We start from the raw sequence: 72,089 nt of genomic DNA, 5'->3' as shown, positions 1-72,089 counted from the left end.
TTTTTATCAAGGGAGGCCAAATGCTTGCTGGCACCAATCAATCAAATGCTACAGCGTCACACTCTTTTGTTCCAGACAGCATCAGAAACATGGGCTACACATACTGAGACAGAGCGGAGTTGTGCATGGAGTTGTATAGGTTGTTAAACTTGAAATCAATGGTTTTTGTTTGGTATGGCTCAATGTAATGCAATGGAATTCTAGTCACGAATAAGGGTTAGGTCTTGCCCAAGTTTTTGATGGTGATTGAGTGAGGCAATACCATGAATAAACCATTATATATCTGGCAACATTGGTTATACTTTAATCTTTCTATTCTTCCTGTCAATACAAGGTCAAGTATAGGGTAAAGACCATATATTTTCAGTTCAGATTCAAAGGTCTTAGACCATATATTTTCAGTTCAGATTCAAAGGTCTTAGTCTACACGCACCTGTTGCTACAGTAAGTTGTTCAAATGTTATCAGTAAGTTGACTATTATATCAACACTGTGTTTGGAAGAAGGTTTTTCTTTGGCCGATTCTAAGGTTTAGTTGGACTGATACTTCTAGTCCTGGAATGTGAAGGCAGACTGTTGTCATCTTGGAGAAAAAACATACATGCTCTTAAGAAATGTCCTGGATAAACCTTTCAAAACGCAATATTTGTCTCTAAATCTGAAGGTAAGAGGAACATTCATCTGAGGTATATCTCGAGAGAATGAAATAGCCTTTCCACCCACTTGAATTGTCAGACTTTGAGGAACTCAGCAGTGAAGGCATATTGATTGTGTCTTTTGAGACTCTCTGGCCTATCAACTCTGAGTCAGTCTCAGGCTCACACATCCCCAGGAGACAGGGTTTGGTTTGAGCTGGCTGAATGACACTTATCTAGCAATACGTTGCACTAGGTCTATTGAGCAGTGGAGGCTCCTCAGAGGAGGAAGGGGAGGACCATCCTCCTCAGTGAATGTCATAAAAATAAAAATGGTAAAACATTGAAAAAGTTATCCTTTTTAGACAAAACTATATTAAATATATTCACGTCACCAAATAGTTGATTAAAACACACTGTTTTACAATGAAGGCATACGGTAGCCTCAACAGCACTCTGTAGGGTAGCACCATGGTGTAGCCAGTAGACAGCTAGCTTCCATCCTCCTCTTGGTACATTGATTTCAATGCAAAACCTAGGAGGCTCTTGGTTCTCACCCCCTTCCATAGACTTGCACAGTAATTATGACAACTTCCGGAGGACATCCTCCAACCTATCAGAGCTCTTGCAGCATGAACTGACATGTTGTCCACCCAACCAAAGTATCAGAGAATGAATCTAGTACTGAAAGCATAAGCTACAGCTAGCTAGCACTGCAATGCATAAAATGTGATGAGTAGTTGACTCAAAGAGAGTCAACAAATTAATTTCTTCAAAAATGAAGGAGAAGCGAGAGAGAGATTCTGTCATTTTTTTTCAAGTTCAGTTTCGCTTAGCTAGCAAATACAGCTGGCCAGTTTAGTTACTCAAACACCTGGCTCGAACAGAGGGATGCTATGTTAGCTAGCTGGCTATGACTATCCAACACAATACTGGAACTCTTCCAAGTCAAAGTAAGCTGGTTTTATTAATTTATTGCCACCGGGGCTCGACGGTGTAACTGCTTACTGACTATATACTGTAACGTTACTGCATGATTGTAGCTGGTTTGCTAACGCATTAGTTCTATTAGCTATGTTGTGAGAGGAGGAGAGTGCATAGAGGCGAGAAGGAATACAACGTGGCTGCTATGAAAGGGAACTATGTTTATGCGTGATCAGGGGTGTATTCATTCTATCAATTCTGTTGAAAAACTTTTCTTAAACGAAAGTAGGGATAAAAACACCTGCATTTGTCAAATAGAAACTCTCGTTTGCAAATGTTGTACTAATGATTACACCATAGATAATCTAGATGTAGGCAAGTGTGTGCAAGGCAGTATTGAATGTGTCACTGTCTGTCATCTCAATTTTTTCTCTCGACCTGTGTGCACCTACGTTGTAAACTTTCATTCATAGGCTAAGTTGTAGCAACCTCATGATGGGTACAGGGAAAATTTGAGTATCATGTAGTAGCCTAAACCTATCATTACATTGAACTGGGTGAATGGAATGTGAATGACAGTCATCCAACATGCTGCAATAGAAATAAGGTCATGACATTTCTTTTGCTACAGCCCCAGCACTAGGTCTATCACAAGAAAACAGAGTAGACATACTGTATTTTTGATCAGTTTCAAGTTTTATTGTCACATGTTTAATTACAGTGAAACTCCTTTCCTGCCAGCTCTTTCTCAACAATGCAGTAATCAATATCAGTTGTGCTGTAAAAAAAGTAAATTAGAACAAAAACACACGAGAAATAGAATTAAGAAGAACATGAGAAAGTATGTAAGCCATGTACAGGGCCAGTTCCAGAGTCAGTGCCAATACCATATTTACAATGTGCAGGGATACTGGAGTGGTAGGGGTAAATATGTATAGAATATACAGTACCAGTCAAAAGTTTTGACACACCTACTCATTAAAGGGTTTTCTTTATTTATGACTATTTTCTACGTTATAGAATAATAGCGAAGACATCAAAATTAGGAAATCACATATATGGAATCATGTAGTACCCAAAAAGTGTTAAACAAATCAAAATATATTTTATATTTTAGAGTCTTCAAAGTAGCCACCCTTTGCCTTGATGACATCTTTGCACACACTTGGCATTCTCTCAACCAGCTTCATGAGGTAGTCACCTGGAATGCTTTTCCAACAGTCTTGAAGGAGTTCCGACATATGCTGAGCACTTGCTGGCTGCTTTTCCTTCACTCTGCGGTCCAACTCATCCCAAACCATCTCAATTGGGTTGAGGCCGGGTGATTGTGGAGGCCTAGTCATCTGATGCAGCACTCCATCACTCTCCTTGGTCAAATAGCCCTTACACAGCCTGGAGGTGTGTTTTGGGTCATTGTCCTGTTGAAAAACAAATGATAGTCCCACTAAGAGCAAACCAGATGAGATGGCGTATCGCTGCAGAATGCTGTGGTAGCCATGTTGGTTAAGTGTGCCTTGAATTCTAAATAAATCACAGACTGTGTCACCAGCAAAGCACCCCCACACCATCACACCTCCTCCTCCATGATTCACGGTAGGAACCACACATACAGAGATCATCCGTTCACCTACTCTGCGTCTCACAAAGACATGGTGGTTGGAACCAAAAATATCACATTTTGGACTCATCAGACCAAAGTACAGATTTCCACCAGTCTAATGTCCATTGCTCGTGTTTCTTGACCCAAGCAAGTCTCTTCTTTTTATTGGTGTCCTTTAGTAGTGGTTTCTTTGCAGCAAATCGACCATGAAGGCCTGATTCACGCACTCCTCTGAACAGTAGATGTTGAGATGTGTCGGTTACTTGAACTCTGTGAAGCATTTATTTGGGCTGCAATCTGAAGTGCAGTTAACTCTAATGAATATATCCTCTGCAGCAGAGGTAACTCTGGGTCTTCCCTTCCTGTGGCGGTCCTCATGAGAGTCAGTTTCATCATAGCACTTGATGATATTTGCGACTGCACTTAAAGTAATTTTAAAAGTTCTTGAAATGTTCCGGATTGACTGACCTTCATGTCTTAAGGAAATTATGGACTGTTGTTTCTCTTTGCTTATTTGAGGTATTCTTGCCATATTATGAACTTGGTCTTTTACCAAATATGTCTATCTTCTGTATACCTTGTCACAACACAACTGATTGGCTCAAACGCATTAAGAAGGAAATCAATTCCACAAATTAATTTTTAACAAGGCACACCTGTTAATTGAAATGCATTCCAGGTGACTACCTCATGAAACTGGTTGAGAGAATGCCAAGAGTGTGCAAAGCTGCCAAGGCAAAGGGTGGCTACAATGTAGAAAATTGTAAAAATAAAGAAAAGCCCTGGAATGAGTAGGTGTCCAAACTTTTGACTGGTACTGTATATTTTCGGGAATGTCATGATATTCATATTCATGGGACTTTAAATTACCTTCATAATACAGCAAGTTGTAATATTAGATGAGTCTGTATTAGGAAGATACATGTGTGAGTGACTGAGCCATGATATAATCTTGCTCATATGATTTTAAAATAAATATGACTGAATTTAATAACAGCCTATATAGTCTGTGCAAAACAACACATGAGAGGGGAATAAAAAAAACAAGACTACTTACCATGTGAAAAGCCACATCCTTACCAATTGCCAAAGGCTATGTCTTTTAGCGGAGCAGGCGTGTGTCCCAGTGGCAGTAAGTATTTGAGGTATTGAGTCTGAGCGGCGCTACTCCGAGGGGTCAGAGAGGTCTGCAACAGGCTGAGGAGAGGGAGAGAGTCGCCAGTGCACTCCTGGGACAGGCGAGAGGGGGACAGGATTATTTACTTGCTCTGTTTGGAGTCCAAGGAGAGAATAAATTGCTATTGATTTTTGGCTCGTTGCAGCTAAGTGTCTTTCCTGCCTTTGCAGTGACTCCGGGCCAAGAATAATTTTCTTTAATATGTATCCACATTCGTCTTCTGCGTTTTTCTTCATGTTATTCCATTGCAGTGGTGTGTTGTAATTTCCTTCACGTTGAGTTCAGCACTCTTATGAGTGAACTAAGGCCTTAGGCAAAGGGTGTAGGCTACATTAAAGAGTGCCAGGTTTGGATTTACAGTGGAGAATGAGTGAATGTGTGGGTTGTATTTGGTGTGGTTCTTGGAGTTTGGGTAGACGGACACATTATTGACTGGAGGCTAGTTACCTCAGCCTTGACAAGCTAGACTCCCACAGATTTTCGATTAAAAAGTTATTTAGGCGAGACAGCATCCAACCAGAACAGACTGAAGGTGGAAGATCATAGGCTGTGTTCTAGCTCTGAACTTGATTGATCTATGGGCCCATGGAATGATTGGGTACTAGTGCTGAGTGGTTAGAGCTTTTTGAGGTCAGTTTCGGTTTGGTAAAAAAAAATTGAAATATGTTTTTTTAAAACAACATTAAATTATGACCTTGAAATTACTTTAGAGCTTTTTAATTGAAATTCCAAAGCCAAATATGGAGAACATTCAATTGGCAAAACATTGAAAACATTCCATTGTTTTATGATTTTTGTTTTTTTATTACTATTATTTAATTCCTTAGTCATGCTCTCATCTCTGCTCAGGCTGTAGCATCCAGGAAGCCAGTCAGACAACAATCTAAGGTTATCTCTTTGCTCCCCAACGATTCCTCCTATTTAGCTAGGCTTGTAGCTAATATACCTCACGAACGGGTAGAGCAACCTCACTGTCTCTATCCCTCTTGTTGTGTACATTCCTCCCTCATGCGGTCTGTGTGTATCTGTCCGGCCCGAGAAGAACAGTCCGGCCTGGTAATTTGTCTCTATACTCCAGCATTTGGGTTTTGAAATGAAATGTTTTATGAGGGTAGGTTCATACGTATCTGTTTTATAGTTTAGAAATTAATGCACTTCGTGTACAGTATCTGGTCCCCCCATTAGAAGGTGTCATAAGTATTTGGACACTCACTTTAATATAGTGTATTAAATTGAGTCAAAAGTTTAGTATTTGGTCCCATATCGCTAGCACGCAAGGACTAGCCTACATCAAGCTTGTGATTCTATAAACTTGATGGATGCATTTGCAGTTTGTTTTGGTTGTGTTTTGGATTATTTTGTGCCCTATAGAAATTAATTGTAAATAATGAATTGTCATTTTGGAGTGACTTTTATTGTAAATAATAATAGAATATGTTTCTGAACACTTCTAATGTGGATGCTACCATGATTATGGATAATCATGAATGAATCTTGAATAAGGATGAGTGAGAAAGTTACAGAAGCACAAAGACCAGGCCCCAAAAACATCTAATTTGCATATTTTTCACTTTAAAAGTATGCCAATCAAAAACCATTGATTGCAATTTCCACAGAAAATGTTTAGCTCCGGTAAAAATATATTTCGTTTTGAATGGTTTGAGTTACAGACTAGGGGTTTTCTGCATTATAAAAGCGCAACCACGGACACAAAGCCATGCTCCGTTTGTTTCTATGGCAGAGGCTGTGGTACAGCTAAGACTAATCAGACTTGCCTGTGCTAATGGGTCTCACAGGCGAAGTAAAATGATACAAATGACTTTGCTGGTGATGCATGCTCCTCAAATGATACAAATGACTTTGCTGGTGATGCATGCTCCTCAAATTATACAAATGACTTTGCTGGTGATGCATGCTCCTCAAATGATACAAATGACTTTGCTGGTGATGCATGCTCCTCAAATGATACAAATGACTTTGCTGGTGATGCATGCTCCTCAAATGATACAAATGACTTTGCTGGTGATGCATGCTCCTCAAATGATACAAATGTAATAACAGTCTGAGCACACTGGACTTGAAACTAAGACACAGATGTACAGACACAGATGAAACTAAGACACAGATGTACAGACACAGATGAAACTAAGACACAGATGTAACCACGTGCCATTCATGTGCCATTCTGTTGCATTGGTGCACCCAAGTCAAAATTCCATGTGCATTCCACAGGTTACATTTATAAGCAAGTGTTAGAAAAAAAAAGATCAAGATTAGGAAAAGTTTTGCGGGACACACCTACAATGGCTTGCGAAAGTATTCACCCCCCTTGGCAGTTTCCCTATTTTGTTGCCTTACAACCTGGAATTAAAATAGATTTTTTTGGGGGGGTTGTATCATTTGATTTACACAACATGCCTACCACTTTGAAGATGCAAAATGTTTTTTATTGTGAAACAAACAAGAAATAAGACAAAAAAGAAAAGAAAACTTGAGTGTGCATAACTATTCTCCCCCCCAAATTCAATTGAGTCACCTTTTGCAGCAATTACAGCTGCAAGTCTCTTGGGGTATGTCTCTATAAGCTTGGTACATCTAGCCTCTGGGATTTTTGCCCATTCTTCAAGGCAAAACTGCTCCAGCTCCTTCAAGTTAGAAGGGTTCCATTGGTGTGCAGCAATCTTTATGTCATACCACAGATTATCAATTGGATTGAGGACTAGGCCATTCCAAGACATTTAAATGTTTCCTCTTAAACCCCTCAAGTGTTGCTTTAGCAGTATGCTTAGGGTCATTGTCCTGCTGGAAGGTGAACCTCCATCCCAGTCTCAAATCTCTGGAAGACCGAAACAGGTTTCCCTCAAGAATTGCCCTGTATTTAGCACCATCCATCATTCCTTCAATTCTGACCAGTTTCCCAGTCCCTGCTGATGAAAAACATCCCCACAGCATGATGCTGCCACCACCATGTTTCACTGTGGGGATGGTGTTCTTGGGTGATGGGAGGTGTTGGGTTTGCGCCAGACATAGCGTTTTCCTTGATGGCCAAAACGCTCAATTTTAGTCTCATCTGACCAGAGTACCTTCTTCCATATGTTTGGGGAGTCTCCCACATGCCTTTTGGTGAGCACCAAATATGTTTGCTTATTTTTTTCTGGCCACTCTTCCGTAAAGCCCAGCTCTGTGGAGTGTACGGCTTAAAGTGGTCCTATGGACAGATACTCCAATCTCCGCTGAGGAGCTTTGCAGCTCCTTCAGGGTCATCTTTGGTCTCTTGTTGCCTCTGTGATTAATGCCCTCCTTGCCTGTTCTGTGAGTTAAAACGAATTGGCCAAGTGACTCAAAGGCAGGGGCTTTTAATGTTTGGAGAAATGTTTGGAGAAAAAATAAGGGATTTTAAATGGCATCAGTTTTGATCGTACATTTACATTCAATCGGTCTTTTAGCGCTTTGTCTGAATTCTGCTGTCTTTTCATTCATATTTCCCTCTCTTGGCAGGTTTGTTGTGATGCCATATTCTTTCAAGATTTAATGGTGCTCCGTGGGATGTTCAAAGTTTCTGATATTTTTTTATAACCCAACCCTGATCTGTACTTCTCCACAACTTTGTCCCTGACCTGTTTGGAGAGCTCATTGGTCTTCATAGTACCGTTTGCTTGGTGGTGCCCCTTGCTTAGTGGTGTTGCAGACTCTGGGGACTTTCAGAACAGGTGTATATATACTGGGATCATGTGACAGATCATGTTAGATTGCACACAGGTGGACTTTATATAACAAATTATGTGACATCTGAAGGTAATTGGTTGCACCAGATCTTATTTAGGGGCTTCATACATATTTTTTGAAACAAGTACTTTTTAAAATTTCACTTCAACAATTTGGACTATTTTGTGTATGTCCATTACATGAAATCCAAATAAAAATCTATTTCAATTACAGGTTGTAATGCAACAAAATAGGAAAAACGCCAAAGGCGGTGAATACTTTTGCAAGGCACTGTAAGAGTTGTGGTTGAAACCACTGCAGTTGAGCACAGTAAAGTACACTACACTACACTACACTACACTACACTACACTACACTACACTACACTACACTACAGCACAGAACAGCAGAGTAGAGCCGAGTTCAGTACAGTACACTACAGTAGAGTATAGTTCAGCACAGTAGAGTAGAGCACAGTGAAGTAAATTATACTGTACCTTACATCTAGTGTGCCTGACTGTTCTAAACTATACTGTACAGCACTGTACTGTATTGACTGACCTATACTCTACTTCTCTGTTCTGTACTGAAATGTCTTTACTTCAACATTACTGTGTTTTGATGTATTTCTACTACCTTTTAAAACTTTTCTGCTAGATGTTTTCTAAGACCCCTTTTCCATTTGTTTGACCAGAAATCAAGACCTTTGCATATTCCACATTTTTGGGATGGATTTTTATTGTTTGTATCCCTTAATTTCGTAAAAAATATATAGACATTTGACATCAAATTTGATGCAGCATTTCCTCCCTCAATTACACATTTTATTCATCTTTTTTGTAACGCCTAATTGTGTATTCAATTCCATGACCCCATTGTTGGTTGGAAGTAAAACGAATTGGCCAAGTGACTCAAAGGCAGAGGCTTTTAATGTTTGGAGAAAAAATAAGGGGTTTTAAATGGCATCAGTTTTGATCGTACATTTACATTCAATCGGTCTTTTAGAGCTTTGTCTGAATTCTGCTGTCTTTTTATTCATATTTCCATGTATTGGTTTCACTGGAGGCACAGAAGAAGAGGACCTTGAGAAATCTGGGCTTTGGCGCGTGATGGCAGAAAGGTAATTGGTGTGTCAATCACAAGTTTTCATTTCTCCAAGCTGGCTGTCATGAAAAAGGAGGCAGAAAGAGAGAGCAGTAGGGAGAGAGAAATGAGCAGAAGTGACTGAAATGGACAGATACTCAGATAGAGCTGACGTAGTGTTGTTGCCTAATTGCCTCTGAAAAATATAGGAGCCTCTCGGAAACCCAAGAGGATAATGACTGTATTACTGTCAATCAATAGCTGTTGAATGCAAGGTAAATACGTATTACCCGGCTGACGGGAAGAGGGATTACTGAACCACTACACACAGAAACCCAAATCCTCAATGGATTTCAATGGATTCCTATCACCCCCAGTCTTTGCCAGGTCCTGGTATTACCCCACTGAGATTATGTCAAGGTCACCTTGGTAGGGTGTGGAGCAGAGGTGTGAATTCCAGTCACATGACTTGGACTTGAGTCACAAATTTGATGACTTGAGACACAGCTTGATAAAAAATACTTGATAGCAGTGGTGGGAAAAGTACCCAAATGTCATAAAAGTAAAGACTCATGTAAAACTGAAAGTCACCCAGTAAAATCCTACTTGGGTAAAAGACTAAAAGGTTTTAAATATAGTAAGGTATCAAAAGTATATGTAAAAGTATAAATTATTTCAAATTCCTTACATTAAACAAACCATTTTCATGTTTTTTAAAATTTGCAGATAGCCAGGAGCACGCTCTAGCACTAATTTACAAATAATCATGTGTTTAGTGAGTCTGCCAGATCAGAGGCAGTAGAGATGACCAGGGATGTTATCTTGATAAGTGTGTGAATTGGATCATTTTCCTGTCTTTCTAAGCATTCAAAATGTAAGGAGTAATTTTGGGTGTCAAGGAAAATTAATGGAGTAAAACGTGCATCATAGGTCTTCACGAATGTAATCAAGTAAAAGTAAAAGTAGTCAAAAATATAAATTTTGGCCTCCCGGGTGGCGCAGTGGTCTAGGGCACTGCATCGCAGTGCTAGCTGCGCCACCAGAGTCTCTGGGTTCGCGCCCAGGCTCTGTCGCAGCCGGCCGCGACCAGGAGGTCCGTGGGGCGACGCACAATTGGGCTAGCGTCGTCCGGGTTAGGGAGGGTTTGGCCGGTAGGGATATCCTTGTCTCATCGCGCTCCAGCGACTCCTGTGGCGGGCCGGGCGCAGTGCGTGCTAACCAAGGGGGCCAGGTGCACAGTGTTTCCTCCGACACACTCCGACACGAAGCAGTGCGACACGAAGCAGTGCGGCTTGGTTGGGTTGTGCTTCGGAGGACGCGTGGCTTTCGACCTTCGTCTCCCGAGCCCGTACGGGAGTTGTAGCGATGAGACAAGATAGTAATTACTAACGATTGGATACCACGAAAATTGGGGAGAAAAGGGGATAAAATTAAAAAAATATAAAAATTTGATTTTTATTTTTTTAAAGTAAAGTACAGATACCCCAAAAAACTACTTATGTACTACTTTCAAGTATTTTTACTTAAGTACGTTACACCACTGCTTGATATACAATAAAATACATTCAGACTTGACTTGGAGCTTCAAGACTCGGGACTCACCCTTGACATTGTCCTATTGTTTAATTAATGTAAACAAAGATGTGCTTTTTGGTCTTAATTTAAGGTTAGGGTTAGGCATAAGGTTAGCAGCGTGGTTAATGTTAGGGTTAAGGTTAGGGTTAGGTTTAAAATGTGATTTTATTAACATCAATTGTAAAAATAGGAGTGTTTTATAACTGTGTGTCTTTGTTAATAGTGATGACCTTGGGTGAGAAGGTTTTGGGGAACCGCGAGTGTGAAACTGATTGGGAAAAATATTTGTGTTCATACATATTTGAATAGGCTATATATAGCCTATCATTTGTATTATATATTTATACCTTTGCTTATTCGATCTGGTCACTAACATAGGCCTACGGAATTGCACCAAATTCTTGTTTCAAAAACATCTGATCTGTGTTTCAGAACCAAAATATTGAGCGTCTTGACTGTTGACCAATGACCAGTCAGCAGCATTGGCGCTCAAAGGCGGGCCCTCACATATCCAGATTAGTGATGAGATACTTGGCAAAAACAGAGTAGCTATTGTACTTTCATAATATCCAGTGGCTCTCTCTCCTGCAGTGGCGACCCATCATTCAGGGCAGGTGGGGCAGAGTCCCACATATCACAATGTAAAAAATATATCTATCAATGAGTTAATAAAGCTGCATACAAACATGGTCTCTTTTTTGTTTTCTTGAGTAAGGTGGCTCCAAAATGCAGGTGTTTCAGCCTAGCTCAGTGCTCTCTGTGGTGGTGGGGCAAGCCAGCAGAAAATACGGACCGTTGTTCCGTGATTGGCTCAGTGTTCTGTCACTCATGGGGACACTACGTCACCTCCAAATCTAAGGGTAGAGCTAGAAAATTCTACCACAGAGTTACATTAGAAGTGCCCATCCAAGAAGGCTCAAAGTCATTGGCCACAGATAGAATGACGTCAAATCACGTTATATGTACAGTAGCTTTGACTGGACTGATCATGTCAGCATCTTACTTTCAAAATCGTAGCTAACAGTCATCATCATGAATCAAGTAGACAATCTACTTGCAAATCTTTTTTAATCCTTGACATATGAAAATAATTAATGAAGAGTAATTATAGATAAAATGTATTGGTGCTCATCGGCCATTGGACATAAACATTACACAACAAGTTGGAAATCTCAAATTCAACAATGAGTGGTTTGGAAGGAATCAGTGACAGTGGCTAACGGCAATCACTAGCCTGCTATTCAATGGAGTGGCTGTGTGGTCCCAAATCTGTGATTAAGAGGCTCTTTTCCAAGATTAAAATGATAAACATTCAACATTGGCCATGCTGTAAATGAAGCATGATTTGTGCCGCGCTCAAAACAACTGTTAACTCGGAACTGCGAAAATTTAACTTCAGTGAGTTCAAGACAACTGGGAAGTCGGGAATAAATGAGCTCCGACTGGGAAAATACCTTTTGAACGGTCATCCAACTCAGAATTGTATATCTGGCCTCTTTCTAGAGCTACGACCTGAAGATCAATGACATAATCATGATTCAACCCTGTTTTTTTTCCCGAATTACCAGTTGTTTTAAAAGCACCATAAATCCAGAGAATGCACAAGAAGGTGAGTCCAAAAATGTATTGTATGCTGCTGCATAAATTATGTAATATGCCAGGGAGATATGTATACTGTAGCTAAGAAAGTCATACTAAGTGTATGTTGTGTAGTAAGATATTAGTAGCCCATGTGCCTCACCATAATAATTTGGTCTGTTTACCCCTCTTAATTTCGCCTACTGTTCTGATTTGGTGGTGCACATGCAGACTAAAACCTGTTTTAGAGAAATGTAATCATCGAATATTGTAAGAGCTTTCATTGTCTGCTTATATGCCCCGTTTATTTATCCTACGGTTCTGACTTGGTGTACAGGGAGAACACTGTAAGAACGGCCCATGTTCTGAATTCTGTCGCTGTACATTTCAAAAGAGCTAAACAAATAGTTATATTGACTACATCCGTCCTAGCTCACTCATTCATGACTTAATCGAAATTACGCATTACCTCTTATACGCTTGTCGTCTCCTTATGCCACAGTTTGTACATTTCAATTGTTATTAGAAACCACATTTGTTTAAGCAAGTCAGACACATCAGCTATGTTTTTTAAAAAGGCAGTAAATGAGGCTGAAGGAACTGTTTCGCTGCCAGACAAGGCTACGCTGGTAGCCTAGTTGCAAGTTTGGGTGGGTTATAATTATATAGTCTACCTCACTGGTGGCGGGTAGGCCGACTGGCTATGTGTCGATAGATACATTATATATACAAAGTATGTGGACACCCCTTCAAATTAGTGGATTCGGCTATTTCAGCCACACCCGTTGCTGACAGGTGTATAAAATATAGCACACATATGCAATCTCCATAGACAAACATTAGCAGTAGAATGGCCTTACTGAAGAGCTCAGTGACTTTCAACGTGGCACCGCATAGGATGCCACCTTTCCAACATTTCTGCCCTGCTAGAGCAGCCCCAGTCAACTGTACGTGCTGTTATTGTGAAGTGGAAACGTCTAGGAGCAACAATGGCTCAGCCGCGAGATGGTAGGCCACACAAGCTCACTGAACGGGACCGCCGAGTGCTGAAGCGCGTAGCGTGTAGAAATCTTCTGTCCTCGGTTGCGACACTCACTATCGAGTTCCAAACTACCTCTGGGAGCAACTTCAGCACAATAACTGTTCGTAGGGAGTGTCATGAAATGGGTATCCATGGCTGAGCAGACGCACACAAGCCTAAGAGCACACAAGCCTAAGATCACAATGCGCAATGCCAAGCGGCTGGAGTGGTGTAAAGCTCGCTGCCTGGTCCTGCAACCTCCACTTCATACAGGTAGGCCTTATGATCCTGCTTGCTCTGGACTCCAGAGAAGTGACATGATATCCCTAGTTGATATTGACTGATAACAGGAATGACTTTCAGCTCAAAATGCAGGTCTAAGAAACGTGTTCCCTTTATCTTGCTTTTTGAGAATGCATCACCGTTTATTTACTGACACGCAGCTCCAAAAATAGTTTGGTGATCACTAATATTAACTGTTCACTTTGCAAGCTCACCAGCAATGGGGCATCAAGCAACAATTACTAGCTTAGGTCGACTGGTCTTTTGGTATGTAAAAATTGATTGAAATTGATAATTTACTTGTGAAGCTTGCATTTGGAATTTGTTGTTCAAATTAATTATTATACAATCAAAATGTGTTCTAGACAAAATAAGGAAAATGGCTGTCTGGTAGCCTCAATAAATAGACAAAGATGTGTAGTTGAACAAGTCATCACATGTATAGATTATTTTGTTTAACTTGATTGATATTTGACTTTTAAAAACTTGACTTGACATGGTCTTAGAATGCATGACTTGGACTTGACTCGAGACTCGACCCGTTCTACTTGGGACTCGACTTGAGACTTGGACCTTGTGGTTGGTGTGACTGGTTTGTAACTTAAATAACAGCGACTTTGTCCCACTACTGGTGTGGAGGGAAGGTGAGCAGTCTCATGACATAATTCACAAGCTGTGTGTGTAGCTGTGTGTGTTGCTCTAGAATAGATCATTGTAGTTTAATTGTCGATTTTCTAGCCTCAGGTACAAGGACATACAGCACATCCCCAGAGGAGATGTGTGTGACAGTTCCTGATCTTGTGTCCTTTTACTCTTGGGGACCCCAGTCCTTTTCCTCTAAGCACACCTCTCTTTGAGTCATTTTCCCAGAATTAATGCTTTATTGTTTAGTCAATGATTAGACCCGAATAATTTCACGCCTCAGTGCCGCTGATGGGTGACCGGCCACCTGAAAGGCAACCGGTGCCTTTCACCAAACGCCGTGGTTTCTAATTAAAAGCTGTGGATGGGGTCCGGAAAACAAATTCCGTCTGAAATTGGAATTGGTTACAGTGGCTCTCATGCAAATATGTGCAGCCAGTGCTAATAACAGGGGAAGTGGCGAGGGCGCAGGTGAGATGGCTGCCGCAGAGAAATGAAATGGGGATGGAAGGGGGCGGAGGGGAGGGAGGGGGGAGGCAATGTGGATCTGAAAGATCAGGGGAATGAATAGGAGCGCCTGGCTTTTCACTGATACCCCTGGGCTTGTATCCGTCTAATACAGTCTGTCTTTTTAGCATGCACTCTGCCTCTGAGTTATTCAGGGGTTTCCGTTGAGTGTACACAGACCAGGGAAGTGCATTTATCTGTAGTAGGCCTGCATATTCCAGAATATTTGCACTCTTGATCTAAATATACAGAGTTTTCACTGAATGTTTCTTCTCACTTCTCTAAATGGCTTGCATCAATGTTATCTAGACAATGCTCTTTGATTGTTATCGACAGAATATCTGGATTACCAATACGGAGAACATGACTTTGCGCCACCTCCCTCTCTCAGAGCCCATCCATGCGTACAGGTGTTGTCGCTCTGCCCCTCCTGAGGTACTTCAGGTGGCAGACGCAGGCTAATGGTTAATTACCATTGTTAATGACCTCCCTCTGTCTCTATCCCCCTCAGATGGAGTTGTGACAGGTGGCTTGGCAGCGCCAGGCAGCACTGTCCAAGCAGCCACAGCAACTCGCGGCCCATCTGTCTGTCACAGGGCCCCAGCGGTCACTCTCGGCATGGAGCAGTGGACACATACCCATAAGAACTCGTATTTACATTGTTATTACGTAGGCTAAAACATGACTTTGGCATACTTGCTCTCTGTCTTGTCTACATCAGCTCTTTCAAATAAAGTTTCCTGGCTTTCCAGTGACTGATGAACGGCTGCTGCGTTCCAAAATCAATCCCACCATTGATCTGAGAGATAATCTTCCTGTGGTCAGTCAGTGGGTCTGAGGAACCTATAGCCACCACCACTGCTGCTAACTGCCACGATAGATAGCCTGGCCTGGACCGGGGAGCACTAGGCTCACCATACAGCACAGCATCACACAGCACGCTCCACAGCACCCAGAGGCCTGTCACACATGACCTAAAGCTGGATGAAGGAGCAAGAAGGGAGAGAAGAGGGAGGTGAAGGGAGAAAAGCTCTTAGTCCTGGTGTAGGATGGGAATTTGTTCTCTTAATTGCTCAAAGTGATTTCTGGAATTGCGCAATACATCTTCTTTATAGTTATGTGCGGAGGAAATTAGGGGCTATGGGGTTGGTACTATTTTACGGCAGGTTTTGCTGTGGCCGTTTGGGCGCTTTATCGCTAATCAATGGGGAGCAGAAAGGAGTGACGTGGGCAGTGCACTCATATGGAGACATGTGGCTCCTCCAAGCCCTCTGATAGCATTGCGTTAGCCTCTGGAGAGCCTGACAACAAAGCCTCTATGGGAAAGTACACTGCCTCCCTCCCTCCCTCTGTCTGGCTCCTACACTAAAGAGTCCCCAGACCCGTTCCCCTCCGATGCAGCAGTTGAGAGTTAAACCAATCTGTCTTCATATTACTGCCTGTGTGCGGGCCGCATTGATCTGTCCGCCTGCCACTCCACCCAGACACAAATCATTGGCTGCCCATGATACCCTACCTGCCCCCTCTTGCCCCCCCCCTGGTCTGAGTGACAGAGTAGCTAAATCGCATCTCTACCTCTCTCTCTTTTCTTCCCCTTTCTGAATTACTGTCATGGGACTATAGCAGTAAATAGCACACTTTTCATTATGCATAGAGTGGTTTCGATCTGGCGGTGGGATTTTTTATTCAGACTAGTGTCCTAGTTTTACTGTGTGATTTTGGTAGATTAGCTCATTCCACCTGGGGAAATTAAAAAGGACTAGTGAGCTATTTTGATGCTTCAACCCTGCACATCTATTTCTTCTCGTTCCCAAATCAGATGAACACAGACGACCTCTCTCTCTCTCTATTTTGTCCCTCTCTTTCTGTCACATTATTTTGAGAAAATGAAAACTACTGTTTTGGGTCTGGAAGTATTGCTATTCTCCCTGCACGCAGCCAAGTTTGTGGAATTATGTTGTGAGTTGTTAGCCTTTCAGTGAGCTCTTTGCTTGGTAATCCTGCCTGGTGCAGTTGTGGCTTCATGATTGCATTCTGTCACTCTTCCTCCCCAGACTGAGAACTCAGGTAATCCAGACACGTTGCATCCCAATCACCAAACTGACGGCTTCTGTGATGAAACATGACAATGGGGGAATTTACTCATTTGTTATCCTCTTGGATGGGATGCAAATCAATGAAGGACATTATGGAAATCTCAGTGACGGGACAAATCAGAATCAGCCCCTCTCCTCATTCACTTTGTATCACAGCTCTGGCTGGATTGGTTTTAGAGCTGCCAGAGATCAGTCAACCGAGAGACGGTTGTGTCATGGTGGTCATTGTTAAAGTTGCTCTAACGTCAGGTAGTCCCTTCTGTGTAGATAAATCAGGTATCTGATGTAATATAGCATGGGTTCAAACCGATAGAGTAATAGTCTGTCCACTTTCTTGTTACATCTCAGAGAAGGTTTGTAGCTTTCTTCTGGCTCAAGTGACAGAACAAATGACAGAGCAATATCTAAAGGCAATGTCGCACATCGGCAACAAGCAATCACTCAACTCCTTAAAAGTGCCAACCACAAGAACACTCTACTTTTGTTCTATTAGCAATCAGGAACTTTTTATTCCTCCTCAGTCATTAAATGTAAATCTGACACTATCTCATTTCCTGTAATTATCATGACTCAAGATATGGCCCAGATGCAGACACAGGAGGTGGATAGTACAGTTCTCACAGGGGCAAAGGGCAGGTCGAGCACAGGCAGAGGTTCGTAATCAGGTTGGAGTCAGGCAGGTACAGGACGGCATTCAGGCTCGGGGTCAGGGCAGGCAGAATGGTCAGAACTGGGAAAACTAGGAAACAAACACTTGAGAAACAGGAAAACGCAAAAGCACGCTGGTAAGACCTGACAAGTCAAGACGAACTGGCAAAAGACAAACCGAGAAGACAGGTATAAATGCTCAGGGGATAATGGCGAAGATGGGCGACACCTGGAGGGGGGTGGAGACAAGCACAAAGACGTGAAACCGATCAGGGTGTGACAGTAATAGGCCTAACTATGATTAATGCTGAGTTCCCATGACTACTCTGCACAATGTTTGTGTTAGTGTGTGCACAATTTTTTTGTGTGTATGCTTAGCTCTCGTGTGTGTGTGTATGCTTAGGCTATGTGTGTGTGTGTGTGTGTGTGTGTGTGTGTGTGTGTGTGTGTGTGTGTGTGTGTGTGTGTGTGTGTGTGTGTGTGTGTGTGTGTGTGTGTGTGTGTGTGTGTGTGTGTGTGTGTGTGTGTGTGTGTGTGTGTGTGTGTGTCTGTGTGTGCGCTCACTTGCCTATTCCCCTTGCAGCATTTACATATTTATATTTGACTGCAATGTGCCATTTTGTATTCCTTCAATCAAAACCAGTGTGTGTCCAAACATGCCTAGGTAGTCTATACACATCTCCATTGGCTCATCCAATTTGATTGCAGACTTTTCCCCGATCAGCCATTTTACAGTCCTGAATTTATCTCCTTGCCTCTAGGGTTGACTCATTTCAATTAAAATAATAAGTAGAAACGATAACAAGAAAAAATACTTTTGCTCCAAATCTCACTCATCTTAATGAATGGGTTTGGGGATTTTCATAGTGGCTTAGCCGGCTGAATTTTAAAATCCTGTTTCTTTGTTTTCTCCTGTCTGTCATCTGTTCTCCCCCACAGCCCCATCTCCCTGCCTCACGTAATGTCTCCTCATGTCCTCTCTCGTTCTCTCTCCTCTGTCCCCACTTTCCCCTCTATTCTTCTCATGCATCTGTGTCTTTTCCACTTCCACTGTCTGTCCTTCACCTCTCCTCTGTTTACTTCTCTGTTGTGGTCCCCTATGTCTAGCCTATTGCCTTTTCATTCACTACTCCCTTCTACCCCCTCTTTTGCGTCATTCTCTTTTTGTCTCTTTTGACACACACACATCTCTCTCTCTCTTTCTCCCTGCTTCTTTCTCTGTTATTGTTCACTATTGTCCCTGGCTTATCTCACCTGTCTTTCCTCTCTCTGTCTCTCCAGTGTATGTGACGTTTAACTCCAGCCATGGCTTCCCAGTGGAGCTGGAGAAGGCCAGCATTGCAACGCTGAGGGAGATGGTGGGGAGGTTGCAAGGGGTACAGCCGGAGCAGTTGAGGGTAAATCTTTGCTGCAGCGACTGCACCCTCCACTTCAATCGACCCTGTCTGTTTGTGTGTGTGTCAGTGTGGTTGTGTCTGTGTAGCAATTGCCCTCTCAGCACTCTCCTCGCTCTCCACACAGTGTCTCCGGTGGAGGCTGGAAGCCTGGCGTTCTATCCCCATCCTCAGCGTAAACAGAGTATGGGGATCCCGTGAACTTTAGTCCACAGTGCTTCATTAAGTCTGACCTTCTTAATTATGCATCTAAACAGCCAGGCTCACAAGGAGGGGCCGGGGAGCCAGGCACACACACTCCCCACTCTGTCTCCTCTCCAGTCAGTTCTGCTCTCTCTGCACATTTATACCTGAGCGCCGAGCTCAATTTCCACCTGACAGGTTGCTTCTGAGGCTGGGGTAAGTGCGGGTCCAAGCTGTTGACGGTTCTGCTAGCACAGCAGGAGTGTGGCGTGTTGTGACTCGACACTGCCCCCTAGAGTATAAGCAGCCTGTGTTTGTCAGCCTGTGTTTGTCAGCCTGTGTTTGTCAGCCTGTGTTCAACGTGGCTTTGCCTGTTCCAGGGGTTAAGGGCGAATAAAGTGCCTCAAAGCATGGTGTGAAGCATGGGGGCATAAAGTTATTTAGAATGACGTGGAGACACACACCACTCTCTAATTTGTTGTGTCGTGACCGATGATTAATGTTATCCAGTTGACATGAAGGTGACCTGTGTGTGTGTGTGTGTTTACTGTACGTCATTCAGCAGACATGAAGATGACCTTTGTGTGTGTTTCCAATTTTGTGTCTAGGCGTATGCTATTGTTAGTCATTGTTATTGTGTGAATTTTATGCTAAATTTTGTGAAGCAAGAATACCATTCATAGGAATGAACTAAGAGCAAGGAATGGATCATGTGTGTCTCTGTGTGTGTGTGTGTGTGTGTGTGTGTGTGTGTGTGTGTGTGTGTGTGTGTGTGTGTGTGTGTGTGTGTGTGTGTGTGTGTGTGTGTGTGTGTGTGTGTGTGTGTGTGTGTGTGTGTGTGTGTGTGTGTCACCCTCTAAGCGTAACTCCTTCCTTCATTTTCGCTGTGCATCGATCCTTAAAAAAATGCAAATTCTTAAACCCTTACCTTGTACCTATGTTTGTCCTCTGTTGTTGTGTGCCTTTCTTTGTTTGATGAAATCCATACTTTAGTCAAATGCTACCATTGTCAAATGCTACCATTGACTGTTTCAATGGCACATGCATTCCTGCTGAGTTTTCCATCTTAGAGCAACAGCAATGAGGAACCAGTCAGTCGTCGTATTTGATTCACGTTTTTGTTGTGCTTGTTGACTTGCTCGACTTCTTCCTGGGTAATGATGCTAGTTCATCTTACTGGTGCATATTAAGATGTTCTGTTAAATGCTAATGATGATAAGTATACATAACAGATTCATACACGGACACACACACACATGCGTGCACACACCTCATCAACATGGCACCAGACATGAAACCATTACAACACTACATCCTTTCTTCTTGCTCTGCCTGGCTAGTTAGCAGACCCTGGCGCTGGGTCACTCAGCCAAGTAAAGCGGTGGTGCTGATGCTGTTGCTATGCGTGTCACGTTGTCATTAGTCCAACAGAGTCAGAGAGTCACGGTGCCTCTAGGCTCAGACAGTCGCTAGTCGCTGGTGTTTATCTGCCACCGCCTGGGGAGTGAGCTGCTGACATTTGTAGTGACGAGACGAGCGTTCACTGTAATGGGCTCTATTAGCTTTCTCGTCCCCAAGGGAGAGCTATCTCTCTCACACTTCCTTCTACTCACTCTCGCTCTTTCGCTCTTATTTCTCTATCTCTTTATTCTCCTCCCTTCCAGTAGCCTACAAGAGTTCCTCTTCATATCCCTTTTATAACCCAGAAGAAATCCCGCCAACTTTACCATGCCGTCTTATTTTTACCGTCATTTCTTTATTCATATGTGAAAGGTGAAGCCGGGAACAATCCCGGTATATTTAATTCCTCCAAGAAATGCTGGTGATGATTTCGGCATTTCCTTTAAAGATCTTGCCATATGTGTAAACAAAGGAAGGAAGGAAGCTCACTTGTGAGCCAATCACAAAGCTTCACATAAATGCTTTTAATGCATTTCTTTTTCGCTATTTAAATGTATGTAGTTCTGTCTGTTTTTGCCTATTGTCACAGAAATGCTTTGGCATTTAGCCTGGCACACAGGCATTTGCCATTTCATCTTCTTAAATGATCGGCTAATATGCATTCGTTTCTAACTTAACCCACTAGGGATGTGAAGTTTATCTGTCTTCAGCCAAAATAACTGGTGCGGAGTCTGAAAGGGGAGAAAGCGCACGGGGATGTGATCACATTGGCTGGTGATGATACATTTACCGAGGTATTAGGCCTGATATTTAGCCAACGAATGATAGTTTAATATGAATGAGCTTCTTCAGCTACATATACCCTCTCTTTTCCAGCTGAGCCCATGCGCAATTACCGCCAATTCATATTCTACTGCACGGAGTCGCAAAAGCTATTGGCTACAATATCTTGTTGAACATTTCATTTGAGACTGTTTTGCTACGATTAGTCCTATTTAGATAGCTGTCGGCGAGGACGTTTGCCAGCAAGCTACCAATGTGCATGATATATGACAAACCGTAGTGGGGTTAGAAAAATTATAAAACATGGATCAAAAACGCAACTTTTTAAAATCATCCTACAGAGGTTCAACTAGGTCAATTTGTATTGTTTTTACAAGCACCTAAAAACTCCCAGAAATTATTGTTTCAAAATATCACTTTTGTTTAAATATAACAGTGATTTCACATATTCCCTCCACACTCAAGATGTTTGGGAAAATATGATTTATATTTATTCTGTTATATTCCATTATATTTTTACTATAAACTATACACTGAGTGTACAAAACATTAAGAACACCTTCCTAATATTGAGTTTCACCTACCCATTTTGCCCTCAGAACAGCCTACATTTGTCGGGGAAGAGACTCTACAAGGTGTCTAAAGCTTTCCACAGGGATGCTGGCTCATGTTGACTCTAATGCTTCCCACAGTTGTGTCAAGTTGGCTGGATATCCTTTGGGTGGTGGACCAATCTTGATACACACAGGAAACCTTTGAACATGAAAAATCCAGCAGTGTTGCAGTTCTTGACACACTCAAACCCGTACACCTGGCACCTACTACCATGCCCAGTTCAAAGGCACTTAAATCCTTTGTCTTACCCATTCACCCTCTGAACGGCACACATACACAATCCATGTCTCAATTGTCTCAATGCTTAAAAGTCCTTCTTTATCCTGTCTCCTCCCCGTCATCTACACTAATTGAAGTGGATTTAACATGTGACGTCAATAAGGAATCATAGCTTTCACCTGGATTCACCTGGTCAGTCTATGTCATGGAAAGAGCAGGTGTTCATAACGTTTTGTCTTCTCAGTGTATGTGTGTTGACTGTGATCAGGGCAGGTGAATGTACGTTGGTCTTGTCTGTAATTGTGTGACTCATGAAATCAAATGCAACCATGTCCGTGATGAATTCAGCTACAGTGCTTTCAGAATGTATTCACACCCCTTGACTTTTTCCACATTTTGTTGTGTTACAGCCTGAATTTAAAATTTATAAAATGTCGATTTTTTTGTCACTGGCCTACACACGAAACCCCATAATCTCAAAGTGGAATTATGTTTTTCATAATTTTTTACAAATTAATTAAAAATGAAAAGCTGAAATGTCTTGAGTCGATAAGTAATCAACCCCTTTGTTATGGCAAGTCTAAATTAGTTCAGGAGTACATATTTGCTGAACAAATCACATAATAAGTGGCATGGACTGTGTGCAATGGACTCTGTGCTCACGAGTGGCGCAGCGGTCTAAGGCACACCATCTCAGTGCTTGAGGCATCACTACAGACACCGTGGTTCGATTCCAGGCTGTATTACAACCGGCCGTGATTGGGAGTCCCATAGGGCGGTGCACAATTGGCCCAGCGTCGTCCGGGTTTGGCTGGTGTAGGCCGTCATTGTAAATAAGAATTTGTTCTTAACTGACTTGCTCATTTAAATAAAGGTAAGTAAAATGCAATAATAGTGTTTAACATGATTTTTGAATGACTACCTGATCTCTGTATCCAACACATCCAATTATCTGTAAGGTCCCTCAGTTGAGCAGTGAACTTAAAACACAGATTCAACCACAAGATCAGGGAAGTTTTCCACCTATTGTTATAGATGGGTAAAAAAAGCAGACATTGAATATCCCTTTGAGAATGGTGAAGTTATTAATTACACTTTGGATGGTGTATCAACACACCCATTCACTACAAAGATACAGTCGTCCTTCCAAACTCAGTTGTCGGAGAGGAAGGAAACCGCTCAGGGATTTCACCATGAAGCCAATGGTGACTATAAAACAATAACAGAGTTTAATGGCTGTGATAGGAGAAAACTGAGGATGGATCAACAACATTGTAGTTACTCCACAATACTAACCAAATTGACAGAGTGAAAAGAAGGAAGCCTGTGCAGAATAAAAATATTCCAAAACATGCATCCTGTTTGCAACAAGGAACTACAAGTAATACTGCAAAAAATGTGGCAAAGCAATTAACTATTTGTCCTGAATACAAAGTGTTATGTTTGGGGCAAATCCAATACAACACATTATTGAGTAGGGGAGACCGGGGATGGTTGGAACACTTTACCTTTTCGTCAGTTTCTCAGAGATCGTTTATGGTAGTGTATTCAGTGCTCGGGATGAATTGTAACAGCTTGAAAAAGTGCATAAATCATGACATGCAACTAATTATTGAACACCTTTATTGAGACCACTTGAGCAACATTGCCATGTTTAACATTTTGTTTGGCAGAAATAATAATACATATAAATAATAAAATGTTTATTATTTAACCCACTAAATAGTCTTTCTCAACCAAACAACAACTAGGCTCAACTAAACACCTGAACGTTTCTGGTCTGTGTCTGTGTCTGTGTGTGTGACTGAATGTTGGTTATGTTCACTTAATCAGAGTCACAGTTGTGACAGTGGTACAGACTTGGTGGGCCCATACTTTGCATTCCCAGCACTGCAACCAGACCTCCTGGGACTTGGAATTGTTAAAGTGCTCCATGCACACATTGCAGAAGTTTCCTCGTTCAGGAGAATCTGAATCTTCTGGTTCAATCTGCTTTGTTTTCTCTTTTATCTTAAGCAGGACAGTTTTTTGTTGTTCAGTGTGGTTTGTTTTGGCTTGCTTCTTTACAGCTGTTTTTTAGGCAGATTGCCTAAAAACAAATTGCCTTCTGAGTGCTTGAATGGGTGTACATAAACTGGATTGAAATCAGAAGAGTAATCAGTTGTTTCCAGCTGGCCTGGAAGGCAGTTGGAGAGGTGGCCTGGGAGGCAGCTGGAGAGGTGGCCTGGGAGGCAGCTGGACAGGTGGCCTGGGAGGCAGCTGGACAGGTGGCCTGGATAGCAGTGGGCACAGTGGGCACAAATCAGCTGCCCACAAGAGACACTCTGACAACTTTTGCTCCTGCTCATCAATGAAGACCCTGTTTCCACTACGGTAGCCTCCGAGCTCTCTCGACCCCTTCTCCAGTAGCTCTTTCTCTCTGCATAATCTGCACAGCATCACGTGACATATGCCAAAACTAACGATGTCTTTTGCATATTCCCTGCCTGTACTTTAGCCTATCGGATCTCCTGTTATCTACCTATTGCCCGAACTCCCGGAGTACATTACTAGCCTATTCCCTCCCTGTACTGTTGCCCTTTTGGACCCTCTGTGTATGACCTTCTGCCTGCCCCTGGACCCAGCTACCTGCCTCCTCCTGTGGTCCTTTGCAATAAACACCTGCTGCGCCCTGCGCTTGAAGCCAGCTCTCTGTCTCCCCTCGCGTTAATTACACTTTAACTCTACTTTTGAGACATAAGACTACTTTTGAAGTATAAAAACATTTGACAAACTTTTTTTTTAAACGGTGTAATGCCCCTTTAGATGTTGTGTAATAATGTAGTAGTCTAATAAACAGAAAAATCTGATAAATCTAAACGTCTTGTTATTGAGATTGGCAGATAAGGAAAGAAAGAGGGCTGCATCAAAAGCTAGGGTGGAGAAGCATAGAGAGCAACTGTACAGAAATCCAGAGCTGTTTGATGAATTTATTGTTCTTAATGGTTAATATGGTTCAAAATTATATGCTTTGCACTTGATGAAGTACTGTTTGCTCATTTGCTCATTCTTGTAATGCGGTCTCTCATCTACCGTAACATGGATCTCATTCCTGAAATGCATCATAAATGATCAAATGTTCATAAAATGTGTGTTTTGATCTTCATATACAGTACCAGTCAAAAGTTTGGACACACCTAATCATTCCAGGGTTTTTCTTTATCTTTACTATGTTCTACATGCCCTATGGCAAACTCCAAGCGGGCTATCATGTGCTTTTTACTGAGGAGTGGCATCCTTCTGGCCACTACCGTAAAGGCCTAATTGGTGGAGTGCTGCAGAGATGGTTGTCCATCTGGAAGGTTCTCCCATCTCCACAGAGGAACTCTGGAGCTCTGTCAGAGTGACCATCGGGTTCTTGGTCACCTTCCTGACCAAGGCCCTTCTCCACCAATTGCTCAGTTTGCCAGGCGGAAGAGTCTTGGTGTTTCCAAACTTATTCCATTTAAGAATGATGGAGGCCACTGTGTTCTTGGGGACCTTCAATGCTGCAGAAATGTTTTGGTACCATTTCTCAGATCTGTGCCTTGACACAATCCTGTCTTGGAGCTCTACGGACAATTCCTTCAACCTCATGGGTTGGTTTTTGCTCTGATATGCACTGTCAACTGTGGGACCTTATATAGACAGGTGTGTGCCATTCCAAGTCATGTCCAATCAATTGATTTTACCACAGGTGGACTGCAATCAAGTTGTAGAAACATCTCAAGGATGATCAATGGAAACAGGATGCACCTGAGCTCAATTTCGAGTCTTATACCAAAGGGTCTGAATACTTATACTACCGTTCAAATGTTTGGGGTCACTTAGAAATGTCCTTGTTTTTGAAAGAAAATAACATTTTTTTTGTCAATTAAAATAACATCAAATTGATCAGAAATACAGTGTAGGCATTGTAAATGTTGTAAAAGACTATTGTAGATGTAATGATCATTAGAAAACCCTTTTGCAATTATGTTAGCACAGCTGAAAACTGATGTTCTGATTAAAGAAGCAATACAACTGGCCTTCGTTAGACTAGTTGAGAATCTGAAGCATCGACATTTGTGGGTTCGATTACAGGCTCAAAATGTCCAGAAACAAATAACTTTCTTCTGAAACTCGTCAGTCTATTCTTGTTCTGAGAAATGAAGGCTATTTCATGCGAGAAATTGCCAAGAAACCGAAAATCTCGTACAACGCTGTGTACTACTCCCTTCACAGAACAGCGCAAACTGGCTCTAACCAGATTAGAAAGAGGAGTGGGAGGCCCCGGTGCACAACTGAGCAAGAGGACAAGTACATTAGAGTGTCTAGTTTGAGAAACAGATGCCTCGCAAGTCCTCTACTGAAAGCTTCATTAAATAGTACCTGCAAAACACCAGTCTCAACGTCTGGTGGATTAAACTGAAATTGAAACTAACTTTTATTGGCTGAAAATTGTGATATTTTCAAGATGATTTCAGTGTAAAATAACCGAAAGTGAGAGGTTGTAATCTGAATGAAGAGAAAAATGCCATTCTTGAACATGGGGTGAGACATTCTTACTAATCTGCTAGAGAACCAGTTTGGATTTAAGTATAACTTTTGTATGACTGAAGCCTTTAGTGAGAGGTCTAATGCTTTGATATTTAATCATTTCTGCCCTCCGAATTCATATTCATCATATAAATAGGCCTGTTTAATTTTGTCTGGCTTGCCGTTCCAAATAAAATGTGATCTTTTTTCCTCATTTAATTAAAAAAACAAGTTGCTAGGTGTAGGCAAGGCCATAAGCAAATAGGCAAACTGGGATTTGAGTCAAGAGTTAATCACAGTGATTTTTCCACGGTAGCAACATCTTATCTATTTTTTCTAATTTCTATTAAAACGTATTGTAGTGAGATTATTTTTTTCTTTTCGGGATATGAATATCGATTTTATTAGTAAACTACACGGGAATGTAAAACTCGTTTTTTTGTGATCCAATACGTAATATACAGTACACTTATCATAATTTGGATGTAAACCAAAGAGGTTAGAACAATTATCTAGATCCTCTATAAGGCTGTGGAGGGATCCAAATTGTGGATTTAAAAGAAAACATGACTCCTCAGCGTACATACAATGACACCTTTGATTTTAAGTTCTGGATTTCTAGCCATTTGATATTATTGTTGGATCTGATTTTAATAGCTAACATTTCGATGGCCATAATAAATAGATAAATATATATGCCAGGGACAACCTTATTTTACTCCTCGTCTGAAATGTTTCCCTAAATTACTTAATCTATAATGCAATTATAGATGATGTGTTGTAGAAACCTCCCTCATTAGTCATGGGGCAACTTACAGGTCCTTTGCAGACTGGCTATTAATATGGTGGTTGTGTTGATACCTGGAGTGGTCCAACCAAGCATTTGCCCTGAGATAATTCTGGTAAATGTCGCTCCCAATCACAGTTTTTCAGTCATTACAGTCCAAACATGCGTTTAATCTCCAAAGGTAGGAGAGTTATTGATTGTTTCCCTCACATGAAGTTGGAATTCTGGCTCAGACAGTCTCTTTAAAGATCCAGAGTCATTACTAATGCAAGACGCCACTGTCCTGAGAATACAAACGTGTTGATCTGGCCCTGCAAAGAGCAGATGATAAGTGGGGAAAGGTCACATGCATGCAACATGAATACACCAATGCTCCCTGGGTCTATGATGCCTCCAATTAGTGTCTGGCCGAGGAATCAGCCAATAGGAGACCTTCTCTAAACACCTGTGGCGAGCACAGATGTACTTATACTGCCGATGCTCAGTTTGTTATGTGTTGCGGTTATTGGAAAGGAGATTTTTAGTTTTTAATGTGAGTCAATTGTGTTTTATTTAGCTGTGCATTTGTACCTGGCTCATTTGAATTAATCTCACAATGCAGATTTAGTTCTGACATGTGTGTTTGCAAGGAGGTGTGTCTGTGTAACCTGAAGTCATTTGATAGCAGGTCTGTGAACTACTGTTTGCTAAATGTTGAGAAGGCCAGAAATTTGACTGTGAAGGAACATGAAAGTAGCTATGATGTCATTATCTTCACTCACCTCCCAGGTTAGAAACAGGATTTACAAACAGCAGTAAAGTAATGCCAATGCCAGTCACAAATAGCATCACATGCAGCAGTAAAGTAAAGCCAATGTGGCAGAGGTGTGAGAGGCTATCAACCAATCAATCAAATATATTTACATAGCAATTTTTACCTCAGAAGTTGTCAAAAAAGGGCTTTGCAGTAACCTAAGTTACATAAACTCTTCTATGCAGTTTCATCCAGATTTAAATAGAGACCAATGGGAAAATCAATGCTAAATAAATGGATGTCTTTTCAACTGATTATAGTTATTTTCCCACAGTCTAAAGCTGTTAGCTCCAGCTCTATCATACAGTCTGAGCTGTGCTAGCTGTCTCGCATGGTGGAACTTCCAGCACTCAGCCCCAGCCATCAGGTTCTTCATTACCACCATATCATTACAAAACAAATCCGCACTGTTGAGCCGAAGAAAATGAACCAGATCAAATTAATTTCTGTTTATTTATGTGCGAGTCATTTGGCCTGCCAGGCTTCTCGGAGTGAAATGATCTCCTGTCTATGGATTAGTGCACAAACGAGGACCTCTCTCTCTCTCTCTCTCTCGCTATCGCACCGTTCTCTCTTTAATAAGCTTTTTGCTGTAGCGAGAACCTGTTTGCCACAGCTTATTTGCATCACAAATTCCACCCGGCGCTCTGAAAACGAACTCCCTGAAACAAATGCTAATGTATTCATTTCCTGCTTATATAAAAGAGATCCTTGGATTTTACCTTTCCAATCTTTGCAGATCTAGAGCGTTATGTGAAAAGACTGGGGCTGATCTGGAATGGAATGGCAGCTACCATTACTATAAGAAAAGTGACACTTTAAGATAACGCTTTGACAGCTGGTGACACAAGCACACCTTTCAGAGCTGTTTCCATTTCATATTTTCCATTTCACCCGATCATCTGAGATGTGTGTGAGATTTGATATGTTAGTTGTTGTCTTCCTGGCTCTCCTCCAGTGAAATGCTGGTGTTTTGAAACAAACACTTCCTGCTGTTGTTTACGGGACTATGTTTTTTTGACAGGAAAGAGTTTCTGTGGTTTTTATTTTCTCCCTTCACCTTGAAAGAAAAGCCAGATTGAGAGCTACAAACAAACTTCAGGGAGATAAACTTCAAAAATCTAACTTTAAAAGGGTAAATCCGCAGCTGCTGCATTCATTTTTGGACTTCTAAATTGAATATATATACCCATTGATTCTTGAAGAATATAACTTATAAATGCCTCATGAGCTTAGTTCAATGGTCGTAACCTCATGAGAGCCAGTTTCATCATAGCGCTTGATGATTTTTGTGAGTGCACATGAAGAAACTTTCAAAGTTCTTTAAATTTTCCGTATTGACTGACCTGCATGTCTTCAAGTAAGATGGAATGTTGTTTCTCTTTGTTTATTTGAGCTGTTCTTGCCATAATATGGACTTGGTCTTTTACCAAATAGGGCTATCTTCTGTATACCACCCCTACCTTGTCACAACACAACTGAGTGGCTCAAACGCATTAAGAAGGAAAGAAATTCCACAAATTAACCTTTAACAAGGCACACCTGTTAATTGAAATGCATTCCAGGTGACTACCTCATGAAGTTGGTTAAGAGAATGCCAAGAGTGTGCAAAGCTTTCATCAAGGCAAAGGGTGGCTACTTTGAAGAATCTCAAATATAAAATATATATTGATTGTTTAACACTTTGATGTCTTCACTATTATTCTACAATGTAGAAAATATTACAAATAAAGAAAAACCCTGGAATGAGTAGGTGTGTCCAAACTTTTGACCTGTTCTGTATATTTATACCCTCCACTGGGCGGAGTCTCATCCTTTTCTCTAAACACCACAGCTTTGTTGCTAGGCAGGAAGTTAAGTGATCTGTGTAATAAAACTGTTCCTTCTCCCTTCATGTGACCTGACCTGACCTCGGCCCACAGTCCTCACTAATCCACAGCTATCCACCCTTATCAGTGACCACAACCATGTGATTGCCTTTTCCCTTAGTAACTTTCCAGGCCCTTGTCTGTTATCCAACCTCCATTGACCCCACCATATACATTCCTCATACATATAACCATTCACTTCTGGTATAGCAAGTATTTCAAACTAGAACCCAAGAGTCCCTCCTCTTTGAATAGTAATCCCATACTGTTCAATATCACATAACCTTTTAAATTACTTAGAAATGAACAAAAAATTAAACATGATCAAAATTTCAAACATAATTAACATTCACAGTTGATTTGTATATTTACACCTCCGAGACTTATGGCCTCTAATCTATAATTACACTATGCACACTCTTTTTTCTGTCTCTCTGTCACACTGTCACGCCCTGGCCTTAGTTATCTTTGTTTTCTTTATTATTTTAGTTAGGTCAGCGTGTGACATGGGGGATGTTGGTGTGTTTTTGTCTAGTCGAGGGTGTTTGTATTGTCTAGGGGGTTTTGGTAGAGTTTATGGGGTTGTGTTCAGTGTAGGTGTTTAGGTATGTCTATGGTTGCCTGAGTGGTTCTCAATCAGAGACAGCTGTCTATCGTTGTCTCTGATTGGGAGCCATATTTAAGGCAGCCATAGGCATTAGGCAGGTTGTGGGTAATTGTCTATGTTGCATGTGTGCACGTAGGTTTGTAGCTTCACGGTCGTTTGTTGTTTTTGTATTAGTTTGTAAAAGTGTTTGTTTCGTCTTCGTTATAATTAAAGAAGATGTATTCGTATCACGCTGCGCCTTGGTCCTCTCTTCCACATAAAGACGATCGTGACACACACCCTGATCTGTTTCACCTGTCTTGTGCTTGTCTCCATCCCCCACCATGTGTCTCCCATTTTCCCCATTATCCCCTGTGTACTTATACTTGCCTTTTCTGTTGGTCTGTTGCCAGTTCGTCTTATATTGTGAAGTCGTATCAGCGAGTTTTCCCGTTTTCCAGTTTCTCTAGTTTCTGTTTTCTAGTCCTCACGGTTTTGACCATTCTGCCTACCCTGACTCTGAGCCTTCCTGCCGTTCTGTCCCTGATTTACACTGCCTTGGATTATGCTGCTTCAGCCTGCCCTAGACCTGCCATTTGCCTGCCCCCTGTTTTGTAATAAACATCTGAGATTCAAACTGTCTGTCTCCTGGGTCTAATCCTGAGTCCTGTTAGTACGAACTGGCCATGACTGACCCAGCAGACTTGGACCAGCTCCGCAACGCCGTCTCCTCCTAAGGAGCCACCATTGGAAGACACAAGGAGTTACTTCAAAATCTTTTGGAAGGATCCCAGACCTTGGCTGAACGCCATGACTGCACTTTCAATACATTGCTGGAGCAATTCTGTGGATTGTCTATGAGGCACACGGTCGATTTCCGCACTTTGCCTGGAAACCGGAATCCCTGTTCGACACGTTCCTTCATGGATTATTGGAGGTGGGTAAAGATGAGCTCGCAGCCCGGGAGCTGCCCATGGATCTCGTCTCTCTCATCTTCTTGACCATACGGATCAATGGGCGGTTATGGGAACGTAGGAGGGAGAGGAGGTCTGTTCCCAGGCTCATCAGTAGGTACGAGTACACTGGTGGGCCATACTGAGCATTTTCAATCTCCCATTACTCTTACCCCTCTCCATGCCCACCTGCTGTGGGGTGACAGGTCTAAATCTCTCCAGGTACTCAATGACTCTGGGGCCGACGAGAGTTTTATGGACACTACCCTGGTGTCAGAGCTGGGAATCCCCACTCAACCCCTCACCATTCCCATGGACGTCAGAGTGCTGGATGGACGCTCTATTGGCAGAGTCACCCACAATACGGTCCTTATCAACCTGCGAGTGTCAGGTAGCCGCAATGAGTCCATGCAATTTCTGCTCATCGAATCTCCTCAGGTACCCGTGGTTTTGGGGTTTTCATGGCTCCAGAGACACAATCCCCTTATCAACTGGACTGTTGGTTCTATCAAGGGTTGGAGCCCATTCTGCCACGCTCATTGCCTCAAGTCGGCACAGCCTGCCCCGGGACGTCTTCCTGCAGGCTTGGAAAAATCCTCGAACCTCTGGGAGGTTTTCATCAAGGCCAATGCCACATCGCTTCCTCCGCATACGACTGCGTTATCAGCCTTCTCCTGGGCACTACACCATCTCAGGGTTGGCTTTATTCACTGTCGAGTCAGGAGACCAAGGCGATGGAAAGGTACATTGAGGACTCCCTGGCTGCAGGGTGTATCCGTCTTTCTGCCTCCCCTGCCGGCACAGGGTTATTCTTTGTGCAGAAGAAGGACAAAACCCTGTGCCTGTGAATTTACTACCGGGGGCTTAATGACATCACAGTTAAAAAACGTTACCCGCTACCACTTATCGCCTCGGCTTCCGAGCCTCTCAAGGGTGTTTACAATCTTCTCGAAGTTGGACCTTCGGAACGCCTACCATCTGGTGCGGATACGGGAAGGAGATGCGTGGAAGACAGCCTTTACACTGCTAGTGTGCACTACAAATACCTGGTGATGCCATTCGGACTGACCAAAGATCCTGCAGTGTTCCAGGCCCTGGTTAATGATGTTCTCCGTGACATGTTGAACCAGTTCGTGTTTGGTTACCTCGATGACATCCTTGACTTTTCCCTCCAGCGTCTCCTGGAGAACCAGCATTTTGTTGAAACTGAGAAATGAGAATCGCTCTACCATCTCCTTCCTAGGATACATCATTGCTGCAAGAAATATGCAGATGGATCCTGGAAAGGTGAGCGGTGGTGGATTGGCCTCAACCCACATCCGGAGTGCAGCTGCAACGCTTCCTGGGGTTTGCTCATCCCGTCAGTTCATGGTGGAGGTCGACGCCTCGGACGTCAGAGTGGGGTCTGTCCTGTCCCAGCGTTCTACCCAGGACCAAAAGCTGCATCCCTGCGCTTTCCTTTCCCATTGTCTTAACACCACTGAGAGGAATTATGACGTGGGAAATCGAACTATTCGTGGTGAAGATGGTGCTAAAGGAATTGAGGCACTGGTTAGAGGTGGCGGAACATCCCTTCATAGTGTGGAGTGATCACAAGAACCTGGAATATCTCCGCATCGTCAAGCGCCTCAACTTTAGGCAAGCTCGATGGGCCCTGCCATTCACTCGGTTCAACTTTACCGTCTCCTACCACCCGGGGTCCAAGAATGTGAAGCCTGATGCTCTTTCACGCCTCTATAGCCCCGCTGCTACAGCGTCGGACCCCGAGACCATCCTCCCTACCTCTTGTGTAGCGGCTGCACTCATCTGCGGTATAAAGAACCAGGTCCATGAGGCTCAGCATTCCCAGCCGGACCCCGGTTTGTCCCGTACTCTGCCTGTTTCCCGGTCCTGGAATGGGCTCATTCCTCCAGACTTCCCTGACATCCTGGCTCCCGTCAGACCCTGGCCTTTGTACTACAACGTTTTTGTTGGCCCACCATGGTTCCTGACGTCTCCTTGTTCATTAGACTGCACTGTGTGCTCAGAATAAGACTCCGTGACAAGCTCCGGCTGGCCTCCTTCAACCATTCCCTGTTCCTCACCACCCCTGGTCCCATAACTTCCCTGGACTTCGTCACTGGTCTACCTTCATCAGATGGCAAGACCACTATCCTTATGGTGGTGGATAAGTTTTCCAAAGCCGCCCATTTCATTCCCCTTCCCAAGTTACCCTCAGCCAAGGAGATTGCCCAGCTCATGGTGCAGCACTTCTTCCGGATCCATAGACTTCCAGTGGACATGGTCTCTGATCGCGGTCCTCAGTTCCCGTCCCGATTCTGGAAGTCGTTTTGCACCCTCATTGAGTCGTCGGCCAGCCTGTCCTCTGGTTTTCACTCCCAGTCTAACGGCCAGGCAGAGCGAGCCAATCAGGACCTGGAGACGGCTCTTTGTTGTCTCGTCTCCGCCAACCCCACCACCTGGAGCCAGCAACTCATGTGGGTGGAAGACGCCTGCAACACCCTTCCCTTCTCAGCCACTGTTCTCTCGCCTTTCGAGTGTTCCATGGGATATCAGCCCCCACTCTTCCCTGAGCAAGAGGAAGTTGTAAGCATACCCTCGGCCCAGATGTTCCTCCACCGCTATTGTCGTACCTGGAAGAGAGCCGTTCTTCTCAAGACCACTTCCAGGTATCGGCGACAGGTGGACCGCCACTGGACCACTGCTATCGTCTCGGGCAGAGGGTATGGCTGTCCACTCAGGGTCTGCCCTTCCGGGTGGAGTCCCGTAAACTTTCCCCCCCTTTTATCGGCCCTTTCCCCATCTTTAAGAGCTAAAGAAACACACAAGACATAACAAGTATTGATAATGTGCTAAGCTATGCATAATCTTATATGCAAAGAAAAAACGAAGTTTGATAACATGACGATTCCCAGTCTCTCGTCGCCTGACTCTATGCCTTCGGGATAATATTCGACTGGGTTCCACAAAAATGAAGGCCCTAAAAAAAACTCTTCATGCTTTCTCCCAGTCTTCCCGTCAGGCCACAGGTTCCAAGAGGTGTTCCCAGGCCATGTCATTTTCACTTCGCTCCCCATCTCCTCCTTCCTCCATGGCCACCTGATATACACGTGCGGTGGCCCTAATCAACTGAAGCTCATCCTGAGGTAAATCAGCCCTGTATACACACATTTCAACATCAATGCTCTCAGAATGTGATATCTCCGCAATGCTGACAAGGTAACTCCTGCTACACTGCCCATGATGCATACTTCAAGATACTCCTCATTTGCGCTATAGTCCAGTTCCATTTTGTTCACCACTACTACTGTTCCTTCAATTACTGTCCCTACCGCGACTGCTGTGAGAATAGCTATTGCATGAAATATGTCTCCTGCTCCTGATCTCCTATTACCTTCGTGGTTCACTAATAGATCTAGGACTGAATCTTTCAGATACTCCATACCTGTCTCCCAACTCATACCCGGTTTCCTAGCCACCATTGGTTTCTCCAATGACCTCCTATGTTCTGCTACAGTCAGTACCTGTGGATAATACTTTCCTGTGCTTTTCAGGTTAGGTAGACATCTCTCATCCCAAGGCTGATTTACACCCCACCCCTTTGTGAACACCCTCGTTACAGAGTAAACTTTAGGTCCCAATGGTTGATAAGCAGCCACCTTCTGACACTTTCCTTTTACCGTCACTCTGTCCCAATCTTTTGGGAGATATGTCAAGTGCAGTGGTGTAAAGTACTTAAGTAAAAGTACTTTAAAGTACAATTTAAGTAGTTTTTTGGTGTAATTGAATGAATGAATGAAATGTTATTTTCGTGTTAAATCGCCAATTGGCTAACCATCCCTTATGGGATTAATTGACACATATACAAATATTACAATAATTCAGTATGGTAATTAAATTATAATTCTTCTTCCGGTGTTCTCTGCATAGCGCATTGCATAAAGAGTGAAATTTAAAATAAATGAATAACAATTGGTAAAACATCTATACATAATAATAAATTACATCCCTTTAGCAGTAAAATAATATACATAGTACATACATACACACTATATATATACAGTGGGGAGAACAAGTATTTGATACACTGCCGATTTTGCAGGTTTTCCTACTTACAAAGCATGTAGAGGTCTGTAATTTTTATCATATGTACACTTCAACTGTGAGAGACGGAATCTAAAACAAAAATCCAGAAAATCACATTGTATGATTTTTAAGAAATTCATTTGCTGACCTGTTTCAATACGCAGAGGCAATATCCCTGATCTTACCTGTGCACATAGCGATCTCTTGCTTTTAGGTAGGTTATACATAATATATCTCTCACACACAAATTCACCATTAATCTCACAAAATATTCTCTTTTTGGATGTTTGATTCATCTCCTCCACCCATTTTTTTTATATTGCATCAACAGTTGTTTTTTAATCATATCTATGTCTCCCTTAACTTGGTTTTCATACAGATGTTCACAGTCAGACTCCTGGTTGGACATTTCAGTTGCCCAGACTCCCCTATGGATAGATCCCATAGAAAAACTTTACTAGCTAGTCTGTCAGTTGGCATTTCCAATAGTCTATTCCAAAGTCTCACCATACACGCCTTCCATCTCACCTCACAGGGTTCCCAGCCCATATCTCCAGTTATTGCAAGTATAGGGGCAAACTTGTGGACACCTAAAAAGTAACGTACTGCTCTGTTATGGACATGTTGGTTTTTAAAATACCTCTTAGCATCCCACCCTCCTGCTGAATAGTCCAGAACAGGACACACGCATGTCTAATACAGTTTGGAATATGTAGCAAAACCAATATCTTCGAGTGTTTTTGTTTTTTCTAGAACTCCTCCAAGAGCTCTACTTGCTGATTCGGCCAGATGTTCCATATAGAAAGGTAATATATTAATCAATAAAAATATCCAAATAGTTATAATTGCTAGTAAATTCAAGAATGTCTTCACCAAAAAAAAAAAAAAAAAAACGTATTTTAGTTTTATAAAATGCATTATCTGTGTTTTTGTCTGGTTGATCATGAGTCGCCATCTTTTACACCAATTGACAGCACATAATAACATGTTCTGCAGGTCTTGTTCAGTTTCTGCCATCAAAATAATATCATCAGCATATACTGTATAAGAATGCTTAGCATTTCATCATCATATCTTATCACCCAGGACATTGGATCTAATCCCAGAGGCTGACCCAAAACAACGTCGCCGCAGTAGAGGTAGACGGAGCAGCCTCCTGGTCAGACTTCAAAGGCGTGCACACCACCCACCGTTTCCGAGTATATTACTCACCAATGTCCAGTCTCTAGACAACAAGGTGGATGAAATTAGGGCAAGGGTTGCCTTCCAGAGAGACATCGGGGATTGTAACAGTCTGTTTCACAGAAATATGGCTCTCTCGGGATATGTTGTCGGAGTCATATAGCCACCGGGTTTCTTCATGCATCGCGCAGACAGAAACAAACATCTCTCTGGTAAGAAGAAGGGCGGGGGTGTATGCTTCATGATTAACGACTCATGGTGCAATCATAACACCATACAGGAACTCAAGTCCTTCTGTTCAACTGACCTAGAATTCCTTACAATCAAATGCCAAACACATTATGTCCCAAGAGAATTCTCTTCGATTATAGTCACGGCCTTGTATATCCCCCCAAGCAGATACCTCAACGGTCATCAAGGAACTTCACTGGACTCTGTGTAAACTGGAAAACCATATATCCTGAGGCTACATTTATTGTAGCTGAGGATTTTAACAAATATCATTTTTGAACAAGCCTATCTAAATTATATCAGCACATTGACTGTAGCACTCCGGCCGGCAATACATTGGACCACTGCTACTCTAACTTCCGTGATGCATACAAAGCCCTCCCCCGCCCTCCCTTCGGCAAATCCGACCACGACTCCATCTTGCTCCTACCGTCCTATAGGCAGAAACTCAAACAGGATGTGCCCGTGACTAGAACCATTCAACGCTGGTCTGACCAATTGGAATCCACGCTTCAAGATTATTTTGATCATGTGGACTGGGAAATGTTCTGGGAAGCCTCAGCGAATTACATTGATTTATACGCTGACTCGTGAGTGAGTTTATAAGGAAGTGTATTTGAGATATTGTACCAACTGTGACTTTTAAAACCAACCCTAACCAGAAACCGGCGAAAGATGGCGTCATTCGAGCAAAACTGAAAAGAAAACCAGCCACTTCACGGACACCGACATCTTGCTTCCAGACAAATTAAACACCTTCTTTGCCCGCTTTGAGGATAATACAGTGCCACCGACGCGGCCCGCTACCAAGGACTGAGGCCCCCCCCTCTCCTTCTCTGTGGCCAACGTGAGTAAGACATTTAAACGTGTTAAGCCTCACAAGGCTGCTGGCCCAGATGACATCCCTAGCCGCGTCCTCAGAGCATGCGCAGACCAGCTGGCTGGTGTGTTTACCGAAATATTCAGTCCCTCCCTGTCCCAGTCTGCTGTACCCACATGCTTCAAGATGGTCACCATTGTTCCTGTACCCAAGAAGGCAAAGATAACTGAACTAAATGACTATCGCCCCGTAGCAAATCAAATCAAATTTATTTATATAGCCCTTCGTACATCAGCTGATATCTCAAAGTGCTGTACAGAAACCCAGCCTAGCACTCACTTCTGTCATCATGAAGTGCTTCGAGAGACTAGTCAAGGATCCTAAGACAAATGTCAAAGAGCATACCAACACACTTTTGAAACTATTTTCCAAATTGTCTCCCTCATCATACTGGTGACCTCACCGCAGAGTTATAGGATCAAGGAGTTAGAGGGCTAACCCTTAGGGAGAAATCCCGACCAGACAGCAGACCCAATCTGGTGAATTTTGTATTGAAACGAAAACAAAACAACGTAACTAACAACAGCAATATACTTCCTTATATTATACATAAATCTCACCTAATGTCTCTAGCCTTTCTAGTGAGTTCGATCAGGCCTCACCAGAAAGTCAGAACAAAGGTCCTTCGGCACCATTAAGTATTTTCTTTCCCTGTACTTCAGAAACCATTTCAAAACATTTCAAACATTTCCATCATTCTGCGTACCCAGTTTACAACTAACTTAAAAAGACCCCATACAATACATCAACACGGTATTACCACCACTAACAAATATTATGTGTCCGTGTGCTGATGTGTGTGGTAAAACATAGGGCAAAACACACAAATGGCCAGGCCTTACTTATTTGGGAGCTCCCTTTACGTCCGGATCGGGTACCCTTTATAAAACTGCCCTCCCAAGACAATAGCCTCAGGAAACATTTTAAAGCGAGAGATAAGGACACCTCATCCTCTTCTGGAAGAGAAAGTGTACATTTTGTTAATATTCACTATGCTAATCTTAAATCAGCAACACAAAAGTTTTAATTACAGACAAAACAAAACATAATAACTTCTGTTCATCGGGAGTTCATTGTCCTTACCTACTCACTAATCGTTTGTTTTAAATCCATCCCAATGTTTATGTACCCTTTATGCAGCCTATACTACACTTAGACACGGCGGCTTTTCTCTCTCTTCTCGATTTACTCCCGTATATGACTGGTCTCTCTTTCTCCCCAGGATTTTATGTAACCACTGTACTACCATGCCCTTCATGTTCATGAACAAAACATTTTAAAAGGTTATTTTAGGTTTAGTAACCCCAATGGGTTAGGGTTTGGCCGGGGTAGGCTGTCATTGTAAATAAGAATTCGTTCTTAACTGACTTGCTTAGTTAAATAAAGGTCAAATAAATTAAATTAAAATAAATTAAAATGCTTTCGCTCGACAGAATTGCTTTTTTCAAAAATCTACTAACAATTACTCACAATATTAACTCCACTCTAATTTCTTGTGATCCATCCTCCCTTTTGTCAATTCTAGAAATTTATTTCGGAATAAGACTAAATAAAATGTAAATCTATTTCAGAATAAAATATCTCACGAGGTTTTCTGAGCTTGTAAGGAGTGTTTAGCCGTGCCAATTCTAACTATTTTTGCCTATTTTTAATTTGGTCACGGCACCTGATACCTTGTATTAGAACCAATACTGAAGTGTCTGCCAATTTACTACTGGAGAATACGGAAGACCTAATGTCTTATACCAGTGTTACGCCTGAAATATCACAGCTGTTGACAACACACATTACCAAAATTATTCACAGTTGTCCTCCTATTTCCACATAATCTGTCACGGTTCCCCGCCCGTTAATAGGGCATAAACCAACCTCTCTCTGTATTGCTACTGCTAATACACACAAATCATGTTCAAACAGCGCTCTGAATATCTTCTTGCTTTTCTAACCATGAATGTGTCTCTCCTCCGGAACTTATATGCAACCTTTATTCACTATTCACATTCCCTTATTTTGGTATGATGTAGTGTCACTTATGGATCTTACAGAGAACTGTCTCCACTCGGGACCTATCCTTATGGAACCTACCCTAAACCATGTATTTCTAGGAATCTCGCAGAGGAACACCTCCACTCGGAACCTATCCTTAAAGGAACCTACCCTACACCATACATTTATGACCGGACATTACTCAATGGGCCTACTGGATATCCTACAATTGCTCAGCCTACGATTCTCATCTCACCAAGATGTCAGAATGTGTGGTAACAGGTGTAGGAACTGTGTCTACCTTCAGTTTTTTTTGTGCCGGCTCCTGCCCCACTGATTCGGACTCTCCAGTTTGACTGTAAATCGTGGTGAACCCTGCTCGCAGCGCCAACTGTTACTTTCTAAATAAACAGAGTAAAAAACTAATAGACGACTAGGAAAAGCTCAAACCAAGTTCACCCACTGGGTCAAACAGCTGCAAAGACAAAGACATATTTCCATAAGTACATATATTTATACCCTGCACTGGGCGGAGTCTCATCCTTTTCTCTAAACACCACAGCTTTGTTGCTAGGCAGGAAGTTAAGTGATCTGTGTAATAAAACTGTTCCTTCTCCCTTCATGTGACCTGACCTGACCTCTGCCCACATTCCTCACTAATCCACAGCTATCCACCCTTATCAGTGACCGCAACCATGTGATTGCCTTTGCCCTTACTTAGTAACTTTCCAGGCCCCTGGCTCTTATCCAACCTCCACTGACCCCAACATATACATTCCTCATACATGTAACCATTAACTTCTTGTCACGTCTTCTCCCGCTAGTCCCCTCCGGCTTTCGACGTAGCCAGTTTGCTAACCACCGGTCCTGGCATTCATCATTATGCGCACCTGTGCTTCATCATTAGGCACACCTGGACTCCATTGCTTCACTGATTACCTCCCCTATATCTGTCACCTCCTTAGTTCCATTCCCCAGGCAGTATTGACTATGTGTTTCATGTCTATACGCTACTCGTGTTTCTTGTATTGTTCAATGTTCAGTTTATTATTAAACAACCACCTGTACTTGCTTCCCGATTATTAGCGTACATGTTACACTTCTAGTATAGCAAGTATTTCAAACTAGAACCCAACACTAACAATACAATAACAATACACACATAATCCAAAAGTTTTGAACTAACAAGAATTAAGACATGAGAACGAGCAATATCAGAACGAGCAACGACATATAAATATATACACTTATTGTACAAAACATTAGGAACACCTTCCTAATATTGAGTTGCACAATCCGTCGGGGCATGGACTCTAAAAGGTGTCAAAGGCGTTCCACAGGGATGCTGGCTCATGTTGACTCCAATTTTTGCCACAGTTGTGTCAAATTGGCTGGATGTCCTTTGGGTGGTGGACCATTCTTGATACACACTGGAAACTGCTGAGCATAAAAAACCCAGCAGTGTTGCAGTTCTTGACACACTCAAACCAGTGCACCTGGCACCTACTACCATGCCCAGTTCAAAGGCACTTAAATCCTTTGTCTTACCAGTTCACCCTCTGAACGGCACACATACACAATCCATATGTCAATTGTCTCAAGACTTAAAAATCCTTCTTTAACCTGTCTCCTCCCCTTCATCTACACTGATTTGAGTGGATTTAACATGTGACATCAATAAGGGATCCTAGCTTTCACCTGGATTCACATGGTCAGTCTATGTCAGGGAAAGAGCAGGTATTCCTAATGTTTTTTTTAACGTACACTCAGTGTTTGTATGTGAATGGTGTGTATAGACCAGGGCTCTCCAACCCTGTTCCTGGAGAGCTACCGTCCGGTAGGTTTTCACTCCAACCCTAATCTAGCGGCATCTGATTCTAATAATTAGCCGGTTGATAAGCTGAATCAGGTTAAGTTACAACTGGGTTTGGATTGAAAACGTACAGGACGGTAGCTCTCTAGGAACAGGGTTGGAGAGCCCTTGTATATACAGTATGGACAGTATATGAATATAAAAGGTACTGGTATCTTCACAGATATTAGTATCTTCACAGATATTGGTATCGCCACAGCCCTAGTAATAAGTTATTTTGCTGCCAGTTTTCCAGACAAGCATTTTGGCTCAGCATGAGCACATAGGAAGCTCAGAAGTGGCTTTTTGTGGCCTTGACATGTGTGCCCTATTGAACAGTGTAACTGCTCCCTGAATGCAGCCTGGCTAAACAGTTAAATGGGAATCAGCCGGTAGTCTCCAGACGTCTGTGGGAAATGAGCATGCATACAGGTATTGTATACGGCCTTTGTAACCCGCCACAAAGGCAAACGTTTTAAAAACCGTCCTCTGCCTGCCCTCTTCCCTCACCTCCCTCAGTCTCTCATCCCTCTTTCCTCTCTTCCACCCAGCCCGTCATAAATTCTCCTTTATCTGCCCCCACCGTTCAGCAGGCTCTCCATCCATCCTCCTGTAAAAGCATTACCATAATGGAGGCCTCTCTCCCAGGAAACATAAATTAGCCATGGGAAGGCTTATAAAGCCACCGCCCAATTTATTGGGAATCGTGTCAAGGTAGCGTGGCCCACTCCGGGCCCCATGCTTTTAACTCTAATGAGAATGCAGTTCCTTCCTGGTCCCTCTCACTGTGTGTGTGTGTGTGTGTGTGTGTATGCATTTGTGCAGGAGAGAGAGAGAGAAAGAGAGTGTGCATGTGTGCTGTATGAATGTGTGCTTGTATGGTCTGGTGACTTTAGTAGGCAGGACGCGTCCTCTTTTCTTTACTAAATCATTTGCCATGAAGACTCTGGTTGCTTTTCTCTGCTAATTGGATCAGTGTGTCTGTTCTGGGCTGCTGCCAGACAGACAGACAGTACAGACTGGAGATGTTCCTTGTCCTTGTCTCGTCTCCCACACTCCTCATAACGTCATCCTGTCATCAGACGGGGGCTCCTTCAAGGCTTGTTCAAGGACAAGTGCTGACAAATAGGACATGCTTACCTACAGATTCCGCGAGGGCACTATTCAATCACAACTGTTTACAGGGCTGTGACGATGCTATTAAACATGGATAGGGTTAATGGTCCTACATAGGACCTCCACTGGGGCGTCGGAAAAACACATGTTGTTTTTTGACCTGCTACAGTGGACGCGGAACTTTTCCCGACGCGAGGAAAGCGTGAGCTTTTCTATCCTTTGAAAATAGAACCTGAGCATAAATTTACGCTGAGCATGATCTAATCTAATAAAATACGTGCTTATATTGCACAATATCTATGACGTAATGAGGATAGTACACGTCAACTTCTACCGTCAGTGTCAAATCGCCTTTCTGAGAGCTCAGTCACACTTGGTGCTGATGTTAAGTGGTCCATTGGTTTCGTTTCAGAGTCGCTACAATGGGCTACTGTCATTCTATTGACAGCAGCTTCTATGTGTACTGCCGGGCTTCAGAGTGTGTGCCGGGCCATCCAGCTGGGGAAGCTACGAGTGTAGACCCGGGTGAGCCGGGTAAGTCAACCAAGAATGTAAGACTACAATACTGTAGCCAAGAGCCACTGCCAAATAGGAACTCTCATTGAGAGGCACTGATGTTAAACTACACTGTCTCTGTGAGTACAACCAAGTCACTTAGACAGGTAGGTCCGCAGCGTACAATCATCCCACACAGAGCGACATACTCTCCCTAGCCCCTCCTTTGTTCCTGTAATACACTACAAATAAATATGTTGATTCTCAAATGGAATTCAGCCACATATCTCCACAGTGACTCAACAGTAGTCTCTCCCTCTGCCTGTCTGTCCAGCCTGCAGCCATATTTATCTCAGGTCCATATGGGACTTCTCTCTCTGTGTGTGTGTGTGTGTGTGTGTGTGTGTGTGTGTGTGTGTGTGTGTGTGTGTGTGTGTGTGTGTGTGTGTGTGTGTGTGTGTGTGTGTGTGTGTGTGTGTGTGTGTGTGTGTGTGTGTGTGTGTGTGTGTGTGTGTGGGCAGGAGTCCCACAGCTCAGGATCCTGCCATTGTTTAGACTGAGACTGAGTGACAACTCTCTAAGCTCACCTGCCTGCTCTGCCGCCTCCAGCCACCTACACCCCTCTGGAACTGTTTGTCCACTGTCGCCATGCCAACAATGTCCACTCTCCGTGTCAGTTTCTTGCCAGGGCTGGTGATTAGCTACCTAAAGCTTGGAGAGGACCCAGTCAGTACCATCAAATCTCCTTTCCTTCCCCATATCCTGAGTAACATTCTTTCCCCTCTGACCACTGTCCTCCCCATCATGGCCCTGTCTCATACCTGACCACTGTCCTCCCCATCATGGCCCTGTCTCATACCTGACCACTGTCCTCCCCATCATGGCCCTGTCTCATACCTGACCACTGTCCTCCCCATCATGGCCCTGTCTCATACCTGACCACTGTCCTCCCCATCATGGCCCTGTCTCATACCTGACCACTGTCCTCCCCATCATGGCCCTGTCTCATACCTGACCACTGTCCTCCCCATCATGGCCCTGTCTCCATGCCTGACCGCTGACCAGCTGAAGCTGCCACTCACGCTACTATCTCCCCCAACCACAGTCTCACAGACTCCCCTGCATCCACCCCACCCTGACCCATCCATCTAGAGAGACCGACCCCTCTTGAGACAGACCTGTCAGTTACAGAGCGATGAGGGGTGTGTGCGTGTGTCTGTTTGTTTGTGTGTCTGTGTGCACGTGTGTGTATAGCAGGGGGCCTAGGTAAGAGTCACCTAGGTAAGAGTGTAGGGGACAGGAAATGAGGCTCAGTGAGTTCCTGTCCCTGAGGCTTGTATTAGAGTAGGTGGTAATGAGCATACTGCTCTCAGTGTGTGTGTCCCCTGCTTTTAGAAGATAGCTGTGTGTGATTGTGTGTGTCAGTTTGTGTGCGTTTGTTGTTTTGTGCTTGTTCAGTGTGCTGTATTGACACAGAGGGACTGTAATAGACTGAGGTGAGCACAAGGCATGTCCTCGAACTAACCAATCAGCTTAGAGTGGGGTCCCTCTTCTGCCCACCAATCACAGAGCTTGGTCAATGCTGTGAGATTAGCACAGCTGACGCAGAGACAAGCCCCTATTTGTTAAAAAATAATCGAATTAAAGCTTTGCGGGATGGAGACGTTCAATCTGCTCCAAAAAAAAAAGAGGGTGAGGAAGAGCGAAGGAGAGACACAGGGGAACAAAAAGTGATGCGTTTCTGAATAATTCATAACTGCTTTTCTCATTAATCATTTATATTTAGAGGGAGGTGTGAGTGTGTGTGTGTGTGTTGCCAGACACGCCAGGGGTCTGTGTGACCTTTCCTGGCTGTCTCTGAGCAGGTGTGTGTGTAATCTCCATGTCCCACCACCAAGGCACGCAGGATACCCTCCCTCTCTCCCCCCCTGCCTCCCCCCACCCAACAGGGGAGTAATGATTTTCTTAACCTTTTCAGAGGCTTATTAAGGCCGCTGTCAGAATGTTTAAATGCTTATGCTAATGAGTGGCATGCAGGAAGAACAGAGTAGGAAGGGGGAGGGGGAGAGAGATCATCCCAAAACAATTAGGATGCAGCAAGCGACCAACGTCTAAATCGGACAGTAGCGTTGTTTCCGATGCTGTGGTGATGATGGTGTGTATTTTGGAAAACGGAGGACAGTAAATTATCTCCCTCTCTCTTTCCCTATCCCTCTCTCCCCAGGGCCCATCATGTTGGGACGACGTCCTCCTCCCAGAGCGTATCCATGGCGTCTGTCAATCAGAGGGTTGCCTTGGCAGAGTAGCAGTAAGACTAGTGAACTATCCACAACCACCTCAACCCCCCCCCCCCCCCCGTATGCATTGCCTGCACAGATATCATGTAAGTACATCTACAATATTGCCAGCGCAGCCGGTATATCTGTCTAATATGAACCACATGTTTAACATGAAAGCAATAGAGTACCACAGTATGAGTCATAATACCCATAAAACCTAGAGGTCAAACACGGAAATGGTTCCAGTCGGTTTTCCACCATTCATTTTTTTCCATAGGGGATTTTGGAAACATTTAAAATAAGGGCTGTGTTTTGTGTAGGCTTACCCTGGTGTGACGCTTTGATAACCGTGTAAATCTCTCAAGGACAAGGTGACTTTTATCAATATATTCGTCTGTATTTACACCCCAAAATAAAATGCTAATTAGCTGCTAATGTGGCTATCGTAAAGAACTACCAATGCCGTGGTGATCTGAGCGAGACTGCCGAATTGAGGCAAAGGTACGAATCTCTGGATTAACTACAGTATCTAATGTTAGCTAAATGTAGTAATGAATAAATTGGCTACATTTCATTAAATGGATAATTCTGTGAACTGTCTTGTGCAAGTTTTAAATTGACACAATACCTGTTAGCGAAGGTATCAGCTAGAGATGACATGAAGGAGCTTGCAGGGATTTGTAGTTTTACATGATGTCTACTTTGATGCTAATTAGCATTTTCGGAATTTGAGATTAAATAGAGCCTAAATATTGAAAAGTCACCTTATCTGAGAGAGATTTACATGGTTATCAAAATGCCACACCAGGGTAAGCCTACATGAAACACAGCCCTTAATTTAAGTGTTTCTAAAAATCCCCTATGGGAAAAATTATTGGAACCATTTCCCTGTTTGACCGCTAGGTTTTATAGCTATTTTGACACCTCCATTGTAGGGCTTTATAGGCAGACTTAGGTACACACACACGCAAGCCCGCACACTCTCAGGAAGGTAGACAGACACACGCCCCTGGCCCTGTCTCACCCTCCTGCAGTCTCTCACTCCTGCAGTCTCTCCCTCCTGCAATCAGTGGCTCCAGACAGACAGAGCTGTGATTCTGTCAGTGTGACATATAATAGATGAAGGTCAGACTCAACAGCCCTGCTGTCACTGCCTCACCAACAGAGGATAAGAATGGAGGGCCAGTCCGTCGCCTGCTTCCTGCCGCCGAGACAATGGAGCCCAATCACAAACGTCCTCGTCTCAATTCAAGGTCTCGCCGCTAGGAGCGTGATTGAAGTGGGACCGTACAAATACCCTCCTGAGTGGAGCTTTGTTTTCCTCTGTGCTCCTCTCACCTTGCTGCTGCCACGTAGTGCAAACAGCTCCTAGCTTCTTGGTTTGTTTTAAAGGGCAAACGGAGGAGGACACACAGCTACTGTAAGACTGCTTCTGGTTTAAGAAGCTCGTTGGCGGTCAGAAGTAAAGGGGTGCTCTCTGGCTGAGTGAGTGGGTGGTTGCTAGGCCTCTTGTGTGTAATGAGTGGGTGGTTGCTAGGCCTCTTGTGTGTAATGACTGGGTGGTTGCTAGGCCTCTTGTGTGTAATGACTGGGTGGTTGCTAGGCCTCTTGTGTGTAATGACTGGGTGGTTGCTAGGCCTCTTGTGTGTAATGACTGGGTGGTTGCTAGGCCTCTTGTGTGTAATGACTGGGTGGTTGCTAGTCCTCTTGTGTGTAATGACTGGGTGGTTGCTAGGCCTCTTGTGTGTAATGACTGGGTGGTTGCTAGGCCTCTTGTGTGTAATGACTGGGTGGTTGCTAGGCCTCTTGTGTGTAATGACTGAGTGGTTGCTAGGCCTCTTGTGTGTAATGACTGGGTGGTTGCTAGGCCTCTTGTGTGTAATGACTGGGTGGTTGCTAGGCCTCTTGTGTGTAATGACTGGGTGGTTGCTAGGCCTCTTGTGTGTAATGACTGGGTGGTTGCTAGGCCTCTTGTGTGTAATGACTGGGTGGTTGCTAGGCCTCTTGTGTGTAATGACTGGGTGGTTGCTAGGCCTCTTGTGTGTAATGACTGAGTGGTTGCTAGGCCTCTTGTGTGTAATGACTGGGTGGTTGCTAGGCCTCTTGTGTGTAATGACTGAGTGGTTGCTAGGCCTCTTGTGTGTAATGACTGAGTGGTTGCTAGGCCTCTTGTGTGTAATGACTGGGTGGTTGCTAGTCCTCTTGTGTGTAATGACTGGGTGCTGGATGGGAGCAAGTTCACCCAAGGAGAGGGTCTGAAGAGGTTTTCTGGCTGGGGGGTTGGACTGGCTTTGTTTATTTCATTTATTTAGGCGTTACTCAACCAGGTCAGTTATTAATTGAGAGTCATTTAACTAATTTGCAATGAATGGTTTGAAGCAATACGTGATGTCGTGGAGAGACGTCGGCTGTTAGAAGAGGGTGAGAATGAGAGATGTGTGATAGAGAGAGACAAGGCAGCAGGTGAGGAAGAGAAGATGGATATAGAGAGAAGCCACACACGCCTGCGTCCTCACTAAAGTCGATGTTGCTCAATTACGTTGCCAGTAGTGAACGGTTTCGCACCCTCTTTCTCTCTCGGTATCCCTGGCTCTCTTTGTCTTTGTAGCGGTCATGATATTATCAGAACAAGATCAGGCTGGCGGGCAGAGGGCTCCTCTGAGACCTCCAGTCACTCACTGCTGCTTTTCCTGGAGGGACCTATCTGTCTTCCCCTGCCTCCCGCACTAAATGAGTCCCCCTGTGGGGCTATGATAGAACAACACACACGTGCACATACTCATGCATGCACACGTGCACACACACTCACAAACACAAACATACACACCCTCTCTCTCTCTCTTACAGAGTCTCTCTATGTCTGTTTCAAGTCCATGATACTTCATTGGTATAACATGTCTCTGTCTGTCCTCCTGTCCGCTATGTAGGAGTCCAGCAGTCTAGACCTCTTCCACATGAACTGTGTGACCCGCCTCAATGAGAGACAGTTCATCCACCACCCAGACGGCGGATACTCACTTCCCTGTGCAGGTAAACTTCTGTGGATGTAAGCCAGTTGCACTAACGAATTCTGGCAAGAGATTACATGATTTGTGGTAAGACTGTGTGAGTTGTAGGACTGTGTGTGTGTTTGTCTGTTGTGTGTGCATGCGTGCACATCTGTGGGTGTGTGTGCTAGTTGTGGTAAGACTGTGTGTGAGGGGCCTGTCAGTGATGGATTGTGGCTGCTCCCTGGCTGCAGCGAGAGGGATATGGTATCAGAGCTCTGTCCTCACAGACTGCCCTTCTCCCTGCACCCCTCTGTGTCCTCCTGCTCCAGGACATCCGTTAGTGCCACTGTGTAATGGGGCTCTGGGTAAGACCACTGACCCTCCACCACTGACAGCATCCTCTCTCTCTCTTGTCTCGTTTTCTCTCTCTCTCTCTCTCTCTCTCTCTCTCTCTCTCTCTCTCTCTCTCTCTCTCTCTCTCTCTCTCTCTCTCTCTCTCTCTCTCTCTCTCTCTCTCTCTCTCTCTCTCTCTCTCTCTCTCTCTCTCTCTCTCTCTCTCGTCTCGTTCTCTCGTTCTCTCTCTCGTCTAGTTCTCTCGTTCTCTCGTTCTCGTTCTCTCTCGCTCTCTCTCTCTTCCTCTCGCTCTCTCTTTCACTCTCGCTCTCTCTGTCCTTCACTTTACTATTGCCCCTTCCTTCTCACTTTCTCACTTCTAACTGTTTCTCTCCCCATCTTTCCCTGTTCCCTTTCTTCTCCGGGCCTTACTTATTCCTTTATTTTTTCTTCCCCTCTCTCTCTCTCCCTCCTCTCTTTTCATCTGACTCACACCAGAGAAGGACACTTCTGTTGGAGTTTGTTCACTTTGATGTCCACACTCTTTCTTCTCAATGCCAGATGCGGCTTTCCAAAGTGGATGTGTCTCCCTCTACGTTCAGCAGGTGTTTGAGAGCGGGTATGTTTAAGCCTCGGCTATGGAGTTGTGTGGATGAGTGTGTGTGTGTGTGTGTGTGTGTACGTGCATGCATGCACTCGTGTGCGTCTGTGTGCCAAGCAGCGTTCCTAGTCTGTGTGTTCAGGCGATTCATCACTGTTTGTGCGTCTGCAGACAGGAGATTGTGTCGAAAGGTCAGACTTCCTCCTCAAATGCCATTTCCACTTTTAAATAACTTTTAACAGCCCAGCCAAAGCACACTTGTCCTAAAGGTATGGATGAAAGGAGAAAACAAGTTGCAAGACAGCGACCACTGAATTTGAAATAAAGATTGGGCCAAAGCGATTAAGAGTTTGTGCTAGGAAGGCTGAAGCAGCCTTTCTCAGAGAAAACTAAGCCGGAGCCAGATGATGTCCTAACCTTCTTTTGAGATGAGGTTTTACACACGTCCATATTACAGGGTTCAAAGACAGAATATCCCCGTTTAACATTCACACAGAGCACTTGCTCTTTAAAGGTAACTGTAGCTATCTGCATAATATCCCTACACCCTCTCATTGTCTTTATATGCCTCTTGCTCCTTCTCTTCTTAATTTCTCTTCTGTCCCCCTCCTTCTCTCTCGACAAGTGTTGAGCTGTCAGGAGCTGTAACTTCTTCGAGTGACAGGTAGTGTGAGACGAAGATTCGTTTGTTAATCATTTCCCCTCTTTTCTTTCGTTCATGACCACTGCCTACAGTATTGTTTCAGACTTAACTAGAGTTGGTTTCCAACGGCAACAGTGAAACCTTAGAGGCTGTCTCTTTGATATGCTCCCTCTCCAAGGGGGTCAGAGGTTAAGACTCCATCTTGTCCTCCCTCCAAGGAGGCACTGATGGGGTCACCATGTCAAGCAAACACTATCTCACACTCAGGAACTGTAGAGTCTGCAGTACTAACAAACCAATGAGCTTCTTCATATGTGCACTGTTGTACTGTCAGAGATTGGGCGATAAATGGTGGGGTTGTCACAAGGTGCCAGGATTCATTTCCTGCCTTGTTTTTTGGGGGTGTCCGGGTGAGGATGGCGACCCGGGTTGCATGTTAAACATGCTAAGCCAGCCCATCGGCTGGGGGTGAGGTAAGAAAAGTTGGAATTTCTGTGGTACCTGTTGAACTCGTGTAATACTACAGAGACACAAAGAAACAACATAAAAACCTATATCTACCTCCGATTCATATTCCTGTGAGGACAGGGAACTACTGGCGACATGTTCTCCTGTAGGGTCCCATATCTATTTTCATGGACATAAGCATTTTCTTTAGCAGTGTAATCTTGCACAAAACCCTATCTGCTCTTGATTAATATTCCTTTTGGGCCCTGTATCTGCAGTAGATTTATATTCCTCTGAGGATTTATATATGCACCATATAAAAATTCCTGCATCAGCTGTAGATAGATACTCCTGTGAAGACCTTTATCTGCTATGGATTAATATTCTTGTGACGAACCAAGATCTGCTGTTGATTCATATTTCTTGAAAGAGCTGTTACCACACACATGCTAGCTACTTCAGTGGATGTTGAACACATTTCTACTGGCAAATGAAACGATTTGCCGCTAGAAATGTGTTCATTTGCCAGTAGAAATGTGTTCAACGTCCACTGAAGTAGCTAGCAAGTTTACTAGACAGTAGCTGCTGTGGTAACCAAACAAACAGACTTGCTAGTTTAGCTAACCAAACCATCAGTCCTACTTTGCCATTCTGAAAATCGAATTCAACAATGCCAATAATGTTTTCAATTCGACTTTTGCTTTCAAAAAAAGCTCAAACACAGAACATGTAAGAATGAACTGTAGCCATTGAATTCGATGGTGCAAATATTCTGTGCGTTATAGGGAAATAATGCACGCTCTAGAATGCCTCAACAAGTATTCAACAATGCCATGTTACAAATATTATTATGAATTGGGTGGTTCGAGTCCTGAATGCTGATTGGCAGATAGCCGTGGCCTATCAGACCGTATACTACAGGTAAGACAAAACGTTTATTTTAACTGCTCTAATTACGTTGGTAACCAGTTTATAATAGCAATAAGTCACCTCGGGGGTTTATGGTATATGGCCACTATACCACGGCTAAGGTCTGTATCCAGGCACTCCGTGTTGCGTCGAGATTTGTGCACATTTTTCATCAGTGTCACGTGGGCTCCCTCTCCGGCCTCTAGGTCACCAGGCTGCTCGTTATGGCGCACACCTGTCACCATCGTTATGCACATCAGCGCATTATGACACTCACCTGGACTCGATCACCTCCTTGATTACCTGCCCTATATGTCACTGCTTCCTGACTCCCAGTGCACTCGTTACAACCAGAAGTGGTATGTGTTCCTTCCCCAGGTGTCATTGTTTCTGTTTCAGTTTCCTGTCTGTGCGTTGTTCGTGTTTCTTGTTTTGTTTATTAAATTATGCACTCCCTGAACTTGCTTCCTGACTCCCAGTGCACTCGTTACAACCAGAAGTGGTATGTGTGTGTGTGTGAGCATTGAATCATTCAATCAATCAAATTTATTTATGAAGACCTTTTTACATCAGCCGATGTCACAAAGTGCTTTACAGAAACCCAGCCTAAAACCCCAAACAGTAAGCAATACAGATGTAGAAGCACGGTGGCTAGGAAAATCTCCCTAGAAAGGCCGGAACCTAGGAAGAAACCCAGAGAGGAACCAGGCTCTGAGGGGTGGCCAGTCCTCTTCTGGCTGTGCCCGGGTGGAGATAACAGAACATGGCCAAGATGTTCAAACATTCATAGATGACCAGCAGGGTCAGATAATAATAATTACAGTGGTTGTAGAGGATGCAACAGGTCAGCACCTCAGGAGTAAATGTCTGTTGGCTTTTCATAGCCGATCATTCAGAGTTAGAGACAGCAGGTGCGGTAGAGAGAGAGTCCAAAACAGCAGGTCCGGGACAAGGTAGCACGTCCAGTGAGCAGGTCAGGGTTCCATAGCCGCAGGCGGAAAAGTTGAAACTGGAGCAGCAGCATGACCAGGTGGACTGGGGATAGCAAGGAGTCATCATGCCAGGTAGTCCTGAGGCATGGTCCTAGGGCTCAGGTCCTCCGAGAGAAGAGAGAGAGAGAGGAGAGAGAGAGAGAGACAGAGAAAGAGAGAGAAAGAGAATTAGAGGGAGCATACTTAAATTCACACAGGACACCGGATGAGACAGGAGAAATACTCCAGATATAACAGACTGACCCTAGCCCCCGACACATAAATATTGCAGCATAAATACTGGAGGCGGAGACAGGAGAAGAAATGAGACATTAAAAGAGTGAATATTGACTCCATACCCTCTAGAGATCACTGTTATATTCCGGTGAGGGCTCTCTACTTCCCTTCCACCCTCAACCCCTCAGTCCATCCAGCCCTCCGTGCTGCCTCCCTGCCTTTAAACTCCAGAACCTCAAAGCCCAGCTCTCTGCTGCACTGGGGCTGGCACAATTACTGTATAACTGTGCAAAGCTGTCATCAAGGCAAAGGGTGGCTACTTTGAAGAATCTCAAATCTGAAATATATTTAGATTTGTCTAACACTTTTTTGGTTACTACATGATTCTATACAGTATGTGTTATTTCATAGTTTTGATGTCTTCACTTTTTCTGCAATGTAGAAAATAGTAAAAAATAAAGAAAAATCCTTGAATGAGTAGGCGTGTCCAAACGTTTGACTGGTACTGTATATATACACTGCATATATTTGGTGGAATAAATAGATGACTGAAGACGGGACGGCCAGACATTTGTGCGGTTTCTGCGATAACATGGATACTTTATGATGAAACAGTTTTTTGCTCCAAGCTGAAAGAAGCAAGGTGTTGGAGCAAAGGAGTCTTCGGTTGCCTAGGCAACACTCACTCCCTGCAGCAGTTGCACACATAGAAATATAATTAATAGAATGGGCTTGGAACCTCTAATCCTGGAAATGTGACTGGTAAACTCAGAGTCATTCATATACAGTGTCTTCAGAAACTATTCATACACCTTGTCTTATTCCCTATTTTGTTGTGTTACAGCCTGAATTCAAAATGGATTAAAATAAATTACCTTTGGCAGCCATTACAGCTGTGAGTCTTGCTACGTAAGTATCTAAGAGCTTTGCACACCTGGGTTGTACCATATTTGCACATTATTATTGAAAGAATTCTTCATGCTCTTTCTAGTTGGTTGTTGATCATTGCTAGACAGCCATTTTCAGGTCTTGCCATAGATTCTCAAGCCTATTTAAGTCTAAACTGTCACTAGGCCAGTCAGGAACATTCAATGTCATTTTGGTAAGCAACTTCAGTGTATATTTGGCTTGTGTTTTAGGTTATTGTCCTGCTGAAAGGTGAATTTGTCTCCCAGTGTCTTTTGGAGAGTAGACTGAACCTAGGATTTTGCCTGTGCGTAGCTCTATTCCGTTTCTTTTTATCCCACCAAAAAACTCCCTAGTTCTTGCCGATGACAAGCATACCAATAAGATGATTGTCACGACTTCCGCCGAAGTCGGTTCCTCTCCTTGTTCGGGCGGCGTTCGGCGGTCGACTTCACCGGTCTTCTAGCCATCGCCGATCCACCTTTCATTTTCCATTTGTTTTGTCTTGTTTTCCCACACACCTGGTTTACATTTCCCTCATTACTTGTCGTGTATTTAACCCTCTGTTCCCCCTCATGTCTGTGTGTGAAATTGTTCATTGCGTTTATTGTGTGACGCGTCAGGCTGTTTTTTTCCGGGTATTGTTTTGAACCCGTGGTATTGTATTGTTGTACATTATTTTGTGTGACTAGGGCGCTATTTGCTTTTGCCTTTGGCTGGAGTGTTGTGACACTGTTGCGTCCGACTGTTTTCCTTCTGCCAATTAAAGTGTGCCTGTTCACTCATCTCTGCTCTCCTGCACCTGACTCCAGTTGACCAGTTGCGCACACAGTCTGACAATGATGCAGCCACCATCATGCTTGAAAATATGACGAGTGGTACTCAGTGATGGTTTGTGCTGGATTTAAAGAAAAGTCCATGCAACTGATTATTTGCTTTGTTAAGCACATTTTTACTCCTAAACGTACTTAAGCTTGCCATAACAAAGGGGTTGAATACTTATTGACTCAAGACCTTTCAGCTTTATAAGTTTAATTAATTTGTCAACATTTTTACATTATGGGTTATTGTGTGTAGGCCAGTGACTCAAAATCTCAATTTAATTCATTTTAAATTCAGGCTGTAACACAACAAAATGTGGACAAAGCCAAGGGGTGTGAATACTTTCTGAAGGCCCTGTATACACTGAGTATACAAAACATGAAAAACTCTTTCCATGACATAGACTGACCAGGTGAATCCAGGTGAAAGCTATGCTCCCTTATTGATGTCACTTGTTAAATCCACTCAAATCAGTGTAGATGAAGGGGAGGAGACAGGATAAAGAAGGACTTTTAAGTCTTGAGACAGTTGAGACATGGATTGTGTATGTGTGCCGTTCAGAGGGTGAACTGGCAAGTCAAAAGATTTTAAGTAGCTTTGAACTGGGTATGGTAGTAGGTGCCGGGTGCACGGGTTTGAGTGCGTCAAGAACTGCAATGCTGCTGGGATTTTCATGCTCCACAGTTTCCCGTGTGTATCAAGAATGGTCCACAACTCAAAGGACACCCAGCTAACTTGACACAACTGTGGGAGGTATTGGAGTCAACATGGGCCAGCATCACTGTGGAACGCTTTTGATACCTTATAAAGTCCATGCCCTTACGAATTGAGGCTGTTCTGAGGGCAGAAGGGGGTGCAAGTCAATCATATTAGGACGGTGTTCTTAATGTTTGTACACTCATTGTATATAGAGCTGGGCCAATGCGGGTTCGGTCTGTACTTTCCCAGTCCGCCACTTTCTCCACCATAGCCGTTTCTAAGTGATCATTGAGGCTTCCGTGTTGCGCACTTTATTTCCGATAGTTTTCAAAATCTATGAAAATGTCCAATATTTGGTGTTTTGGTGTTTTGTCGACGTGTTTGTGTCTCTCACCTGAGTCGTGGCTTTGTTGACTGACCTGTTGGCTTATCTCAAACGACAGATAGGTTATCGTGTGTGTGCGCATGTGCATGCATGTGCGCGTGTGTGTGGTGTCACTGTCTTGCCGGTGGCATTAGCGTCTCATCAGAGCGGTGGATGGATAGAGCAGACTCCATTAATCCTCATCACGGTGGCTGTCAGGACTGCGAGGGAGCAGTGCGCCACACACTCCTTAATCAAAGACATAATTAGCCGATAATTAGTAGGTTGGAAAAATGGATTATTATTATTTTAAATTAAAAACAGTTTTACTTCCACCGTCTGAGAGGCCAAATTGATGTGCAATCTGCCCATGTGTTTGGCCCAGGCTGACAGGAATAGATGGTTGGAGGGAGGGATGGAGTGTGTGTGTGTGTGTGAAGTGCAGAGAGTAAGATGCACTGTGTGTGTTCAGGCAGACTATTCCTGTGGGGTTCTAGTGGAAGTGTTCAGTGTGGAGAAGCTGAGGGGAGCGACCAAGGGTTAAGGCGTGTGTGTGTGTGTCTGTGGTGGCCCTCTCTTATGTCTCTGCCTCAGCCTCAGGGAGACGGACATTGAAAAAAGAGAAATGTTGATTGAGAAGATGGATTCTCAAGGTGAGCTTGTTGAGGGAGAGGGAAGGAAACGGTCGCTTGTGTCGCTTATTGGTCAGGCTGTCTCTGTGAGATATCTATGAATATTGTTCCTTGTAACCAGCTTTTGTGAAATCTAGTCTTTTGTTTTGTGTATTATTTGTTATTCTTAAAAATATATTTGGGGTGGGGTTAGACCCGACGCCAGGGATAAGTGACTAAGGGGAGTGTAGAAATCTTTCAGGGACATTTTACCACCCCACGGACATTGGACATGTATCCTTGTTACAGTTGTAAATATGTATTTATTATTTTATTATTGTTTCATTCACTTCTCTTTTTGACCTGCCCTGTTGGCTTAAGAATTCCACCGTACGCTGCAATTACACCTGCGACCATGTGCACATTACTAATAAACAAATTTAATTTATCTAATCTAATATGGCACAATACACTTCTGTGGATACAATTTGACCAAAGTAATCTATTAAGCAATGCCAGCCTACCATAAACGAATTTCCAATATGTACGGTTCCATTTATAACCACGAAAACCAATAGGGTGTTAAGAAATCCCTAATAAAATGCATCTATTTCTATGATGAAACATAACGACATGTAACAATACCCAGGGGCATCATTTAGGTTCTTGCATTGGAATGAAATTGAATTCTGGTTATATCGCGCACAAGAAACATAAAAGTGTCAGGTTGGCACGAAATCTCCGCTGCACTCTATCAGAACTATGGGCAGCACCCTACACACTAAAGCAAGATTTTGATTTAAAAAACTAAACAAGCTAGATTGTTTCTTACCTTTTCAGAAAAGTTGAAGCCTCCTTGATGCTCTATGGAACTTCCTGAGTAATCAATAATTCCATTCTCCCCGAAAACTTCTTGTAAGATCCCCCTCAAATGCCAGTTGGATTAGTTGAGCTTTCCTCGGATGTAGCATGCTTCTTTTGTGTTCACTGAACACGTTTGTCAAAGTGGAAAATTAGTTTTTGCATGTACTGTAGTTGTGGACACCGCAAAAGTCAATCCATGCTTCAATGCAGTAAGCACGGTCGGCATAGCAGAGAGAGGCCCAGAGAATCGTTGCAGGATATCAAATGGGGTTCATTTGGAGACGGGCGATTTCAGTCTGCAAAAAAACTGGCGAGCTTCCACCAAATCTGTTTTTCTTAGGTCGAGCAGTGGTTTCACGTCATGGCTCTGGGTCGAAGGCACATGGGGTCTCCACCAGTAGTTGGCTGTTGCATTCGGGGAATCGTTCGGACATTTCACCAATGACAGCATCCAACGTGCTGAAGAACAGTCTTTTACATTCAGTCTCTTCTCCTCTGTCCTGCTGGCCTACTGTACTGTCCACCACGTATTGCTGGAGATGTGTACTTATGGTGCCTTTGGAAACTATTCGGACCCCTTGACTTTTTCCACATTTTGTTACGTTACAGTCGTGTTCTAAAATTTATTAAATCGTTTTTTCCCTCATCAATCTACACACAATAACCCGTAATAACAAAGCAAACATTTTTTTTTAAATATCACTTTTACATAAGTATTCAGACCCTTTACTCGGTACTTTGTTGAAGCACCTTTGGCAGCGATTACAGCATCGCGTCTTCTTGGGTATGACGCTACAAGCTTGGCACACTTGAAGTAAGGGAGTTTCTCCCATTCTTGGATGGGGAGCGTTGCTGCAAAGATATTTTCAGGTCTCGCCAGAGATGTTCGATCGGGTTCAAGTCCGAGCTCTGGCTCCCATTCTGTGCACCATGGTGGCTGTAAACTTAAAGCCGGGGCTCGTCACCGCCTTCAGCAGCCCTGTAGCCTCAAGTCTTCCATATGGTAAGAACATGTGCATTCGATGTCAGAGAGGAACTTTACAATGCTGTCACAAACTTTTAACGTAAGGCGATGCAGTAGCCAGGTATCCGGTCCACCTTTGATCCAGTAGCCTTTTCAAGGTGTCTCTTCTCTGTTGGTCGTTTGTCACAGACATTAAAAAAGCCCTCCAGCGCATTCTCAGATGACATTGCGTGAACGGGCCACTAAGTGAAGCTGGTGGTTGAAACAATGAATGTAGGGCACTTCTCTGTTTACTTTGTCCTGTCACATTTTCTGCATGCCCCATTTTTACCTGGCACGACACTAGCACTAAGTATGTTTTCTGTGCCAAGTAGGATCCTGCTAAACACCTTGGCAAGTTCCTTGTCTTTTCTGAGAGTACATTCCATCCAAGACAGAAAAAGTCCACTGCCCCGTTCCCCTCTTGACTCTATCGCGTCCAATGTCCCCCTTGGTGGTTGCTGGTTTGAAACAAGGAACACAATAATGTCCACGATCACCTGCCCATCATTAACAAGTGCTGACACCACTGTACCCAGAGCACTTCGAACATGTTTTCTTTCTCCCATTTCAAATGCTCTTTGGTTGATACGTGCCTAGTAAATCCTTTGGTAATTTCAATAGCATGCTTCCAGTTAGAATACCAAGCTTGGATAAAGGACTTGTCTGCATTAGCATTGGACGCAACACAGAACTTTCGACATGGGAAACAAAATGCTGCATACTGAGCATTCTAGACACTCTTTTCCTATGAACCAGTTGCTATTGAATGAACGTTTTTGGACAGAAAATCTGCGGCTAGGGTAGGATTCTAGGCTAACCTGGGCTGGCTCCTCTGTTCCAAGATCGTCAGGAACAGTAGGAGGTGGAGGGGGCTGTGGAGCCATTATCCTGGCGGCGCTTGTGAAAGAGTGGGAAGGCTCTGCACGCGGAGCTAGCTGGAGCTCAGCAGCAACATTGCTGCTGGGCTTGGCGATGGCCTTGGTAGTGGTTTGATGCTGCTGTTCATCGCTCTCCTTCGGCTTTGTTTGGGTACTTTGGCGAAGCCAAATTCTGATATCTATCGTGGCAGTGGCAGATTAGCTGGTTCGAGCTAGCTAAATAGGCTAAGGCGAATAACACTAACACTTTTTACAGCTAGCTAAAAAGCTAACTAAACCCTGTAGTGGTGGGGTGTGAGGCAGATTAGATTTAAGCAGTTTCAACGGTAAACTTGACCCCGCTCTTATAAATCAAAATCAAATATTACAGGCGGAGGCATATCACGTTATTCACTTAGCCTACCACAGATGAGAAGCGTTTTCCCCCCCTGCTTTTTATGGAAACGTAAAGGACTCATACCTACCCGCTCCAGTAGATTTCCAATTCCATAGCCCCTTAGCACAATAGACAGAGCACGCTGTGGTGTGTGACGCAAAGCAGTGGAGATACAGATTTTACACCAACCTGTCACTCAATCATTTAAACTTTTTTTGCTATTGTTATATAGGGACATAAAACTAAAACTGCGCGGGCACAAGTTATAAATGAGGGGGCTAAGTTCGCTTTTACTCCCTCGTGGAGCCGGGTATGGGTGGGATGCAAGGTAACCGCTCCTCACTGACATGGGAACTTGTATTCATAGGGTTACAGAAAGATACAATGGAAATAGACAGGTTTTTTCTTAGATAATCTAAATCTTAAGAATCATCTTACACTGGCCTTAAAAAAATAAGGGAAAAAGTTAGTTTCATAGGCATTATTTAACAGCAAAAAAAGCTGAGCCCTACGCATCACAATAAATGGTCACGTGTAACCTTGAATTGTAATTGAATTCTGGGTTCTGATTTTCAGAGAATTAGCACAATAGATGAGGTCAGAGTTCGACCAAAACCATGGAAATGCCACGCACCCTATCCCTGTGTGAGATAGGCTATTATTTACATGTGTATTTCACACTATGTTGGGGTAGCAATCGGATTATAATGCTTGTATGGATGTCATCCCCAATAGATGTTCATGTCATCGTGTTAAGGCTGTGTAAGGGAGGCGAAGGCAGGTGCAGGAGAGCAGAGTAGAGTAAACAGGCACACTTTTATTCCGGTCAAAAAATAGGCACAAAATGACATCTAAGTGCCCAAAAACACAGAACAATAAACAAAAGTATAGTGCGTGAACATACACCATTAACAATAAACAATTACACACAAAGACATGATGGGGAACAGAGGACTAAATACATGTAGTGTGATTATGGAATGAAAACCAGGTGTGTATGAAACAAGACAAAACAAATGGATATATGAGAAAGGGAGCGGCGATGGCTAGAAAGCCGGTGACGTCGATCGCCGAACGCCGCCCGAACAAGGAGAGGAGCCGACTTCGGCGGAAGTCGTGACACATCGTCACCAAGCAACAGCATCACACCTAAAAACAACTACAACTTCCACAAACTATGTTTAACTGGCTAGCTATGCTACCAGCTTATCCGAAACGGGAGTATTTTCTGAAATGACTACTAAATATTATGCAGTGAAAACAGCTAAATATATCCAAATTGGATTTTAGTAACCACATTGTAGGCCTGTTAGATGACAAATTGTGACAGATTTTACGAATATCCACTTTGTTAGTATAGCTTGTGGGCACCAATGACACACGCACACATTTCTATGCTGAACAAAAATATAAACGCAACATGCAACAATTTCAACGATCTTACTGAGTTACAGTTCATATAAGTAAATCAGGCAATTTAAATAAATGCATTAGGCCCTAATCTATGGATTTCACATGACTAGGCAGGGGCGCAGCCATGGGTGGACCTGGGAGGGCATAGGCCCACCCACTTGGCAGCCAGGCCCACACACTGGGATCCAGGCCCAGCCAATCAGAACAAGTTTTTCCCCACAAAAGGGCTTTATTACAGACCGAAATACTCCTCAGTTTCGTCAAATCAAATCTAACGTTATTTGTCACATGCACCGAATACAACAAGTGTAGACCTTACCGTGAAATGCTTACTTACAAGCCCTTAACCAACAGTGCAGTTCAAGAAGAGTTTAGTTTATTTGGTAAATATTTTCTAAAGTAAAAAAATTATAAAAAGCAACACAATAAAATAACAATAACGAGGCTATATACAAGGGGTACCGGTACCGAGTCAGTGTGTGGGGGTACAGGGGGAGCTGTCCGGGTGGCTGGTGTCTAACGATCGCATAGGTGGCTGGTCTCTGACGATCCCACAGGTGAATAAGCCAGATGTGGAGGTTCTGGGCTGGCGTGGTTACACGTGGTCTGCAGTTGTGAGGCCGGTTGGACGTACTGCCAAATTCTCTAAAACGACATAGGAGGCGGCTTATGGTAGAGAAATTAACAACATCTCTGGTGATCATTACTGCAGTCAGCATGCCAATTGTACACTCCCTCAAAACAATAAAAGTGGCCATTTTTGTCCTTGGCATCAAATTTTATTTGTCACATGCGCCGAATACAACAGGTGTAGACTTTACTGTGAAATGCTTACTTACAAGCCCTTAACCAACAATGCAGTTCAAGAAATAGAGTTAATACAATATTTACTAAATAAACTGAAGTAAAAAAAAATATCCGATCAAAAAGTAGCACAATAAATAAATACATAACATTAACGAGGCTATATACAGGGGGTACCGGTACCGAGTCAGTGTGTGGGGGTACAGGGGGAGCTGTCCGGGTGGCTGGTGTCTAACGATCGCATAGGTGGCTGGTCTCTGACGATCCCACAGGTGAATAAGCCAGATGTGGAGGTTCTGGGCTGGCGTGGTTACACGTGGTCTGCAGTTGTGAGGCCGGTTGGACGTACTGCCAAATTCTCTAAAACGACATAGGAGGCGGCTTATGGTAGAGAAATTAACAACATCTCTGGTGATCATTACTGCAGTCAGCATGCCAATTGTACACTCCCTCAAAACAATAAAAGTGGCCATTTTTGTCCTTGGCATCAAATTTTATTTGTCACATGCGCCGAATACAACAGGTGTAGACTTTACTGTGAAATGCTTACTTACAAGCCCTTAACCAACAATGCAGTTCAAGAAATAGAGTTAATACAATATTTACTAAATAAACTGAAGTAAAAAAAAATATCCGATCAAAAAGTAGCACAATAAATAAATACATAACATTAACGAGGCTATATACAGGGGGTACCGGTACCGAGTCAATGTGCGGGGGTACAGGTTAGTCGAGGTAATTTGTAAAGTGACTATGCATATATAATGTTTAATCAGCTTCTTGATATGCCACACCTGTCAGGTGGATGGATTATCTTGGCAAAGGAGAAATGCTTACTAACAGGTATGTCAACAAATGTGTGCATATGGAATACACTTTACATGTTGTGTTTATATCATTGTTCAGTATATTTTGTCATTATTGTCATAGACTGAATGCTGTCCTCTCGTAGACCTTTGTCTGTGTGCCCAGATGCCCTTCACGGATGAGAAGGACATAAATAAAATGTGGAGGCCTTCAATCCTTCTTCATCAGCCACCAGACGCCTGAGGCTGAAATATGGCACGTACCTCTATGTGCTGAGAAGACACTAACTACTCTTTTATATGAGTATTGATTCAGAGCCCACTCTCTTTATGAAAAGGCAATTTTTTGTTATCTGTTTAAGCCTGTTATTAAAGTGTAAATTAAGTTAACATTGACAGATTTTTTTATATTTCTGTGTACGGTTGAAGGATTCTTCCTCTCTCTTAGTGAACGTGACCTGCTCTCTGTCTCTCAGACCATAGCTTTTCGTTTTTGTTTTATTTAACCTTTATTTAAGCATTGAGTCATATTGAGACCCAGGTCTGTGTTGCAAAGGAGCCCTGCAGAATACACAAATACACACAGTGAATACTCAATAAATAACAGTGGTGGAAAAAGTATCCAATTGTCATTCTTCAGCAAAAGTAAAGATAGGTTAATAGAAAATGACTAAAGTAAAAGTGAAAGCCACCCAATAAAATACTACTTGAGTAAAAGTGTAAGTATTTGGTTTTAAATATACTTAAGTATCAAAAGTAAAAATAAAAGTAAAATCATTTCAAATTCCTTATATTAAGCAAATCAGACGGCACCATTTTCTTGTTTTTATTTATTTATCTCCAACACTCAGACATCATTTATAAACTAAGCATGTGTGTTTAGTGAGTCTGCCAGATCAGAGGGAGTAGGGATGAGCAGGGATGTTCTATTGATAAGTGGTGAATTGGACCATTTTCCTGTCCTGCTAAGCATTCAACATGTAACAAGTAATTTTGGGTATCAGGGAAAATGTATGAAGTAAAAAGTACATTATTTTCTTCAGGAATGCAGTGAAGTAAAAGTAAAAAATGTCAAAAATATAAACAGTAAAGTAATGTACAGATACCCCAAAAACTACTTAATTAGTACTTTAAAGTAATTTTACACCACTGATAAATAATAACAATCAAACAGTTTCCCCAACAGTTTCCCCAGATTCCCAAACGCATCAAGACATCATAAGTCAATTACAAAAGCACACACTCTGTAAACAGGTCTCCCATCAATGCTCTGAAATTACCGAAAGATACTACAGTAATCTTAGTGTAAAAATTGTGGCGTGTAAAAATGAAAGGCTGTTTTGCCTAGATCAGTGGCAACAAAAGGAATTTCAAGAAATATATACTAATTAGTGAAGTCCGGCACTGATGTTGGGTGATTAGGCCTGGCTTATCCCAAAGGTGTTTAATGGGGGATCACCCCACACCCCCCCACACACTGATTAGCATAGCTAGCATAGCTTCACAAGTAGATAGTAGCATCTAAATATCATTAAATCACAAGTCCAAGACACCAGATGAAAGATACAGATCTTGTGAATAAAGCCACCATTTCAGATTTTTTAAATGTTTTACAGGGAAGACAAAATATGTAAATCTATTAGCTAAACACGTTAGCAAAATACACCACTTTTCTAACTCCATCAGTTTCTTACTACTTCAGGTGCTATCACCAATTCGGCTAAACTAAGATATTGATAGCCACTAACCAAGAAAAAACCTCTTCAGATGACAGTCTGATAACATATTCATGGTATAGGATAGTTTTTGTTAGAAAAAAGTGCATATTTCAGGAAGAAATCACAGTTCTACATTGCAGCTGCAATCTGAAATAGCGTTGGAAGCAGCCGGAATAATTACTGAGACCGACGTCAATTACCAAAAGAATCATCCTAAAACACTTCAGAAAAATAGACAGCCTACAGCAATCGAAAGACACAGATCTTGTGAATCCAGAGAATATTTCAGATTTTCTAAGTGTTTTACAGCGAAAACACAATATAGCATTATATGAGCGTACCACAATAGCCAGAATCACAACCGCATTTACCAGCTGTAAATGTTAGCGATCGTAACAACCCAACAAAAGATATATAATTTGACTAACCTTGATATACTTCATCAGATGACAGACCTGTAACATCATATTACACAATGCATGCTTTTGTTCGAAAATGTGCATATTTAGCAGCACAAATCGTGGTTATACTATGTAATCACTACAAACATTGCATGTATTCTGGCCGGCGCCATTTTGGATTAGCGCCTATTCTTATAAAAATACTATTCATAAACTTGACTAAAAAATATAAGTTGGACAACAATCGAAAGATAAATTAGTTCTTAATGCAATCGCTATGTTAGATTTTTAAAATTAACGTTACTAGACATATAGTGTGCGTTGCAGCCAGACCAGTGCCTGCAAAAGTGGCGCGCAAACACTATGACATTTTTCCACATAAATACATAATAACATCATAAATAGTTCCTACTTTTGGACGAGCTTCCATCAGTATCTTGGGCAATGTGTCTTTTCTTCAAAAGAATAGTTGCTTTGTTGTAAAACGTCCTCTTCACCTTTGGAACTAGCTGCTACCATTAGCTATGTCGCACACACATGTCCAAATCCTCAAACTAGATACAAAGGAAATTCAGAAAAATAGCACTATACTGTGAGCTTGTGTAGCCTACCACTTTGTGGCGGGGCTGTTGTTGCTCCTGGACATTTCCACTTCACAATAACAGCACTTGAACAGTTGACCGGGGGAGCTCTAGCAGGGCAGATATTTGACAAACTGACTTGTTGGAAAAGTGGCATCCGATGATGGTGCCACGTTGAAAGTCACAGAGCTCGTCAGTATGGGCCATTTTGCCAATGTTTGTCTATGGAGATTGCATTGCTGTGTGCTCGATTTTATACACCTGTCAGCAACTGGTATGGCTGAAATAGCCGAATCCACTCATTTGTGGTGTATCTGCAAGCAGCCATGTTGGATCCTAATGGTCCGACAGTGCCACCATCAGGAAAAGTTGTTCTCATTACCCTTGGATGAGCTACTCCTGTCCTCCTTACTACATCTGCCAAATATCAGAAATCAAAATCACTAAGAGCCAGTGATGTATTTCATACTTCTGTTTGTGAGATGAGAGACGTAAATGAGAGGGGAGACTTTCCATAGGTGCTGTGGCTGGATGAGGAAATTGGTCATCTCATTGTAATGTTTGTCTGATAATAACCAAATGTTGAATTGTTTCCAACAAATCCATGCATTTTTCCACCTTTAGTAAAATGGTTTAAATGTCTGATGTACACTAGGTGTATGCAACTTAGAAATCAAAACTGGATGGTGTTCACAGATAAATGGGAGGGGTTGAGGGTAGCTGAAGGATGGGACTAAAAACAAGAAAAAGATAACTAATACAAAATATACTGTGTCTGTAAAATGTATATAGTATTTATAAGCTGAAAGTGTTGTTGTCCATTAGTTTACTCCAATTAGGGAAGGGGGTGGTAGGGTTAGGGGGAAATAATAAAGGAAAATATATGTTTATTTATTTATTTCACATTTATTTAACCAGGTAGGCTAGTTGAGAACAAGTTCTCATTTGCAACTGCGACCTGGCTAAGATAAAGCATAGCAGTTTGACACATACAGTTACACATGGAATAAACAAAACATAGTCAGTAATACAGTAGAAAAAAATAAAACAAAAAGTCTATATACAGTGAGTGCAAATGAGGTAAGATAAGGGAGGTAAGGCAATAAATAGGCCATGGTGGCGAAGTAATTACAATATAGCAATTAAACACTGGAATGGTAGATGTGCAGAAGATGAATATGCAAGTAGAGATACTGAGGTGCAAAGGAGCAAGATAAATAAATAAATACAGTATGGGGATGAGGTAGTTGGATGGGCTGTTTACAGATTGGCTATGTACAGGTGCAGTGATCTGTGAGCTGCTCTGATAGCTGGTGCTTAAAGCTAGTGAGGGAGATATGAGTCTCCAGCTTCAGTGATTTTTGCAGTTCGTTCCAGTCAGTGGCAGCAGAGAACTGGAAGGAAAGGCGGCCAAAGGATGAATTGGCTTTGGGGGTGACCAGTGAGATATACCTGCTGGAGCGCGTGCTACGAGTGGGTGCTGCCATGGTGACCTAGCAGAGACTTGTAGATGACCTGGAGCCAGTGGGTTTGGCGACGAGAGTGAAGCGAGGGCCAGCCAACGAGAGCGTACAAAACATATAAAAGTTGGCATATAAAAACAAATAAAATGATATATATATACACATTACTGTTCAAAAGTGTGGGGTCACTGAGAAATGTCCTTGTTTTTGAAAGAAAAGCAACTTTTTGATCCATTAAAATAACATACAATTGATCAGAAATACAGTGTAGACATTATTAATGTTGCAAGTGACTATTGTAGCTGGAAACGGCTGATTCTTTACGGAATATCTACATAGGCGTACAGAGGCCCAATGTCAGCAACCATCACTCCTGTGTTCCAATGGCACGGTGTGTTAGTTAATCCAAGTTTATCATTTTAAAAGACTAATTGATCATTAGAAAACCTTTTTGCCATTATGTTAGCACAGCTGTTGTGCTGATTAAAGAAGCAATACAACTGGCCTTCTTTAGACTAGTTGAGTATCTGGAGCAGCATTTGTTGGTTCGATTACAGAAGTGCTGACAGCACCTTGGGATTCGGAAGCCTCATTCACTTTCTAAGAGGCTTTTGGATACAACAATGGAGCTCTACAGGAATTTGAGTTAAATATATCCGTGTTCAGATGCGACATGAGATTCAACCCAGCAAACTGCCTCTCTGCTGAGTGTGGGCCAGAAAGTATTCACACCCCTTGACTCTTTCCACATTTTGTTGTGTTAGAGCCTGAATTTAAAATGGATTAAATTGAGATGTTGTGTCACTGGCCTACACACAATACCCCATAACGTCAAAGTGGACGTATGTTTTTAGAAATGTTTACAAATGTATTAAAAATGAAAAGCTGAAATGTCGAGTCAATAAGTATTCAACCCCTTTGTTTTGGCAAGCCTAAACAAGTTCAGGAGTAAACCCTATGCTTAACAGATCACATAAGTTGCATGGGCTCAATCTGTGTGCAATAATAGTGTTTAACATGATATTTGAATGACTACCTCATCTCTGTACCCAGCACATACAATTATCTGTAAGGTACCTCAGTCGAGCAGTGAACTTCAAACACAGACTCAACCACAAAGACCAAGGAGATTTTCCAATGTCTCGCAAAGAAGTGCACCTATTGATAGATGGGTACAGCGGCTTGTGAAAGTATTCACCCTCTTGGCATTTTTCCTATTTTGTTGCCTTACAACCTGGAATTCAAATTGATTTATTATAATTTTTTTTATCATTTAAGTTACACAACATGCCTACCTCTTTGCAGATGCCAAATATTTTTTCTTGTGAAACAATCAATAAATAAGACAAAAATGTAACTAATTATATTTAAATAATTATGTGACTTCTGAAGGTAATTGGTTGCACCAGATCTTATTTAGGGGTTTCATAGCAAAGGAGGTGAATACATATGCATGCACCACCTTTCCGTTTAGAATTTTTTAGAATTTTTTGAAACAAGTTATTTTTTAGAATTTTACTTCACAAATTTGGACTATTTTGTGTATGTCCATTACATGAAATCCATATAAACATCCATTTAAATTACAGGTTGTAATGCAACAAAATAGGAAAAACACCAAAAGGGATGAATACTTTTGCAAGGCACTGTAAAAAACTAACAGATATTGAATACCCCTTTGAGCATGGTGAAGTTATTAATTACACTTTGGATGGTGTATCAATACACCTAGTCACCACAAAGATTTGTCTTGTTTGCGTCTCTTTTAGTGAGCATTTCTCCGTTGCCAAGATAATCCATCCACCTGACAGGTGTGGCATATCAAGAAGCTGATTTAACAGCATGATCATTACACAGGTGCACCTTGCTCTGGGGACAATAAAAGGTCACTCTAAAATGTGCAGTGTTGTCACACTACACAATACCCCAGATGTCTGAAGTTGAGGGACTGTGCAATTGGCATGCTGACTGAAGGAATGTCCAACAGAGCTGTTGCCAGAGAATTGAATGTTCATTTCTCTACCATAAGCCACCTCCAACATCGTTTTAGAGAATTTGGCAGTACTTTCAACTGGCCTCACAACCGCAGACCACATGTAACCACGCCAGCCCAGGACCTCCACATCCGGTTTCTTTACCTGCGGGATCATCTGAGGAGGGGAAGGGGGGGAGCTGAGGAGTATTTATTTCTGAAATAAAGCCCTTTTGTGGGGAAAAACTAATTCTGATTGGCTGGGCCTGGCTCCCCAGTGGGTGGACCTGGCTCCCAAGTCACTGCGCCACTGCCCAGTCATGTGAAATCCATAGATTAGGGCAGGGGTCGGGAACCTATGGCTCCCGAGCCAGGTGTGGCTCTTTTGATGATTGCATCTGGCTCGCAGATAAAACAAAATATTCTCACTTTTTTTTATATTTTTTTTTTATTTTTTTAAAATAAATGTTATCCCCTTTTCTCCCCAATTTTCGTGGTATCCAATCGCTAGTAATTACTATCTTGTCTCATCGCTACAACTCCTTGTTTTAATCCATCCATCGATTTTTCACTGCTCATGTCCTGTTCAGGGCTGCAGGAGCAATTGTCCATTATTTTAATTAAATGATACTGGCCTACGTTGGCCGTTGCTAGGTAAAACAGGTAAACGCCTCCTTTTGAATCAGTCTGCTCGGTCATTAGCTCAAAGCTAACCCTTCGACGAAGAAGATGGCAAAAAGAAAAAAAGATGACGAGTATCGTACATTTCAGGACGAATGGACCGAAGAATTCGCCTTTGTGGAGAGAGCAGGTTCTGCGGTGTGTCTAATTTGCAATGACAAAATTACATCGATGAAACGGTCGAATGTAAAGCGGCACTTCGACACGCGCCATGCTACCTTTGCATCAAAATACCCTGCGGGAGACAGCAGAAAGAAAGCGTGCCAAGAGCTACTGAGCAGGGTGCAAGCGAATATTATAACAACATTATTTAAGAATAAATTCAGAGGCTTATTATACTGACATTTAGTTGAATTCACTTTTAAAATATATTATATGGCTCTCACTGAAATAAATTTCCAAATTTTTTGCTTTCATGGCTCTCTTAGTCAAAAAGGTTCCCGACCCCTGGATTAGGGCCTAATTTATTTATTTTAATTGACTGATTTCCTTCTATGAAGTGTAACTCAGTAAAATTGTTGAAATTGTTGCATGTTGGGTTTATATTTCTGTTCAGTATATTTAAAAACATGCATCCTGTTTTCAATAAGGCAAAAAATGTGGCAAAGAAAATACCTTTATGTCCTAAATACAAAGTATTATGTTTGGGGGAAATCCAACACAACACATCACTGAGTACCACTTTTCATATTTTCAAGCATGGTGGTGGCTGCATCATGTTATGGGTATGCTTTTCATCGGCAAGGACTAGTGAGTTTTTTTAGCATAAAAAGAAATGGAATAGATTTAAGTACATGCAAAATCCTAGAGGGAAAACCTGGTTCAGCCTGCTTTCCAACAGACACTTGGAGACAAATCCACCAAATATACGTTAGTGTTGCTTACCAAGACGACATTGAATGTTCCTGAGTGGCCTAGTTACAGTTTTGACTTAAATCTTTGTCAATACTTAAAAATGGCTGTCTAGCATTCATCAACAACCAACTTGACAGAGCTAGAAGAATTTTATGAATAATGTGCAAATATTGTGCAATCCAGGTGTGCAAAGCTCTTAAAGACTTACAAGAAAGACTCACAACTGTGATCGCTGCCAAAGGTGATTCTGACATGTATTGACTCAGCAGTGTGAATACTTCCAAAAATGTGTTTTCCCTTTGTCATTATGGGGTATGGTGTGTAGACGGGTGAGAAAACAATTGATTTAGTCAATTTTGAATTCAGGCTGTAACACAACAAAATGTGGAATAATTCAAGGTGTATGAATACTTTCTGAAAGCACTGTACAATAGGCTCCCGCACTAAATGCTTCTAGGAGGAACCCGCAGCGTCCTGTAGAAAGGATGAGGGCAGATAATGCAATATGTTGAATAGATAGAGAAGGCAAAAGAGGTAGATGCTGTGTAGGGCTGTGGCGGTCGTGACATTGTTTCAGCAGCAGAAAGACTGCTTGTCTCACTGCAATTGACCGTGAATGAACATTAACAGGTTTAGCATCTCCAGGCCTCCACACCTACAAGCTGCTGGCGTGTGTCTTCATCTACATTTAAAAGTCTAATGAATCAATTTAATATATACGCATCACAATAAATCTATTGTTTTAGCCAGGTCTAAAGCAACATTATGATATGGAGAAAATGTATTTCAGAAGAACAGAATATGAGTTGGCCTACTGTATGTTATCTGGCTACGCACCATGCCATAGGCTGTAGGCGTGTTCATTTAGCAGACAAGATATGCTTATAAGTCCTGTGCCATTATTTTATATTATATGATTTCATAGTAAGAAGAATATAATTTAACTTAGCTGAACAAAATGGAAAGGATATTTTTCCCATTTCACAGCGAGTGCGCAAATGAGGTGGCTATGTTGAGCGTAAAATGGATCATTTAAAGCAGGTCCTATAGGCTAGATTTAGAGTTATTTGGCCACTTTAGTTATGAATGATACAAACCTTAGGTTGTGTTATAAATCAAAACATATATGAATGATGCGACTATAGGCTATTGATGAATTGAGTCGCAAAAGAAATTGCGCTCTGTTCCTAGCGTCAGCCTTCCCATGCCGGTCAAGTGATCATACTTTCAATTTAATCTTGTCTTTACTAATATGTAAAAATATATATATATATTTAGAATGGCCCATTATCAAATAGGCAGGAGCATGGGATTAAAGACATCCGTATGCACTGGCGAATGGAGGCTGCTTTCCCGCCTATTCGTTTCATGCATCAACCACTGTTTGAGGAGCGTACAGCCTCTCGCTGCGCTACAGGTGATATTCCCCCCAAACTCTGTATGCCAACCTTGTTCCTGCAGCTACCCAGAAGGTTAATTTGGGAAACCAAGTGAAACCTGTTCAGGAACATCAATAGCAACATGTCTTCACAACAAAATAAATGTTGACAGCCCCTCTCTCTACGTGCTCGAGAAAGGGATGGAGAGAGAGGAGAGAGATGGAAACATACAGTGGTGAGATATTCTGTAACTAAGGTAATGTGTCAGCCTATTAATTACAAAAATATTAGAAAAATCCCTATTAGTAGGCTATTCAAAATCAAATACAAATTCAATGGAATTGTAGGCTAACTCTGTAAGCCGCCCTGCGCAATCAATGAACCAACAGTATCGCCTAGGACTATATGTTCTCTCCCAGACTCATGGATGGTAAGTTTGGTGTCACGTTCTGACCATAGTTCTTGTGTGTTTTGCTTGTTTTAGTGTTGGTCAGGACGTGAGCTGGGTGGGCATTCTATGTTGTGTGTCTAGTTTGTCTGTTTCTATGTTTGGCCTAATATGGTTCTCAATCAGAGGCAGGTGTTTTGTATTGTCTCTGATTGGGAATCATATATAGGTGGCTTGTTTTGTGTTTGGGTTTGTGGGTGGTTGTTTCCTGTCTT

Source organism: Salvelinus alpinus, chromosome 3 (genome assembly GCF_045679555.1).
Source record: "Salvelinus alpinus chromosome 3, SLU_Salpinus.1, whole genome shotgun sequence".
NCBI lineage: Eukaryota > Metazoa > Chordata > Actinopteri > Salmoniformes > Salmonidae > Salvelinus > Salvelinus alpinus.
Note: the sequence above shows the minus strand (reverse complement) of the source record.